General features: G+C 40.5%; 2 protein-coding genes across 6 annotated transcripts; one reads left to right on the top strand and one right to left on the bottom strand.

The window, feature by feature from the left end:
* The first annotated feature begins 6,782 nt into the window (after window positions 1-6,782).
* On the top strand, window positions 6,783-27,606 carry LOC131243130 (large ribosomal subunit protein uL14mz). 5 transcript variants are annotated; one of them, XM_058242270.1, is made up of 5 exons: window positions 6,836-6,914; window positions 6,950-6,983; window positions 8,721-8,798; window positions 21,183-21,286; window positions 21,940-22,530. In XM_058242270.1, exons 3-5 carry the CDS (start codon window positions 8,768-8,770, stop codon window positions 22,312-22,314), a joined length of 510 nt encoding a protein of 169 aa, XP_058098253.1. In that variant the 5' UTR covers window positions 6,836-6,914; window positions 6,950-6,983; window positions 8,721-8,767; the 3' UTR covers window positions 22,315-22,530. The 5 variants fall into 5 exon arrangements, with proteins under 5 accessions (XP_058098258.1, XP_058098253.1, XP_058098245.1 ...); XM_058242253.1 differs by lacking the exons at window positions 6,836-6,914; window positions 6,950-6,983 and adding exons at window positions 6,996-7,359; window positions 26,453-27,606 and having other exon boundaries at window positions 21,940-22,320; XM_058242275.1 differs by having other exon boundaries at window positions 6,783-6,983.
* On the bottom strand, window positions 24,474-34,976 carry LOC131243121 (probable inositol transporter 2). Its single transcript, XM_058242238.1, has 6 exons — window positions 34,672-34,976; window positions 31,229-31,299; window positions 29,391-29,726; window positions 27,853-27,960; window positions 25,523-26,113; window positions 24,474-25,070 (listed from the first exon to the last, which is right to left on the bottom strand). Exons 1-6 carry the CDS (start codon window positions 34,802-34,804, stop codon window positions 24,588-24,590), a joined length of 1,722 nt encoding a protein of 573 aa, XP_058098221.1. The 5' UTR covers window positions 34,805-34,976; the 3' UTR covers window positions 24,474-24,587.
* Window positions 34,977-72,089: the final 37,113 nt, after the last annotated feature.

Consider the following 72,089-nt stretch of genomic DNA (forward strand, 5'->3'; position numbering starts at 1 on the left):
ACTTGAGTTCTTTGGCCTCCGTACCATAAAGCTTGAGTTGTGTTTCAAGACCATGGCTCCCACTCGAATCACCTCCACCATTGCCATTGGGTTGTTTATCAATCAACCACACTTGCACTTCATCACTCCCAGTCCCAAGCGATATGGTCATTTGTATTCTACAAGTCAAATGATGGTGATATGGTCAGTGTCCTCAGGCTTGAATGGCTAAAGACAATGATGATACTACATAACAAACATATCAGTTCAACTACATAAAAGAAAATGAAAACTCAAAGCTAATTAACCAAGTGCTATGGTTTCTTCCTTGAAACCTGCAACAGAAGACCAGATTCACGAAGTTAGAAATTAGAATGGAAAATCCAAGGTACTAATCCAAATAGGCCTAGAAAAAAAATACTCAATATTATACTTTTTTGGAATCTTAAATAGTGTTAACTAGTATGAAATGAGGTCAATTTAAGTTTGAGTCCTATGAGGCTTTTGCCTTTTCTTGTTTTAGTGAATCGGGCCACAGGCTTGAATTCTAGACAAAGATGCTTGGAAATGCAAAGGTTATTTACAGATGTTGTGTAATTGGTTTGGATAGATAGCATGGGTTTCCTTGGTTACATGTGCATGCATGTGCTTGTGCTACCGTGCTTAAGAGCTTTGACCGCTTGCTCACATGTTTTGTGCAGCATCTGAATATTACATTCAGGCGGGACCCAACTAATTATAGCCCACGAATTAACAAGTTGGACTCCACCAAGGACACAGAGCAGAAATCTGCTGGCTCTTATTACTACCTGGATGATTGATGTAATCTCTACAGGTCAGTTTCCTTCTCGCGCTTTGTTTGTTTTTGGCCTTGTGTTTTCCCTCAGTGAACCTTTGACAAGTAACACCATATTTTTTGCAGGCATTTACCCTCCCATGGATGTTCCGCTGTTTGAAGGCTACCTAATCTACTTGCTTCAATTCTAACGCAAGGCCAGAGTAATTCGACTTTATGTTGAGAGAGTAGTTTTTTTTTCTTTTAAAAAAAATATGTAAGCGTGTTTCAATCAACAAGTCATGGAGTCGTGGTTGCTGGTCATTCAAGTCACTGAGCACTGGTTTTCCATCCGTGTCTTGAGTGGAATCTAGAAATCAACATGACCGGCTTGCCTTTTAAGCCCATACAGCAAAGCGGCCTAGTGTGACTTGGCCCTACTCGGCTAATCGTTCACAATACTCAGCCACAACAATGCACATTACTCGTGCTTGCGTCCAACCACTAAGCATAGAAACATATCCATCACACAAACAGCATATATCTTAGCATTCAGGATGTGTAGTGCGTTTGGATGGACAATTGAAATGACTTGAAATAACTCCAGCCGGTAAAGCAGAGATGGCCAATGCTGTACTAGCCCAACTTTACTTATTACCAGAGAAAAAAACCCCACTACCAGAACTGATCACCTACATCCAGCTAGCCTCAAGGTGGCCTGGCATGCAGCCCCATCTTTTCCACCATCACGTCACACTTGTAGATCATCTGATCCATGCACAGGGAGGGCCCCAACATGAAGATCACATGTCTCAAGAAGCCAGGCCAAACCCCATTAGGTGAGTGGATCACAAACCTGCATTGGGTCAGTCCAATGGAGTGGCCCACCCGTTGAGTGTACCAGCCCACTTTTGCATCAGCTGATAATCATGTTGGAGCCCATTGTTCGCATTAGCTTGTATTTCATACACAAGCGACCCACTAGTGGTCTAACTTAGTATGCAGCCAGCCATATGCAATTAGTTCTTCCCATGCATTATTTGCCAACATGGTGATTTCCTTTTGATGAAAATGATTTATCGCAATCCAATTCGACCGACCATCCAAACACACCATTGCATTAGAATTAATGTGATGAAAGTGAATTTTTCATTTGCTTCAGCAGGCTGATCGCTCCAACCATATATCTCAAGTATTGAAGTTCTCTTTAATACATAGTAGATAACAAAAGCTAAAAAAAGCTAAGAAGAGCAAATAAGGATTTCTCAATTAGAAAACAGAGGCCTTATCTTAAGCCAATCACTTCGAGGTCTGCACAAGGGAGAGGGAGGGAGAGAGAGGTGGAGGCGGGCGGGATGTCCCTACTTGTGGTGGTAGGGATTGAAGAAGGGAGAGAGTGGGCTGCATGGCCAGGGTTGCATTGAGAGAGAGAGAGAGAGAGAGAGAGAGAGAGAGAGAGAGAGAGAGAGAGGCTGCACAGGAGCATTTGGTGGTAGGGATTGAGGTTTTCTTCCTTCAATCCGCTCTCATAACTCAACCATTGGTTTCAAAAACCCACATCCAACACCCAGTGTGCTGCCACCACTCGACCTTATGGGATGCTACGGTAAGGTCGAGCGTATAATACCTTTTCCTATATATATATATATATATATATAAAAATTTTCATGTTTGTTAACGTCCAGAATAAAATAACTCATTCCGAAAATCTTGCTATGAAAATCGATTCATTGATAAGAAATTCTCCTTCGAAAATAAGCCTAATAAATGTCAACCAATTCATTTCTATTTTCTATATATGTTGAGGAAATTAAATAATAACAAAAACATTAAAAGAAAAAAGTTTCAAATTAAGATCGAAGACGCATTGAAAGAGAAAATGTGGAAAATGGTATAAGTGAATTTGAGAGAGGATGCATAGGAACTCAAATGAGAGATAAAGAGGGGTGGGCAAATGAAAGACAACTCTCTTTTGCTCTTATTTTTCTTTCTTTTTTAATAGCTTATTTATTTATTTATTTATTAATGCTGCCACATTCACATTGTCAATGATAATGTTTCTCAATCAAAATCCAAGGGACAAGGCCATGTTCCCTATAAATAAAAGATTATGACTCAACGGAAAATTATTTTTATAAATCAGTTCTTCCCCTTGAAATTTTCATTACAATGTAGACCACTCACTGCTTTACTTACCATCTAACTATAAGTGGTATGGTTTTGATTAATTGATCAAAGTAATTTTGTACATCTATGGTTGGACCCACAAGTTGAATAGCATGAATAATTGTATGTCAGTGCCACATGAGAGAGCATGATTCATCGCAGGCGTAAGTTCCTACGAAAGCCGGGGCCCACCTTGATGTTTGTGTGAAACCTATCTCATCTAAATATTTTTTAATATTTTATTTAGCACTTGGGACAAAAACTGATGTAGATCTAAAACTCAAGTGGGTTGAATAATAGGACACAATGAGGATTTAATGTCCATCGATGAAACAATCTTAGGGCCACGAAAGTTTTGGATTAGGCTAATATATTTTGTGTTTTTTGTTCATGGCAGTAGGAATGACATGGATGGCATATAAATATCACCGTGCAATATAGGGAGGTGTCAACGGTGATCATTTTCCATATCTACTACTTGTTGTGCAGCCCACTTGAGTTTTAGACCTACCTCTCTCTTTTTTCTTTTTTCTTTTCTTTTTTAATGCAGCCCACTTGAGTTTTAGACCTACCTCTCTCTTTCTTCTTCTTCTTCTTTTTTTTTTTTTTTTTTTTTTTTTTTTTTTTTTTTTTTTAACTTTTTAATCTCACGTCTTAAAATAATTTAGAAAAATGTTTGAATGAGTTAGATTTCTCACAAACATTATAGTGGGCCCCAATAGCTTTCTTTCGAAGCAACTTTATAGGAAAGGCTTTCAAGAAATATAAACCACCATCATTTCAGGGTGCAGCCAAGGTGGGTGGGATCCCTGACTATCATCCCACTTTGATGCATATGCCTTGCATCCACGCTCTCCATCTCTGTTGAAAAATCATTTCAGGGCAACATAAAAAAGTGATGGAGATCCAAATTTTAGGTGGACCACAACATAGGAAATGGCCGTGGTTGAATCCCAACCATTAAGAACTTCATGGGATCCTCCTGAATGTTTATTGAACATCTAACCTGTTGACAAGGTCATAGAGACCTGAATGAAAATCCTACACAAATATCATATTGATCCAAAACTTTTGTGGCTATAAGAATTTTTTAATGGTCAATTATTAGCTAAGATTTGTATTTACTTAATTTGTTTTTAGTATCATGCTCTGAAATGCTTTTTCAATACAGATGGATGGCATGGATATAAGGCACATGCATCACGATGGCCCACCAATCTCGTTCAATCCTCGTATGGATTGGCTAATGTCCCTACCCCACTTTCTCTTGTTGGTGATATGTGGGGCCCAATATGATATATGTGTTTCATCTACATCGTCCAACAATTTTTGCAGATGATTTTATGTCCTTATCCCAAAAATAAAGTAGATCCAAATATCAAGTGAACCACATTAAAGGAAATAGTGATGATTGAATGCTTACCATTAAAAACTTCTCCTAGCCACAAAGGTTTTGGATCAAATTGATATTTGTTTTTGTTTTTGTTTTTTTTTTTTTTTTTGTTTTCCTCTTCATCAAGGTCCATATGACCTAATCAACAAGGTGGATGTCAAATAAACATTATAATGGGCCTCCGGAGGTTTTTAATGGTGGACATTCAATTACTATTATTTTCCTGTGGTGTGGTCCACTTGAGATTTAGATATTCCTAATGTTACTGATCAAGCCTTAAAATATATGGAAAAATAGATAAATAATCCCAATAAAACATATACATTATGTTGAGGCCTACAGTGTACCAACCAGTAAGGATCTAGCTATTGGCTAACGTAACTAGCTAAACTAGAGGTGGATCAGGATCCTAGATTATGGAGCCCATTGTGGTGTATTTTCCTCACATTCATGTCATCATCTGCGGAGCTTACTTTATGCATGATCCAAAAAATAAGATTTAAATCACAGGTGGACCATGCATATCAGAGGAAATAATAGTAATTGAACATTAAAAACTTCTCATGCCCTGCAAAAAAGCTTTTGGATCAAGGTGATATTTGTGTGGTCTCTTCATCCACGTCTTTCTTACCTGATCGACTGGATTAGATACTGACAAGGTCAGCTCTGTGGACCCCACTATGATGAATGTGTTGTATTCATACCGTCCAACCATTTGTAGAGATCGTTTCATGGCATGAGAAAAATAATGAGATAAAAGTTCAAGTGAACCCACCACAGAAAACAGCAGTCACACCGTTGAAACATTTACAGGGCTCATCATGATATTTTTTTGAGATCTAACCTATTCATAAGTAAAAGATAGAGATAGATAAAGTGAAAACAAAAATATAAGCTTGATCGGAAACTTTTGTGGTCCCTAAGAAGTCTTGAACGGTGGATGTCACGGTACCCACTGTTTTATACGGTGGGGTCCATTTGAACTTTAGATTATCTCATTATTTTTCTCATGCCATAAAACGATTTCTCCAAATTAATGGACGGTATGGATACAACACATGCTTCATGGTGTGGTCCATGGAGCTTGGTGACGTCACTTCAGTAGCCATTTGGCTACTGACGTCTTCAGTATGTATTCCGCGTCACCAGCCAGTGGCTGGTGGTCAGTGCTATGTGGGCCCCACCATGACGTATGTGTTTCATCCATGCTGTATCTATTTTTATAGATCATTTTATGTTATGAGAGAAAAATTGAGATATATTGAAATCTCAAGTGGACCACATTACAGGAAACAGTGTTGAATGAACGTTGACCATAAAAAGCATTTTGGGAGTCATAAAAGTTTTGGATCAAGCTGATGTTTATGTTTTCCCTTCATCTGAGTCTTTATGACCTAATCAACAGATTGGATGTAAAATAAACAGTACAGTGGGCCTTAAGAGGATTTTAATGGTGGATATCCAATCATAATTGTTTTCCTGTGGTGTGGTACAACTGAGATTTATATCTCTATCATTTGTTATATCAATTTATAAAATGATCTCTAAAAATGGATGAACGGAATGGATGAAACAAATACATCATGGTGGGGCCCACGGAGCACCGACCATCAGCCACGAGGCTGGTGTCAGGGGAGTAGCCAATCCGTCTCCATCCGCGTCCCTGATCAACAGGTGGGATGGCAAATAAATACTCCAGTGGACCCATGAAGTTTTCAATGGTGGGGATTTATCAAGATTATTTGTTGTGGTGTGGTATACTTGGGATTTAGATATGCTTCATTTTTCGTATCATACCCTAAACTGAGCTTTCAGTATGGATGGACGGTGTGTATGTAAGGAAAGTACACACGGTGGGCCCCGCAGTCAGGGATCCGAAAGGAAGCGGATTGGCTGGTGTACCACACACCAGCTACATACCTGCTCTAGGTACGTGTCGTGCGAAGATTCTCGTCGAGCTCCATGTTGTACGAACGGTTCAAAGGAGATCAAAGTTACATGGGCCCCATGGTGATGTATTTATTATATCTACACCGTTCATATATTTTTAGAGATCATTTTAGAGCATTATAAAAAAAATGAATCATATCCAAAGATCATATGGACCACACCAAAAATAGCAGCGGATATAATGATTTTCACCGTTAAAAAATTCGTATGGTCCACCATAATGTTTATTTTCCATCCAATCTGTTCATAAGGTCACAAAGAGCTGAATGAAGAGGAAAAACAAATTTCATATTGATCCAAAACTTCGGTGACCCCAAAAAGGGTTTCAATGGTAGACGTTCAATCCCCCACTGCTTTTTGCAGTGTGGTCCACTTGATAGTTAGATCTGTCTTATTTTTTGTCTCAAGCCTTAAGACGATCTCGTCAGATGGATGGACAGTTTGGATATAACACATACCTCATGATCAGACCCACATAAGTTGCTGACGTCAATACAGCAGCTACATAGCTGGTGTGAGGTACACCAGCCAATCCGCTTCCGATCCCAAACCGCCCCGTGACCAAACGGCGGCCGTTCCGCCCTGACGCAGAAGAAAGAAACAGGGCTTACCTTGCTAGAGCTGAGAGAGAGAAGGAGACGTTGAGAGAGAGAGAGAGAGAGAGAGAGAGAGAGAAAAGGAGAGCTGAGAGAGGGAGAAGGAGACGTTGTGTCAGAGCAGGTAGGTGCACTTTCAATGCAGTTGCGTTTCCACCTCCCTCTCCCAAATTCGAAATGGATAGCCGTTGCCTTTAACGAAGTAACCTGTGACTTGAAAAACACCTAATTCCTCTGTTACATTTCTTGCAATCTTACCTGATAGAAAGTAACAGATTGAGACTTTGTTACCTGTAACATTTCTCCCCCAAACACAAACTGTAAGAAAATCACCTATAACTTTCTTACATTTTACACAAGTATACAGGCATCCAAACGGCCATGGAACTTCCCATTTGTGTACAGAATTCATACATTTAGGACTCATGAATTCGTTATCCAGACCACTGATCTGATGCTTCATATCATAGATGGATCATGCACGAAGCTCTCCAAAAGAGGTAGATCCTGAGTACTATTTGGTACTTCCTGTTGTGTTTTTTAGAATAAAAATAAATTTCAAAAATAAAAGTTATTTTTAGAAAGTAAATAAATATATTAATTATTTAAAATTTTCATAAATAGTGTGTATAGCCAGTCGGTAAGAAAAAGGGTTTTTGCTTATGCAACCAGGGTTCAAATCTCCTCAAGGACGGTGTGAACCGTCCGCGGGGGTGGTGTGGGCTGTAGGGCGCTTTTTGGCGCTTTATTAGGTGCACTTTCGCATTGTCGCAAGGAGCTAAGAGAGCCTTAGTCTTTTTTGGCACTCGGTTCAAACTTTTTGGGCCATGGTACCCTGATGTTTTATTACCTTTTTTCTTTGTTGATTGAGAGTAATTGTGACATGATTGTACATGTGGCACCTATGCCATGTGTTGCTTATGTGGATACAGTTTTTCCTGTTGAATAACTGCTTTTGTCTGAATGGGTACAGAAATAACTGTCATATGACAAAGAGTCATGCCCTTTCATGGAAGGCAATTATTTGCTGTAAATGGGTATGGATTTCTTGAAGAGGCACTTTAGCACCTCTTCAGGAAGAAATCCATAACCTTTCAAATGATATAAATCCTGGATACTATAATCCAGACGAAGATACTCTTAATCCTTAAGATTATATCATCTTCTGTGCAATTACTCTCGATCTGATCTCTTGCTGAGTTTTTTCTGAACGTCTTAAGGCATATCGGTGTCAAAACTAGAGATCTGTTCAACACTTAAATGTGCAAATTTTCGTGTTGAAAATCGGATTGAGAGTTCATTGTATCCTGAAGACAATTTGCAGATTTCCTTTGTTTGCACTTGCTTGAACTTCTAGAAAAAGGGTAGCAAATTTGTCTTGAGAAATTGACTATTCAAGTCGAGCCTTGAACTTGATAGATTTGATCGTTTCATTTTTCTTCTATCCTCCGTTGTATACAAGAAACACTTGCAAATCTAACACTTCTTACACTGAATGTGGATTCTCTATGTATTTATTCTTTCTTCATCTTGTAGTTGTAAGTTAACAATTGAAAGGTCAGATTATATCCTCCCTGTGGGGAGATTTTTGGGGCATGACTCATCCATGACAGAGTACATCAGGTCAATGGTCTGGATCACTGAATCATGGGTCCCGCGGTGGTAATTCAGGTCAATGGTCTGGTCACTGAACCATGAGTCCCACATGAACAAACACAATAGGGAAGTTTCTTATCTGTGTCTTATAGAGAATTCTCCCTCTTTATTACACATGGGTTTGTGCATCTTACATGCAAACATTCTTGCATATACTATCATTACTCATTGGGTCTAATGCTACTATGTGATTCCTTCTTGCCAGGGGCTATTTTGTTATCTTTTGTTGGGTTTTTACGTGTTCCAGCAGATATGAGTCGTGTTGCTTCAACATGGTCAACAGGTATGTTTCATCCTAGGCTGTCAGTTGGTGTTTTGTTCCATTTGCTAGGAGTGCGCTTGGATGCTCAGTTGAACTTAATTGCAAGAATCTAATTTAATATAGAAGAAATGACCAAAATGTGCGTAGTGCACTAGTGCTTTTAATTTACAATGATGGTTAAGCTTCTCATTGCAATACCATTTGTTTCAAGTTGGATTTGGAATGATCTTAGTTTCAATTTGGAGCTAGTTCCCGATTAAGAATGGAGTGGGGTTAGACCCATTTTGGCCATTCTTTATTCAATTGAATTATTGCAATTCAAAACAATTGTGCATCCAAATGAAGCCTTAAGGATGAATTTTGTAATTGATGATACTGTTGTAATGATTCATCATCAGCATTATTACCTAATACTAGCATTAGTAATGCCATCTGCAAGTATCATTACTTTCAGGGTTTCTATTCATGCTTTGTATTTTAACTTCATATTTTGGTTTCTTGAAGTTCCTTTATTATCTAAGGTTGCATTTGGATGCTCAATTGAGCTGAATTGCAACAACCCAATACAGAAGAAATGGCCTAAGATGAGGGCTGAAGGGAGCACCACTTTAATTTGTGATGACAACCAAATCCCTAATTGCAGTTCATTGTGTTTCATGTTGGGCTTGGGACATGTAACTTCAATTTGGCACGCTACTATCTCATTGTGACGGATTGGGGATGCCTCCCACTGGTCATTAATACTTCATTGAATTAGATTATTGCAATTCGAAACAATTGAGTATCCAAATGCAACTGTATATAGGAATGCTAAATGCATCTCTTAGTACCATGACTGTGTATGACATATCAATCATAGTACTTCATTTGCTGATCTCCGTCGTCTGTCTGGCATGGCTCCCCTCGTTTGTTATGATGTCAGTGAATTGTATTCCTGGATTCTTATATCTATATCTTGCCACCTTTTCTCATCAGTACAGATCTTGTTTGGATTGTTCCTTCCCTTGATCTAGTGAAATCGAAGTTTTATCTGAAGGAGAAGCAAATTCAAAGAATGGTCAGTTGGGCCTCAAAGTGTTACATTATCTAACACTGTTGTATAGTACAAGCCTTGTTATTTCTGTGACCTGGCAAGCTTATCTGCCTTTGAAGTGATCTCTCTCTCTCTCTCTCTCTCTCTCTCTCTCTCCATGCGTACGATAGATATGAATCTACTGATCTCCAAACCACTGTCAGAATCCTCTTTTTGTTTGTGGTGGTTTGCTAACTCCACACACTCTCTACAAACCACTACACGTGCCAATTTGACATGTGGATTTGAAATCTGAGCTGAGCCATGTGTCAGGCGGAAAACAGCTAGATCAAGTGGATAAAAGTAAGGCCGATCAACTCTATCTGGTAGATGTGAATGAAAACAATGGGTGGTCAAAGAAAATGTGCAGTTTTTTTTATAGAGATCATGTATTCTTTTCGTTCATGTGTGATCTACCTGATACTTTAGCAGCATGTGTGTTTGGCTGGATGATCTACACTGCGGGTCCCTTAATACACAACTCAGATGTCATAGACACGTGCTGGGTTGGCATTTTTAATATCATATAAAGATGTTAGCTTCGAGCTATGCTAATCGATCAGAGGAAGAAGAAGTGATGGGGACATCTCGCGCATACGTGCACGCACGCCGCCTCACCTACGCATGTACGCACGGAGTAGGAGGGCCCCACCATCGATCTGTCTCGATGATGACGTCCAGGGAGGGCCTCCTACCTAAAAGACGAAGTTTAGTTCAAAATATTGGGCCCGATAATCAAGAAAAGTCCATCATGGGATCTCATGATCGTGGCCCACTCGTCGGATTGATTTCATATTTTAGGTTTTGCTTATTGTTATTATTTAGAACATTGTGAACGCTTTAAATTTCTCTGTTTGGTTTTTATTTTAGTTTACTTCATCGCTAAGTAATAGGTTGCGCACATGGTGCGAGTTTTGGGGTATAAGATTTTCCTTATAAATAGGCACCCCTTGTAGTTCTTTTGATTCATTGAAGTTAATAAAAAAAATTCCTGCTTTATTTTTCTGCTATCTTCGTGAGTTGTGGAAGAATTCAAAAGTGAGTGTGAAGCCCTCCCTTTTCGAAGGGTTAACTACTGTGGTGCGAAGCCACATCGATCCCGATTCACCCCCATCCTCCATCATCTTTTTTTCCATATTCGCCCACCATTCGTACTTCGAATTCGTCCTTTTATTGAATCAGATTTCTTCATTACAGTAGGTTTCCAGATTTTGGCCCGTAGGCGAGCTGAAACTTCGGCGAAACACCACGCACAAACCGTACATCAGATCGAGCTGAGATTTGGGGGTTTTAGAGACCATCCCTAGCCGACCAGGGCCAAGGTAGCCTTTTTCTAAATAGTGGGCCCCACACACGTACGGCCGGGATCACACGCATGTCCGTCTGGGCCATTGTTGTTGTCCACACGCGGGATCGTCTTTTGGCTCAGGTTTTTATCCTCTTTTATCCTCTCATAGCCGTTTTTCATGAATCCTAGCCCTAGATTACGTTTTCCCTAAGTTATTTGTTAATTTTCTTACCGTAGGGTTCCCCGAATTGGAATTTCTAAATCCCTTGGATTAGGGACTGATTACTATGCATGTGTGGATGATTATTTCTTATCTTTGAGTATCGTTTGGTTCATAATTTTTATTGATCCAGCCCTATCATGTGTAGGCCTGGACCCACATAGATTCCCCTTAATTGAATGTTTGGACTTTCATGTGGGATATGAAATTTGTGTAATTGTTTATGAACTAACGTGATCTTAAGCCTGAAATCTCGCATATCATATTTAATTTTTATGTCTTGCATCAAATTTGGTATTAGAGCTTAGGGTTCTTGTAGGGGATTTCACCACATATTTAGGGTTTGGTTTGTTTGAGTCATTCATGCATCCAGTCCATCATATATAGTTGCTAGAAAACCGTAGTCCCTGATATATATAGCTGAATTTTCGTAATGGTGTATAGTCTCCTTCATATAGAGTCTCGTAGGGTCATTTAGTTTTTAGACGCATATAGTCGTCATAGAAAGTCCTTAGGTTGAGTTAGCCAGTGTATGCCCACACGTACAGGTCATGGTTTTGGCTTGCACCCTACACTAAATATGAAGCAACTGCTAGAGTCAATGAATAAGCTGTCCCAGCAAATCGAGTATTTGGGTAAGTGCTATGAACAATATATAGAGCAACGCTTTGATCAATTTGATGCGCGTATTACCCAACTAAAAGCCTCCGCCAGGACAAATCCCAGCATTGGGGTAGATGTCCAATCTTAGGCAGGTGGCCAGGAGGATAGACCAATGAATGGAGGTGGCCAATGAATCAGTCATGGGCATGCACCCGTGCACCCACCCCAACAGGGGCATCAAGACCACTATTTTGAGTGGTACAACACGTACAGCCTTATGGCTAGAGAGAGTGCCCCAGAGGCTAGTATAGAGTTACCCACTGAGGTCATTCCGGTAGTAGATGAGTTTCGTGATGTCTTTCCTGATGATCTACCGGATGAGTCTCCCCCTAGGAGGGATATAGAACACACTAGAACATGGGACACCGTAATACCTACAACCGAGTTTGCGTTTAATAGTTCCGTCGATAGGTCCACAGGTCTCAGTCCTTATGAAGTCGTTACTGGTTATAAACCTGAAAAACCTATTCATCTTGTCCCTATGTCACTGTCCCATAGGCCGTCAGAGCCTGTAGAGTCTTTTGTGCATCACATTCATTCATGGCATCAAGAAATTAGGCAGAAGATCACTACTAGTAATGAACATTACAAATTTTCTACAGACCAGCATAAATGTTTCAAAGAATTCAATGTAAGGGACTCTGTGATGGTCCGCATCAGGCCCGAGCGGTAACCTCCGGGGGCCGTTCGTAAGTTACACGCGCGTAGTGCTGGACCCGTCAAAATTATAAAACGAAACTGTCTCAATGCGTATGTGGCAAATCTTCCACCCTCCATGGGAATTAGTTCCACATTCAATGTGGAGGATCTAGTTGCATTTCAAGGGGCCATTAATGCATTGTCTAGCCTTTCGCCTAACCATCGTGATTCATCAGACCTTTCCATTAATCCATAGCCCCCTCCCGACCCATTTTCCCAGCCTATACCTCCCATACCGATGCGTCCGGACCCATCTTCCCAGTTACTACGTCCCATACCTCTCCCGACCCATTTTTCCAACCTCTACCTCCCATACCTATCCATCCCGACCCATTTTTCCAGCCTCTACCTCCTATACCTACCTGTCCTGACCCGTCTTCTCAGCTTCTACGTCCTATACCTACCCTTCCCGACCCATTTTCTCAGCCTCTACGTCCTATACCTACCCGTCCCGACCCATTTTCCCAGCCTCTACCTCCCATACCTACCTGTCCCAACCCATTTTCTCAGCCTCGACCTCTCATACTTATTCTTCCTGACATTTCTTCTTAGTCACTCCCTCTTATACCTAACTTTCACACACCCAGAGAGGAAATAGAGGATATCTTGGACCATCAGATAGTTTTAACGTCAGTCAAGTGGAAGTCACGCCCAGCTTCAGACAGCACATGGCTCACTGCGGAGGAACTTCAGAGACTTGATCTTGACGTCCTGTAGTGGTTCAGGAGTTTTATTTCGCCAGTGGCAAAATCTTCGTAGCCGAGGAGAATTGATGGGGACATCTCGCGCATACGTGCACGCACGCCGCCTCACCTACGCACGTACGCACGGAGTAGGAGGGCCCCACCATCGATCTGTCTCGATGATGACGTCCAGGGAGGGCCTCCTACCTAGAAGACGAAATTTGGTTCAAAAGATTAGGTCCAATAATCAAGAAAAAGCCCATCATGGGATCTCATGATCGTGGCCCACTCGTCGGATTGATTTCATATTTTAGGTTTTGCTTATTGTTATTATTTAGAACATTGTGAACGCTTTAGATTTCTCTGTTTGGTTTTTATTTTAGTTTACTTTATCGCCAAGTAATAGGTTACGCACATGGTGCGAGTTTTGGGGTATATGATTTTTCCTATAAATAGGCACCCCTTGTAGTTCTTTTGATTCATTGAAGTTAAGAAAAAAAAAATTCCTGCTTTATTTTTCTGCTATCTTCGTGAGTTGTGGAATAATTCAAAAGTGGGTGCGAAGCCCTCCCTTTTCGAAGGGCTAATTACCATGGTGCAAAGTCACATCGATCCCGATTTACCCCCATCCTCCATCATCTTTTTTTCCATCTTCCCCCACCATCCGTACTTTGAATTCGTCCTTTTGTTGCATCAGATTTCTTCATTACAGCAGGTTTTCAGATTTCGGCCCGCAGGCGAGCTGAAACTTCGGCGGAACACCACGCACAAATCGTACATCAGATCGAGTTGAGATTTGGGGGTTTTGGAGACCATTCTTGACCGACCAGGGCCAAGGTAGCCTTTTTCTGAATAGTGAGCCCCACACACGTGCGGCCGGGATCACACGCATGTCCGTCTGGGCCAATGTTGCTGTCCACATGCAGGATCGTCTTTTGGCTCAGGTTTTTATCCTCTTTTATCCTCTCATAGCCGTTTTTCATGAATCCTAGCTCTAGATTACGTTTTACTTAAGTTATTTGCCAATTTTCTTACCCTAAGGTTCTCCGGATTGGAATTTCTTAATCTCTTAGATTAGGGACTGATTACTATGCATGCGTGGATGATTATTTCTTATCTTTGAGTATCGTTTGGTTCATAATTTTTATTGATCCAGCCCTATCATGTGTAGGCCTGGACCCGCATAGATTCCCCTTAATTGAATGTTTGGACTTTCATGTGGGATATGAAATTTGTGTAATTGTTTCTGAACTAACGTGATCTTAAGCCTGAAATCTCGCATATCATATTTAATTTTCATGTCTTGCATCAAGAAGTTAAATGATGACAAAGATCTAAAGCAGTGTGGCTCAAAGAAGGGAATAAAATTACTCATTTCTTCCATAGTATTGCTAGTGCCTAGGTTTGCGGTAACAAAATTTCTAGTTTGATTATGAATGGGTCTAGAACTATAGATAAAAATCAGATTTGCCATTCTATAGTTGAGTTTTGCAAGAACCTTCGATCGGTGATTAGTGGAAGAGGCTGCAGTTGGATAATTAAGAATTTAGTATGTTGGCTAGTGAGGATGCTTCTTCGCTAAAAGCGCTGATCTAGGGGGAAGAGGTTATAGTTTCTTTAAGATCCACATGCAGGGACAAGGCCCCAGGATCCTGATGGCTTTCCTATGCTCTTTTATCAGAAATTTTGGCATTTCATTACAAAAGATGTTGTGAATTTTATTGCAGAGTTTCTTAATCGTGATTGTCTTTCGAGGGAGCTTGGGGCAACTAACGTGATCTTAAGCCTGAAATCTCGCATATCATATTTAATTTTCATGTCTTGCATCAAGAAATTAAATGGTGACAAAGATCTAAAGCGGTGTGGCTCAAAGAAAGAAGGGAATAAAAGTACTCGTTTCTTCCATAGTATTGCTAGTGCCTAGGTTTGCGGTAACAAAATTTCTAGTTTGATTGTGAATGGGTCTAGAACTACAGATAAAAATCAGATTTGCGATTCTATAGTTGAGTTTTGCAAGAACCTTCGATCGGTGATTGGTGGAAGAGGCTGTAGCTGGATAATTGAGAATTTAGTATGTTGGCTAGTGAGGATGCTTTGCTAGAAGCACCGATTTCGGAGGACGAGGTTATAGTTGCTTTAAGATCCACGTGTAGGGACAAGGCCCCGGGCCCTTGATGGCTTATGCCCTTTTATAAAAAAATTTGGCATTTCATTACAAAAGATGTTGTGAATTTTATCGTAGAGTTTCTTAATCGTAGTTGTCTTTCGAGGGAGCTTGGGGCCTCTTTCATCACTCTTATTCCTAAAATGAAAGGGTCTAACCATCTCAAAGATTTCAGGTCGATCGTTCTCGTAGGAGACTCCTATCAGCTTTTGGCCAAGATTCTTGCCTATAGATTCAAGGGAGTTCTTTCTAAGGTCATTTCGAAAAATCAGGGTACCTTTATGGTGGGTAGGCATATCTTTGGATAACTCCTTGATCGTGCACGAATGTATTGATTCCAAACATAGGGAGAGGAGTGGTTTGCGAGTTTTTAGAACATATGCTTGAAAGATTGGGTTATAGCAAGAAGTGGAGAGGGTGGATAAAGTCTTGCATTCGATCTACTTCTTTTTCTATATTGGTGAATGGTTCATTGAAAGGGTACTTCAAGGTGTCTCGGGGTCTATGTAGGAGGATCCTTTATCTCCTTATTTGTGGTGATTGGGGAGGCCCTCGGTATGATGCTTCATAAAGGGGCGGAGAATGGGTTATTCAGTAGGTTCAAGTCTTCAAATAATGAGCGTCAATTCAACCACTTGCAATACGCGGACGACGTGCTTCTCTTTTGTGATGCGGAAGAGGTTTGCAAGCCGATCGAAGGTGGGGCTGGTCTTAAAAGATTGGGTGCTATGAATTTATGCTTCTTGGTAAGTGGTTGGAGATTTGGATTAGAAGAGGGAAGCCTTTGGAGAGAGCTTATAACAAATGAGTGCAATGTCTATGAAGGCTATTGGTTCATGAAAAGCTTCTTACTTTATTGAGCTTCTCATATTTAGCGATTGTGATGATAAATTATTTAGTTAGAAGCAGGATTGCTTTTCTTATTGTGGTAGTTTGGTGGTGTGGAATCCTCCTTGTGGTAGGAACATGTTGGACAAGGCGATTGTTGAGTTTGTTGGGTTATTGGACCGCCTCAAGAGCATTCATCCTTTTTCTATTCAAGTGGACTTGATGATTTGGTTGGACAATTGTTTGAGGAAGTTCTGTTTGGTTGCTTTATAGTATCATTAGCAAGCCTTCCTCTCTATCATGTCCACCTCATCCTTTCCATGATTGGTTCTATGGAGCTCCTCCAAAGGTGGCAATGTTTGTTTGGCTTGTGGGTCGTAAGGGGGTTCTCACCGTGGACAATCTTCAAAGGAGAGCCTTAATTTTTCCCAATACTTGTTTGATGTGTATGGAGGATGCAGAGTTGATCATTCTCCTCCTCCTCCTCCTCCTCCTCCTCCTCCTCCTCCTCCTTTTGCTTCTTCTTCTGCTTCTTCTTCTTCTCCTCCTCCTCCTCCTCCTCCACCTCCTTCTTCTTCTTCTTCTTCTTCTTCTCCTTCTCCTCCTCCTCCTCCTCCTCCTTCTCCTTCTCCTTCTTCTTCTTCTTCTCCTTCTTCTTCTCCTTCTTCTCCTTCTTCTTCTCCTTCTTCTCCTTCTTCTCTTCTGCTTCTTCTTCTTCTTCTTCTTCTTCTTCTCCTCCTCCTAATCTTCTTCTTCTTCTTCTTCTTCTTCTCCTTCTCCTCCTCCTTCTTCTTCTTCTTCTTCTTCTTCTTCTTCTCCTCTCTCTCTCTCTCTCTCTCTCTCTCTCTCTCTCTCTCTTGCATTGTCCTTTTGTTTCTAAAGTGTGGGCACACTTTTTGTGTTTGTTGCACATGGATTAGGTGACGCCGAACTTTGTGGAAAATCTCGTGGGCTTGGCATGGGAGAGGAATTGGGAAAGCTGGAAAAGCTAAGTGGAGGTTGATCCTCATGGTAATCTTTTGGGGAGCTCGAAATGACAGCATGTGGGTGGATGAGGTCATCAAAAATATCAAAGGGCTTGTTTTGAGTTGGGCTATGTAAAGGCCGGTTTGGTTGCCAATCTTTCTGGTTCTTCTTAGTGTTGTGTTGGGGTTCTATTCTTTTGCGAGTGTTTTTAACACCCCCCCCCCCCCTAAAAAAAAAACAACAAATAAAAAAAATCCAGCAATTCCTCTCCCCTAATAGGTAGGAAACATTGTTGGCTATCATAAAAATTAGGCCATTTAAGCGATAAGGTGGGTCTTCAACACACAAATTTTGGATGGTATGGGGATCTGCCATCAAAGACAAATGGATTAGGTGGGCCACAGAGTGCATCTTGTCAACCCACTTTTCCATTCTGATTAGATTGCCTTGCGGTTTCTTCAAGAGCTGAAGAGGTTTCCGTCGATGGAATGCCCACCGCTATCCCCCTTCCTTACCTGTTGGTTGCAGAGGGACTGAGCCATCTGTTCAAGAAAGATGAGGAGTTGGGACTGATACAAGGATTTCAAGTGGGAAGCTTATCTATTGCACTTTCAGTTTGGCAATGATACCATGGTTTTCTGTAAACCATCCACGAGAGAGATAATCAACATGAAGTTTATTCTTAGATGCTCCAAGGTGATGTCAGGTCTCAAAATAAATTTAAGCAATAGTTTATTCTGAGATAGGTTTACGTGCTTCAATATCTTGCAGATTTGCCTGTTTGCAGAACTCATGGTCTCCCAATATCATACTTAGGCCTGCAGTTGGGGGTGAATGGGTCTGCATATAGTATTTGGGATCCGGTGAAGGATAGTGAAGGGATTGGCCTGGTGGCAGTGAGGATATCTGTCACTCGTTCTTTTTTGGGGGAGGACACTCGTCAAACTGATGCTAGCTAATGTTCCAGTTTATTGTTTATTGTTGTTTATTATTCTAGTATCTGTAGAAGTGAAGATTGAAAAGATTCAGTGGCAATTCTCGTGGGGCTCCTTGGCCGAAAAGAAAAAAAAAACCATTTAGTGAAAGGGGGGAGGTCCAAAAGGCAAAGAAAAAAATGAGGCTTAGGTATCATCAGAGGGAGAGAACCGTAGTCTGCTCAGCGAATGGTGGTGGCGTTTTGGCAGAGAAAGAGATGCTTTATGGCGCAAAGTTATGGGGTTGCAAATAGGGGCTGTGATCCAGGCTTTTCTCACCGCCCCCCAGTATCCAAAATGTGGAAAAACATTGTTGCAATGGGCGATAGATCAAAAGCATGGGCTAGATGTTGACGGTTGGTTTTGGATTTTCTGTTAATAATGGAGAATCTGTAATGTTTTGGGAGGATGTCTGGGTTGTCACTTGCCCTTTGGCATCTAGATTCCCTAGACTTTACAGATTAGTGAGGGAGAGGTGTATCGGTGAATTGTGTTGACACTAGAGGATATAGTATATTGTGGAATATTGTGTTAAGAAGAAATTTGAAAGACAAGTGCTCAAGCTGCAGTCGCTTTTTTTCCTTGCTACAGATTGTCTGTCTATTGCTGTTGGTAGCCGACAAGAGGATCTGGATATGGGAAATTCTGGAAAATTTCTGGCAAAATCTTTCTTCTGTCAGGCATGCAATGATCCTGCATTGTGGTCTGCAAAGCTCCTGTGGAAAGCCCCTGTGTGCTGAAGAATAGCAGCTCTCATGTGGCTAGTGATTCACCAAAAAATTCTGATGGTGGATAAAGCTCAAATGCTGGGACATGGCCATTCCCAACAGGTGCATTATGTAAGAAAGAAGAAGAGAATGCTGCTCACCTTTTGCTTCACTGCTTGGTTGCGTCCAATGTATGGAACTTTGTCCTGTTGGAGTTTGGAATAGCCTGGTCCAGAGGTGTATCCACTGAAGAGGAGTTTATTAGCGGAAAAACTTTCCCATCTGTGGAAAGAGGAAGGAGTTGTGGAAGTTGGTGCCCCATGCAGTATTCTGTGAGATATGGAAAGAAAGGAATGGCAGGATATTTACGGACGTTCAAATCTCTAGAGCTGGCCTGATTGAAAAAAAATTAAGGCTGTATTCTGGAATGGGCTGTCCCATCTTTGGATTTTATGTCAGATCAATTGATGCGCTTTGGAAGGAATTGTGCGCCAGCGATGGGTGATTCCTGCCCGCACGGCTTTTGGTTAAATAGTTCATCTAATCAGCTGGCCTGAGTGTGTATGTTTTGTTTTTGTTGGCTGTTTTATGTTTTTGCTTGTTTTGTATCCCTGCTTTGCTGTTCATTTGCTTTAATGAAGTTCTCAGTTATTTGCTCAAAAAAGAAAAAGAAAAAAGAAAAGTAGTTTCAACCATGACCCATCCGAGAAGTCGAATGACCTGATAGATAAACCAATCATTTCAAACCTGATGGAAGGCTTAGATCTGTCTATGTAAGCATGTGGATGTCTAACTTAAGAGACTTTAATGTACTCAATACTAATATTGGCTAGCTTTATTGTTCCCGATTATCTACGCCCTTAAATTAAGGGACAATTAGGGATGCCGCTAGTTTTGTGAGTCAGTTGCACGAAGTGTGAAGAGAAGCAGTAACTGACACAGGTGTGGAGCGGGGCGGAGAAGCATCTCGTTCAAAATGTTAGCAAGTATAAATGGCTAGTCTCCCACTCATTAGATGAGCTGGTAAAGACAGTGTACTGTGTGTGAGTGATCCACAGTTCAATCCTTGGTACTGTTACCTTTCGGAAAAAGTATAAGCGCAAGCTGATCCTGTTTAGAAGGACAGTGCAACTAATTTCTAGTAAGAAGTGCATGGAAGCATTGGATACTGGCTGTAACTGTAAGACCACTAGTGCAACCATGATACCTATGCAGTTAGATGAAAGACGAGAATGATATTGGCTAGACATGTTTTTCAAAATTCCCAATTAATTAAATCACAAATGACTGGGAAGGGGAAACAATTTATTGTGTGGACAGACAAGAAAGTCACACTTTGATGTGATTCTAGTGAAGGAATGAAGCCATATTGGTGCAAGTGACTTCGTATTTTGATATATAACTTTCTACTATGTTATTAGACATGTATATCCTGTCTCATACAGCTGTATACATTAACTTAGGACAGCGTTTGGTGCAAGAAATTGACATATTTTGCAGTTTACCATAATTTTCCATTCAACACTTTTCAGCAGAGAACTTTTATATTTAAATATAATATAACATTTAGACCATGTCTGCTGTTTTGGGCAGAGTTTCAGGACTCTGCTGAGCTGACACGTTTAGGAGGTTTTGAGTATGAATGTAATTGGATACTCTTATCCCATCTGCATTATTTGGCTGAAATTTTTGTCTTGGCTGAGTGAGTGATTCATATCCATTATGAATGAGTTCCATTACCGGTTTTGGTCATAGATTATGAGTTGGGCATTGATCCTGGCTCAGAAATCCTTGGTTTTTGGTGAACTGATAATGTGGTTTTTCCCAAATCACTTAAGAGAATAGTAATGAAGTTATGTGCTTGTGTTATGTCTTCATTCATCATTGTCATGCCATTGTCGGAACTATTTAAGCTCAGGTTTATAATGATTGCTTGGCAAAGCTTTACAATGAGCTGCCGACTTGGCATAACCTTCCTCCCTTACCCAGGCTTGGGACTTACCTGAAACATCACTTTCACGCAGAGTTATGTTGTGCCCCTTCACAAGTTATTGCAGTAATAAGAAATATGAATATCGTGAATAGCCTTGTTTGTTATATGCATTTCATGAGACTGACCTTGTCATGTATGGCAAAAAAAGTGGGTCGCTCATTGATGGGGAGCATTGGAAACCATTCATCGGGTTTACTGAGAACATCACATGATATAATGACAAGGCTGGGCTGCAGCAATTTCTTCTCTCAGGTTTGTTTCTATGGGATTATACTGTTCTGTTTGATTTTTCATGCTCCCACTACTTTGTCCGTTGATCTCAGCGTTCTTTACTTCATGGAGGAAATGTGTCTTCTTTTCCTTTTTGAGATGGGATATGATGAAGGTCCCCCCTGCCCCTACAATTGGTTCATGGTTTGGTGATCCAGGCTGTTGATATGTTAGCCCCATGATGGATGGACGATGCCCAAAGAATCTCCAGGATTGAAAGATCTTAGCCATCCAACCGTTGAACCTCTTTCCCATTGAATATGGACAGTTGATGTGTTTTTTCCTAACCATCTGTTCGCAGGCCACAGAATCAAACAGTTAGGCTTGTTCCACCTTCGAGATGTTTGGGAAACTATCCATCCACTATGAGGCCATACAAATCAATTGTTTGGATCACCAAACCACGTGCCCTCCTTATATAGGACTAATGCCTGATGACACTACATATCCTCTGACTGAGGGTCATGCATGGACTTTTGGCCATTTTCCCAACAACATGGAGATCTTCCGAGATATCCCGACTTCCAAACCTACACATTTTTCCCAAGAGTTTTCCCATGGTTCTGAAGTTCTTTTTAAGCATATTTTTGTAATATCATTATTTTCTAAACATGTTTCTTCTTTGGATTTTATAGCAGCAAAGAACATTCATTCAAATGAGGACCAACCTCAAAGTTGTCGATAACTCGGGCGCAAAGCGGGTCATGTGCATACAAGCTCTAAAGGGGAAGAAAGGGGCAAGATTGGGAGACACCATAATAGCATCTGTAAAGGAAGCTCAACCCCGTGGCAAAGTTAAGAAAGGAGAGGTGGTCTATGGCGTGGTCGTGCGTGCAGCCATGCAGAGGGGCCGTTGCGATGGGAGTGAAATCAAGTTTGATGACAATGCAGTAGTCCTCGTCAACAAGCAAGGGGAGCCAATTGGTACCCGTGTTTTTGGGCCGGTGCCTCACGAGCTTAGGAAGAAGAAGCATGTCAAGATTCTAACTTTGGCAGAGCATATTGCCTGAGGAATGCTTTTTAATTTTTTTTTGTCAGCTTTGTAATTTTCTCATTTTGGACTTTTAAGTACTTGTGGAAACTTTCATGTCAAAGAGAGAGTAATCCTTGTTGTGTAGGATTGTTTTGAGGGCGGAATTTTATCCTCCGAGTAGTAGATTGGTAGTGTTCTGAATTGTTATCTGTTTGTCTTTGTTACACAATCTTGGGAAGTGTCTTTTCTCTTATTGATTCTTCTACTGAACCTTGGCATCAAAATATGAGGAATTATATGATCCTCAACATGGATTTGCACACTATATTTGGGTGGTGTGTTTGCACAAGTGGGATCCAAAGGTTCAGTAGTCCAGACAATTTGGTCCATTTGGCCCCGACATGGATGGACTGTGCCCTGAAGTATCTCATATTTGGAAGAATCGAGCCATCCATCTTGGTTTTCTTTCAGTTGAATCTCTCTTCTAGATGGTTTATTTGCAGGCCAGAAAATGAAAGCTTAGGATTGGCCAACCAAGGATATTTTCAGGGTCTAGTCCATCTCAATGTGCAGATCCTTGGGTCAAGGATCGTATAATCCCTGTTGAAATATACCTCTGGTGTTTTCTATAGCCTGTAATTTATATGCATTCACTATTATAATGCACGACTATATTAATAACCTAGTTTTGTGGTGCCTTTTATCTTTTCTACTAATCCAAACTGCTGCTCATTCACCATGAGTCCAAACAAACTACTAATCTAGTTAAAATCATACAATTTATGATTCCAGTCTTATGGTTTTGTTCAAATCTCACAAAAAAAAAAGAGAAGAAAAAAACTGTTCTACCTAAATATTTAACAAAGACTGCACACTTTGTAGAACTCATGTAAGCTACTAACAAAATCCTTCATTCCTGGTCAGTCCTATATACTGGGGCCAACAAAAATGAAAATGCATCTCATGATTCATTTGAGTATGGAATGGCATGAGTTCTATAGATTTTTTAATGGTAATCATATTGAGGGTTTTGTTAATGTCCCCACCTTCATGGGGACTATAGCAAAGTCCCCAAACCCTTTGAATGACACGCACAGTGCCCAATCATCAATCAGGATGGTTCATTCAATAGTACCATCCTATGGTTCAAGAATCACTCCGATCGGATGTTGCCCTATGAATGAGGCCAATTTGTTACAACCATTTTTTTAGAAGCCATAGATTGCATGGTTGGAATCATCAAACCAAAGCACTACTTTGGAATCATAAGCAATACAAAGTGGGATCTATTGGATAGATGGTTCAAGATGATGATTGGACCTATTTTGTTTATCAGCTCAATCTTGAGTGCACATTTTCCACGCCACTGATCGGATGCTTAGGATCATCTGATTGGTGCAAGATATTCCGTAACGGTAACGGTGGCCATAACGGCCACCACCGTTACCTTTACGACACAGGGTGTAACGGCCATTATGGCCTCAAATTTATTTATTTTTTATTGAAAAAAAATAATTCAAAAAACCTGTATCAGCCCTGTAACGGTCCATTACGGGGCCGTTACAGCCTTTACGCTGGTTGTAATGGCCTTTACAGGTCATTTTTCTGTAACAGCCTTTACGACCTTGCAACGCGTACTGGTTGCCACCGATACGTTTACATAACGGCCTTTACGGTATCATAACGGCCTTTATGGCACACCATGGATTGGTGTGATTTTTGCACCATGGGTGTCCCTACTTGTATGAAAGAATGCATGGTTCATATTGACGATTGGGCATCCCACGTGTCACTTAAAAGGTTTGCCCCATTTGGGGACGTTACTAAGGTCCCCATGAAGTTGGTTACTTTAACAAAACCTTGAAAAAGAAAAAGAAAAAAGAAAGATACAAATACAACAAGGAGCAAATGCTCAGCCCCAGAACAGGGCAAGAACAAACAGAACTGGGACACATCTTCCTTATGGTGTGTTTGGATGTGCCATCCAATTAAATTGCAAGTATGAGTCTAAGGAAGTGGAAAATAACCAAATTATGATTGCCTTCACTAGCATACACGTTAAATGGATCATGATAGCTGCGATTTAGGGGCTACTTCATTAACCATAGTATAAAACATCTATAGTTTCTGTCATTTTTCTTGATTGAACTGACTATTTGCAATCCTTTGTCTTAAATTAACTGAAATCACTTCCAATTAACACAACTGACTCATCATCCTAGTCCTTGTATATATTACAATTCCCTTGGTTTGATTTAGGGGAGCTCCTACATAAGTGGAAGTACAGAAACCCCACTGCTGGCATTTCATTTACACAACTGAATTCTTCTTTTCCTGATCTGATCCTTTCTTCCAAAACACCAGCTGTATAGCTCTTTGCTCCAGCATCTTCTCCACCTCCTCGATTGGCAGGCCTTTCGTCTCTGGCACGGAAACCAACACGAAAATCAGGCCGGCCACAGAGATCAACCCGAATATAAAGAACGTCCATGATGTTCCTATTGCTTCCGTTAAGGACAGGAAAGACTGCGCCACTATCAGGTTTGAGATCCAGTTTGCTGTGGCAGCTATTCCACCGCATACTCCTCTAAATCTCAAAGGGTAGATCTCAGAATTCACGATCCATGGGACGGTTCCCATCCCTGGAGAAAAGAAGATGATGTACAGTGCTAATCCGACCAATGCTATCCATCCATAGTTGCTTGGGCATCCTTTTGTGTACCATTCCCTGTGTTCATTGTGGCAGAGATCCCTCAACGTTGAATTTGAAATCAAACATGCTCCCGGAAACATCTGTGATTAGGATAAACACCAAAATTCATAAAAAAGGAAATCTATAAACCAGCTCCGCGATCAGGAATTATCACGTCCTGCCCCTCTGAAATGTACGGTTTTGCTGATGTTCAGGATTCCATATATGTGGGGACCATGGCTTGGAGATCCAGACTGTTGATGTGATGCGTGACATGCATCCACTGTGGATGTGGAATATCCCAAAATCTCTGAGATTGGACTATCTGTACCCTTTGATTGTTGGCCTATTGTGTATTGAATGTGGACAGTTGCTGCGTACTTTTGTAGAACTGTCACTTTGTAGGCCACTGATTGAAGGGTTAGTATCTCTTCCATTTCGGGAGATATTTGGGGCTTCCTCCATCTATGGTCTGGATCATCATGGGCCCCAAATGTTAAGAACTGCGGGAAAAATAATAAAAAACACTGTAAGATGATGGAAATGAACTAGCCTTGTTAGTGCCAGAAGCACAAAACCCACAATGTGGAGAAGCCTTCAAGCATCTCATACAGTCCCAAGTTGTAGAAGCTGTCTCGTAATCTGGGCAGGTGTAGTTTCTGAAATGCTCCGTTGCCATCCTACCAACATCTGGCGCATGTGAACTGGTCTCATGGAAAGCAGCTGACAGGATGCCGAGTGAGATAATCACCCCCGTTAGACTGATGACCAGCAGCTTTTTGCGGCCCATCCTATCAATGAAGTAGATGCTGACTATAGAGCCCAAGGCATTGAGTCCAGAAGTGATGAGCGAGAGTAGGAGAGCAGTCTCGTTGGATGCAAATCCTGCCAACTGAACTATTGTTGGACTGTAGTACATGACTGTGTTTATACCCACAAATTGCTGGAACACCTGAAGTCCTACACCTGCAAGAAGACCTCTCCTCACTGTCTTTGTCTTCCATAACTTGATAAAGCTGATCTTTTCTGAAGATCCTTCCCTGACCTCGGCTTCTACCGATTCTTGGAGGGCTTGAATCTCTGTTTCTACCTCATGGGGTGGGTATATTTTCTTTAGTATGGATTTCGCTTCCTCTTGCCTTCCCTAAAATTCGGAAATGTGGAACAGGAACTGGGCATATTAGAAAATGCTGGATCTCAATTTCTTAGAGACAATGTAATGTGTGAGTGATCCTGGGTTCAATACCTGATGGTGTTACCTTTCAAAAAAATTTCCTACCAGAAAGAACAAAAGAAGCAAAAAGATATGGATGAATGTTTGCATGCATGTGTATCTGTATGCAGTCTTGCCTCATGTTTCTTGCAAAAACTTTTAGTAGTTACGTATGCATATATGTTGCTAGGTAATCTTAGCTTTGATGATGATGATGATGATGTATGTGTCCATGATGATGTTCTATGGTGAATTTTGTCTGCAGATGACATGACATTGATTGACAATACTAGAGGGGGTAAATGCTAAACTGGAGATTTAAAGGAAGAACTCTAGAGCACTTTAAAAAATAGAAGAACCAAGATTATTATTTGGAATGCAATATTATTAGTAGAACTAATTAGAGGCATGCGGCTTTTTAGTTGATTGATGGCATGGAGATTCCTCAAAGCGATTTGTTTCTGTACTGTTGTTCCATGATTTAATAAAGATGGAGAGATGGATGGGGATGTCTTTAATAGAAATAGAGTTAGGTGGATGAAATGGATATGTTCTGTTTGGTTGTGGTTTGATTGCCTCATGCCTGTGAATCTCAAGGAAATATTTTATAAGACAGCTATTCAACCAGCTATGCTTTATGTGGCGGAGTGTAGAGCAATTCGAAGAGAATATTAATAGCAGATGAGGGTTGTAGAGATGGATATGTGAGAAGACTGGGTAGGATAATATTAAGAAAGGGGTCATAAGAAGCAGCCTAGGAAAAGTCCTAATAAGAGAAAAGATGGAGAATAATGGATCGAGATGGTTTGGTCATATGCAATGACAACTAAAGATGGCTCTGATAAGTAGGGAATCTTGAGTAGGCTTAAATGGGCTGAAAGAAGACGAGGAAGACTTGGATCGAAGCAGTCAGAAGGGATATGAAGACGTGTTATCTATGTAAGATAGGGCCTTAAATATAGGTTGTTGATGAAACAGGATTGTAAATACAACCCTAAATAGTCGGGACAGGGCTGTGATGATGCTGTATGTATGTGTATGTTTACACTGTTGCAGTTTGCTTGGGACTGTATACATGAATGTGTATGTGCATGTCTGTAGTCCCAGTCTGGTGTATGAATGATTGTTTCTATTTATGCACATGAGGATGAATGTGCTCCTAGGCCTGAATTTTGGAAAAAATTTGGTGCAACCTGGGTGGGTCGGGTTGGGGTTGAGGTTCAACTCAAACCTTACCTGAACTCAAGAAAACCCAACCTGCAACCTGACCTGAACTGACTTCCAATCCAAGGTGCCCAACCTGAACCCAACCCAAATTCCTTTATATCCGACCCGACCAGACTCGACCTAAAACCTGACCCAAATACATGTCTTCCAAACCAACCTAACCTGACTCAAATGATCTCAACATAAACCCTACCGATATCAATGCGGGTTGGCGTTCTCCAACCCGAACCTGACTCAAGGACCTTGACAATCAAACCCGAACTCGAGTTGGATCAATCAGGTTTGGAGTGCTCCAAACCCAAGTTGCAGCCCTTGTTGGTATGTCATGTCTGTCTTTACCTATATGCATGCATGAGCATGAATGTGTGCTCCTATATGCATGTATGTATTGGTCACTGATGTCAGACAAAATTAGAGCAAGAAAAGGTTGAAAATTACAGCACCTTTCTATACAGCCAACGAGATGATTCGGGGAGAAAGAACATCAATATAAACTGTAACAGAGCTGGAATGCCAGCGACTCCAAGCATCCACCTCCATGTTCCGGGTGCCTGAATGCAAAGCCCATATATTATGTAAAAGAAGAAGAAGATCAATGTACCCCTATAAATGCATGGTGATATTTAGAAAAGATGTATGTATTTGTAATAGCAAAATTACTTAGAGACACTTACCTTAGTGAAGGCTAGGTTGAGCGTGGATTTTGCTTAATGTTTTAAAACCTGGACTGGACCTAACCTATACTGGTGGGTGATTCGGTCAAATTGCTGGTCCAATCAGTCAGACGCAAGGTATTCCAAAATGGTTATGTAACGGCTGTAATGGTGGTACCTATTATGCATTACGGGGTCATAATGGCTGTAACGGCCTGTAACAGCCCCACAATGGTCCTGTAATGGTCAGTTAGTGGCCGAAATACGAACGCTATTTGATACACTGATATATATATATATATATACTCGTAACAGCTGTTATAGCCTCTCTCATAATGGTAATGGTGGTGGCCTTTACAGCCACTGCTACTGTTATAGAATACCTTGGTCAGACCTATTTTGGCCCAATAATCTACTTAATAAAAAATCATAAAAAAATTATAGGATTTAACAAGTAATCTGCAATAAGCCCAAGTGGTAATGGTGTTCGGTTTTTGAGTGGAGTTCATTGGCATAAGCTTTGATCAGTGATCTTGGTACTGACCTAATTGACCAAAGTTTAGAGCAGCCCACTTGTTTCGGTGGCTGGCTTTCATCCAAACTGGTCTGATCCTCCTGTTTTGTCCGGGTTTTAAGACACTGACTATAGTGTGAGAAAAAACTTCAATACACCGGCAGAGTGTGATGATGATTTCAGCAAGAGAAATTACTTGGAAATTGCATGCGTGGCATGTAAGTCAAATTAAAGTGCCCAAATTATGTTTCCTAACGCCAACGTATCGTTAACCAAAAAATAAACTTGTTTAGATTATTTGAATATCAAAATTAAACTTGTTTTGATTATTTGAATATCAGATTGATGGACATTTATTGGATGGTGAAAAAGGTAAGATATTCTATAGTCCTATTTCAACAGAAAAGTGTCATAGAATTAGAAGTTGGTATTGTCCAACCTATCTGATTTGAGGATTGTGATTTAGATTCAGTTCCACGATTTAGTCGGCTTAACTATAGTTGATGTATTCCAATTGTAGAATTTCTGGGTGCCTGTGTATGAAGTGTTGTACGCTGCCTGAGCATCATATAACTAACCTTTTATGTGTAACACCATGTTTTGGGAAGATCAAAGTGCCCCCCCAGTGTGTGATAATTTTTGGAAAAGATGGAGGTATTCTCTTTAATATCAGAATTAACATCATGTGAAGGCTAGCTTGACTATGAATTTTACTGTGACCTAATATTTTAGGACCAAACTACCCCTAGACATGCGTGATAGTTTTTTATTTTTTCGGTCCCTCTAATGTCACAATTACCATCTAAATACTTGCCTTAGTGAAGGCTAGGTTGATAAGGTAGGCCAGGAACTGGCCTCCTGTTATGAGAAAGCCATTGGTGCTGACAAGCGCGCCACGGATTTTGGCTGGAGAAGCTTCTGAGATGTAAAGTGGGGACGTCATTGATGCCATTCCAACACCAAGGCCCACAAAGACGCGGCCGATGATGAGGAGAGCAGGGTTTGGAGCAGCGGCCATGACGATGGCGCCAACAAGGAAGAGGAAGTCAGCGACCAGGATTGAAGTTCTCCGTCCGAACCGGTCGTTCATCCATCCTCCAATCGCAGCTCCTATGATTGCTCCTGCAACTGCCATGCTCACAATGCTCTCCTGCACTCAGTTCACCATGCAGTGTATGGATGTCCTTGTTAGAATAGAGTGAGATGTGATTCATGAGACGGGAAATATGTTGAATAGAACTTAAGGGTATTTTAGGACTGTATTTGGATGTTACTGCATTTCCATTAAACTCAAAAGCAATCCATTGAAATGGTGATCTGCCTAATTTTGCTATGTTTGTTTGACAGGACAGTGATAAGCTGCCCTGGAGGTGTGTTTCCTGCTTCAAAAATGGTGCTTGTTTGGTGGCGTCATTCGGTGGCCTGCTAATGGAAGATGGTACATCCAAACTGGGCATTGATAAGGATATTTTGGTCCTTGTAAAGATATTATGGGCATAAAAGGCAAGCCTAGAGGACTTATGATGAGGGCATTTTGGAACAGGTAGTGGTCTTGATGAGGTATTTTGGTCACTGTAATGAAGGGCGTTTTGGGTATTGAAAATACTGTACTGAAATATGGGCCTTACTAGTTGAGATGATATTTTGGTCATTTTAAAGGTTGAGGGTATTGTGGGCATAAAAAAGTATGTTAAGAGGACTCAGGATGAAGGTATTTTGGTAATCAAAGACTGGCTGGGAGAGGTCATTATTTTGAGATGAAGGGAATTTTGGTCACTGTAATGATGAATGGCATTTTGGGCATTGAAAAATTTTCTGGAATGGTTTCCTGGCTTTCGAAAGTGGGCCTTTCTAGAGGAGGTTATTTTGGTTATTGGTGGAGGGTATTATGGGCATTGAAAAAGTATGTTAAAGAGAAGTTAGGATGAGTGTATTTTTGGTACTGAAAGACTGTCAGGAAGATATCATTATTTTGAGATGCATCATGGAGCTTTTATTGATTATGATTTTTTGGTGACTGATACTGAAGGGTATTTTGGGCATTGAAAATACTAAACCTGAAAGGTTCTCCCAAGTTTCCAAAATTAACCCTACATGGTGAGAGTCTATTTCAGTAATTGTGAAGATGGAGGAGTATTTTGGGCATCAAGGAGGCGTATTAATAATAATAAAAAAATGGATTTATTTGGGTGCTGAAAGACTCGGTAGATCCTATCATTATTTTGAGATGCAGGGTGGAGGTTTTACTTGATGAGGGTATTTTGGTCAATTTAATAATGAAGGGTAGTTTAGGTATTGAAAATATCATCTGAAATGTTTTCCCAAGTTTCCACAATCCAAACCAAATGAGGGAAATGCAGGGGTAGGGCCATATTTTCTGGAGGGTTTTAAGACTCGTCCGAGTCAACTCAAACTCGGATGGACTCAATCCGGTTAGATCCACAACTCACCACCGACTCAGGTGAGTCAGGCCGATTTAGCCCCTACTTGGGCGAGTCTCTAGTTGATTCGGAACCTAACCAGTTGGTCCGAGTCTTAAATTTTTTGGGTCGTGGCCCATCTACAATGAGCCTGTAATTTGGACGGTCCTGATTGAAAGACATGGATGCAATTTAGATACAAGACTTGAGTAATTAATTAAAAATAATCCACCTGTAGAACTGTTCTCTTTTCAACTGCCTCGAAGTCGTCTCGAATGTAAAGAAGGGCTCCTGAAATTACACCTGAAATCATGCACATCCACAACTGCATGAGCCCAACAATAGTTCTAAATATAGGGTTTTGCTAATTTCCCTACATTTGTGAAGATGTTAGCAACGTCCACAAACTTTTTAAATGATAGGTGGAGTATCCAATTATCAATTTGAACCGTCCATTTCTTTTCATACAATTAGCGTGACAAGCCATAGTGCAAATATCACATAGACGGCGTGATTGTTAGCTTATCATTTTCAAAAAAAGAAAAAAAATTATTTGTGTAGCTTATCATTTTCAAAAAAAATATAAAATAATTTATTTCTATAAATAACCCAACAAAGAAGGAAATAGTTGAAATTGTACAATTTAAGTGAATCAAATTGGAATATTTGTGTGAAAACACTCTTGCATTAATTTCTTGCTCTAATATCACTATGACGTAGGGCAAATAACCACTTAGATCTAAAAGCTCAAACTAATAGAATATAACAAATCAATCCCTTTTATCTCATGACCCAGGTCCCATATAGCATGGGTGAAGACCTCGGTTGAACCCCTCTTGGGCTCAACTCACATGGGTTCAGCTTTACATAAGCTACTCGCCTCACATGGGCCTCTCACCTCGAGTGTGACCTTGCATCCTACACTTGAGCCCGGTGTGAAAATACTCATTCATTACACATATTTTTATTTATATATTTATTTATTTAAAATAATAATAAGATCATAGGATAATTTTCACTTTTAACTGTCCAAAAGATGTGGACAGTTGTTTTTTTTGAAATAAGACCTTTGGATATTTTTCACTTTTAACCGTCCAAAAGATGTCCACCAGTCCAAACGGTCATAGTATAATTAAACTGGGATCTATAATGTGGACAGTTTAATTTCAATTACTTGCTGGGATATTTTAAATAATTTCTTTAAAAAAAATTTATTATCTCCCCTTTAAATAATTTCTTTTTAATTATTATTATCTCCACCATATGCATCTTGTGGCTAAAAAGCCCCGTAGGTGATTAGTTCTCATTTCTTTAGGGAGCTTTGTTTAGCCCTCACACGTGTATAAGGCAACTCATCAAGCGCAAACATGTGTGCGTGCATGGTAAAGCTGCGTGAGATCTAGGCTGTCCATCAGGTGGGCCGCTTTAATTTTTAATTTTGGATTTTCTAGCACAAAAATCAGGCAGGTCCACCAGGTGGGCTACAACTTGCAAAAGAAATGGATGCATGAAAAAAAGAAGAAATTGGCAAGTTTTTCTAAGCCGTCCATCTTATTTATAGGCCGGGTAATTTACATGGTGGGCCCTCCGAGATGGACAGCTTGGATGTCATGCCTGGGTGACAGGCTGGCACATAAGGTTAAATGTACTGCGTTATATCTTTGTAATGACCAAATTACCCTTGCGGGATGGAACTATCAAATTTCTGGGGTGGAAATGTCAACTCCAAGCAAGCCGAGAGAGAGAGAGAGAGAGAGAGAGAGAGAGAGAGAGAGAGATTTGAATATTCATATTAAATGAAACATGGGTTGTTGAGATATTCATGAAAATTAAAAAGAAAAAGAAGAAAAAAGTTCCGAACTCGTTCATTCAAGAAATTCGTTTATGGGAGAAGAAGCGAATCGTTTATGAATTTCAAATTGAAAAAAAATCAAAGAGAAAGAAGAAAAGAGAGATTTTCGGAATCATATTCTATTGTGTTAATCTTCTCTATAAAATTGGATTGGTTTCCACGAAAGTAGCCTCCTTTATGAATTTCGAATTGATTAAAAAAAAAAAAAAATCAAAGAAGAAGAAGAAAAGAGATTTTTGGAATCAGTATTCTATTCGGTCCATCTTCTCTATAAAATTGGGTTAGTTTTTCCACATGGGGCCCATACGCAGACGTGGTAGCATGATCCGAACAATCCATCTTGTTAGCACTGTTGGAAATGGCCCACTATCCAGTAATCATGCTGAAATGCTGATCCTGACTATTGATTTATGGAGTTGAATGTGAACTGTTGAAAATTATTTTCCATGGTTCACATCAGCTGTTACATATCAAATATCGTAAACAGCCGTCTACAGATCAAAACTCACTTTGGACGGACTGATATGTATATATATGGATGTGGGCCCACTCCCATGGAGGGATCCATGCTGGATGAGCTGGTGTTGGAAAATAAGCTCTACAAAAACATACAAATATTCAGCAAAAAGTAGCTAAGAAAATCATCAAAGTTTCCAATAAAAACTCAATCTTTCAAGAAATTAAATAATGGGTTTTGATATTTTCCTTCAAAAATCTTCAGGAAATAAAAAAAGAAGAAGAAGACAAGAAGTGAAAAAAAATTCAAAACATAAGAATGTGTCCTCTATAACTTACAAACTCAAAATTCCACAAAACCTCATTCTTTCTTCAAATGAAATCATGGGTTTTTGAGAATATATTGAAAAAAAGTGAATCATAATCCTTCTAGATGGGGAATGCATAAGGATGATAAGAACTCTGTTCAAGTGGGTCCCACCATGAATAGGCCATGGGCAAACCATGAGTTGCCAAAAAAAAAAGTAAAAAAAGATCCTAGCCACTCCATCTATGGAAGGATGAAATCACAGAAAAGTCAACAGTTTATCTTCAAGTGTATTTTTTCATTGGATTAAAAGTTCATCTTTATAGAAAAGGAGGACCATCCATGGCCGATCCATCAAGGGGATTTTTCATTTCGAGTTGCACTTCTCCCCTTCTCTTCTTCATGGATTATAAACTGCAGCTGATGATTATGAACTCAGCTCCAGCAACTTCACTTTTCCAGTACTCACATCTCACACATGCTGAGCTTGCACACGTGGGATAGATCCAATCCATTAATCAAGTGTCCCCAGCTTGTAGGCTCGTATAAGTTGAGATCAGGTCTATCAGTCGTTGAAAATGTAATGCATGTGCAAAGAGATTAATGGATGGTCTATGTTAAGTGAAAGGTCATGGACACCTGATGAGTGGGCCAGATCATGGTAGTGGTGGGCTGCACATGAAGGATGTCTATGGTGTGGTGCACGTGTGACGTGTAGTAAAGGAATGGGTCCATCTTACACGAGTGAGGGTATAGAAGCATTCCAAGATTTTTTTTAGCTGCTAATAGTATTTTTATTAAGATAAATGATTATTTGGAAATATTTTAAAAGTGTGAAGGGTTTTTTTTTTTTTTTTTAAAAAAAAATAGATAAAAAAGTAGACAGTTATATTGAAAAATCCTTAAAATAAAAACATGGGTCTTTTGATTTTTAATTAAAAGTGTTAGAAAAATCACTCTCTCCCATACAGACTAAAAACAGAGGAATTGGAAAATTAAAGCATTAGGAAGAAATTTAAAATATTTTTTTTTTTTTTTTAAAAAGAAGAAGAGAAAATACCTGTATCATAACCGAAGAGAAGACCGCCAATTCCTGCAGAAAATGCAAGACGAAGAACGTATGGATTTTTCCATGCAAGAGAGAAGCAGTCCCTGAAAGCCGATGTTTCAGGTGGATGAATTGCTCCTTCCATGGCTTCAAATTAAAAATATAAAAATAAACAAAACAAAGATATTTCAAGCAAACTCCATAGCTGTGGTAGTATACAAAAGAAAAAAGAAGAAGAAAAGATTCAGAGAGAGAGAGAGAGAGATTTATTAAGAAAATGGCTGAGATATAATCTCAGGGAGAGAGAGGAAGAGAACAAGAGATAAAACAGAACAGTCATTGCAACTGTAGTAAGGAAAGTGTTATTTTAAAAGAAGGATTATGTCGAGAATTGGAATTATATTGTCCTCGACCCGAGAGGGTTTCCAACAGCATACTCGGGTTCTTTAGTGATGACATTTGGACTGATGTTTGAATAATCCATACCGTTGATATTGTAGCTACTACCGTGGATGGATGTCCTATACTGGGCTAACCATTGATAGTAGAAAGATATAAACAGACGGTCGACATTTGCAGCTGAAAGAGTTGCCCAAGATTCTAGCTTGAAACTTCTAATATCTTGCTTCCTGCTTTTGTTTCGAGATCGTAGCCATCAGTTTTGTACTTCTTTCATTTAATCAATGGACCGGATTACTAAAACACGGGCCCAGTTGTCCGAACGGAGAACTCGAGTATATTGTGCAAACCTTCGGGTCGAGAACCTGAAAGTCAAACCACGCGGATGAAAGCGGATTGCTCCGCGGGACCTACCGTTGTGTACGTGTCTTATCCACGTCGTGTATCCATTTTTACCGTATTATTTCAGGGCTTAAGCACCAAATTAAAGCGTATCCAAAGCTCAAGTGAACCAAACCACAGGAAATAGTCGGGACCACAATGACATACAACTCCAGTGGACCACACCACAAGAACAATGGGTGAAGAAGAAAACAGAAATAATTCTAAAAAATTCGAAATAATTTCATTGATGAATAAAAATGAGATTGCACCTCCTTTGAATAGAGGTACTAAGCTATATAAGAAGTTTCAAAATCAAACTACAACTGAAACTTTTATAATTTGCAACTTACTATCAATAATAAACTTACCATTTATAGACGGTCATGATTCCTATTAGTGTGCATGGTTTTCAATAAAAAATAGTAAGTGTCCTATTTGGGCTTCACCACACTATTCTCCTACTTCTTTTAAGCACTTTTCATGTTGGGTGCAACTCCTGGAGCCCAACTGTCAAAGAGTTATACTCAAATTAAAACTAACTATAAATAGTAAAAATGAAATTAAAACATGAAATCAACCGTCGACCTGATGGTATTTCACAAATTCACCGTGAGCAACTCAGCATGGTGGGCTTGGGTGGCTAAAGTAGCTCATCTTACCCTAAAATTATACATGGTACGTCCGATAGCTCATTCCATTTTGTGAGATATGTCTGTTTTAAGTTCTAATGGTTCGGATCACTTCTGTTATGAAACAGTCCTTTTCTAATCCATCTTGACTATGAAACTGTCGGCATACAATTTCACTTTGTGCTCATGCCTTAAAATAAGCCAGTGAAACATAAGCAGGCCGGCCTGGATAAGACACATTAGTCATGGTAGGTCCCATGGAGTTTACTCAGTGCGCCACCCAATCCACGTCTTGTTCAGAGAATCTCACATAGGTCCCACTGAGTTTACTCAGTTCGCTACCCAATCCACGTCCTGTTCAGGGAATCTCACATAGGTTCCACTGAGTTTACTCAGTTCGCTACCCAATCCACGTCCTGTTCAGGGAATCCCACATAGGTCTCACTGAGTTTACTCAGTGTGCCACCCAATCCATGTACTGTTAAGGGAATCTCACATAGGTCCCACTGAGTTTACTCAGTTCACCACCCAATCCATGTCCTGTTCAGGGAATCTCACATAGCTCCTACTGAGTTTACTCAGCTCACCACCCAATCCACGTCCCATCTGAACAGGGAATCTCACATAGGTCCCACTGAGTTTACTCAGTTCGCCACCCAATCCACGTCCCATCTAAACAGGGATCTCACAAAAGTCGATAATCAACCAGCTCTGTCAACCTTTTGACCCACCTATTATTCTAGGGTGAGATGAGACTTCCCATTCTTATAAAAAAGGATAGGTATGCAGTAGGCGCACACGTCTCTCATTTCAAGATTCTCTAAGCCAGAAGAAAACAAAGAAAATCTCCTCGCTTCAAGCTAGATAATATTTTTGGAATCTCATAAATACCTTTGCTATTTGATGCTCCTCTACAGTGCGATACTTGATATGCAGGTACTTCGAAATTGTGTGCATTATTTAAATCAGATTAAATTGACTAAAAAAAATTCAAAACCTATTGTTGCTAAGTCGCATTTGGGAAAATCAAATTTGTTGAACAATCCCTACTGTGGCTGAGTTACATTCCCAAAATTAAAATGGTCGGACAATCCTGACCTTTGATGATGTGTGGACACTTGTTTGATGAGATAGGACCATCGGATATTTTCATCGAATCGTAAATAAATGTCCACCATTTGGATAGTTGAACAAACTTAATTTTTGCTACATATACATCTAAGATAGGAATTATAATTTGGACGGTTTAATTTGAATTATCTATATCCGTCAAGTACAACTTCTAAGTGCATTTTATCGGAGAGCCTGGAGAAAAGCAGGGGAGAAAGTGACATTTAACAGTTTCTTCCAAAGTTATTCTCTGAAGAAGAAAGAGAGGGGGCAGACGTTAGATACCTGTACTTTTGAGTAGCCATCTATTTCTTTTGATGGTGAGGCCCATCTGATAGGCGGGACATTCTGATTTTGCCTGACTTGGTCTTCTAGGTGGACGATTACCAAGATCAAACCTTTCCCCTAAGGGAAGCGGATTGTGTACTGAGTAACTCACTAGAGCCTAGTGTACAAAGTAGAGTCTGTAAGGTTTACCATGATTTATATATTTTATTCACTCTTCATCCATTTTATTATATAATTTTAGGGCTGGATCCCAAAAATTAAACATATCCAAAACTCAAATGGACTACACTACAGAAAACAATGTGAATTGAACTTCCACTGTTGAAAAATTCTCGAGGGCCACAGAATTTTTTGATTAAGCTTATATTTGTGTTTTCCCTTCATCCATGTATGTATGATCTTATGAACAGGTTGGATGACAAATAAACATCATTGTGGGGCCTAGTAAGGTTTCAACGTAGAAATATTTTTCCTACTGTTTCCTGTGACATGATCTACTTGATCTTTGGATAGGCATCAATTTTGGGCTCAACCCCTTAAATTAGTTGGAAAAACTAATGAACAACGTTGATAGACCATATGCATTCACGTTGGGCTAAACTGAGTTTACTCAATTATTTAATATCGTACCGAGTAACTCAGTACCCAAACCGATTTCTTGCCTAAGGTCCACTAGTAAACAGGCATTCATCAAAACCTATTATAACATTGAAAAATATTGGCCCAATTCATCAAAAAATTTGGTGCACCATAGGAAAGTCGAAACCTCTAAGCCCTTGATTTGCCTCTCACTTTACTATGACCCACTAAATTTTTGGATCAGGCTAACATGTTATTTTTGGAGGTTTCATGAGGTGACTCATCTAGTGGATCATTAAGATTTTGTGCCTACATCATGTGTCAAAAGTTCTCATGAAGTTTTTAAGAGAATTGATCAAGGAAAGCATCTCTCTCTATATATTGATTTTACCGATTCGTTTCTTTCTTTTCTTCTTCTTCTTCTTCAAAAAAAAAAAAAAAAACCCCATTGTAGTTGATGGATTGAAGACTCCATGACTTGAATAGACTTATATTGAAATAGCTTGATTTTTTAGCCAGAAACAGTAATAGCCTGTTTGGGAGCATGGATTTTTAACCCCATGGATTTGAAACCCTCTAGATTTGCAATCCTCCCAGTGTGTTTGGCACCCTAGAGTAGGGCTGAAAGTCAGGCGGGTTGGGTCGGGTTGGTGCTCAACCCTAGCCCAACCCAAGGTTCCTGTACCTCAACCCTAACCCAACCCAAGGTTCCTGTACCTCAACCCTAACCCAACCCAACCCAACCCAACCTCAGGTTGGAAATTCTCAACCCAAGCCCAACCCAAGCGGTCTCGGTCAGGTTAGTCAGGTTGGTCGGGTGGATACATGCTAGTATTTTTATTATTATATTCGTCTATTATATTTCAATATACACTTATTTTTTGTATATATGATTTTATTAATTATATATGTAGTTATTTATTGTAAAGAATTTCATTTTTTTTCTAAACAAACAAGCTAAAATATAAGACTACTACTCCTTTAAAACACGTGTTGTGTGGCACGCAATTTATATGTACCAATGAAACTCGATGGCACTAGAATTTCTTGTGCCTTCAACACCGATGATCCACACTCAATTATAATTTATAAGTAACTTACGTATTGATCGGGTTCGGGTTGGGTCGGGCAAACCGAGACCTCAACCCACGCCCGACCCAAGTTTTATCGGGTTGGTGTTTGTATAGCCCAAGCTTGATATTGGACTTGATAAATCTTGCCCGAGCCCAACCCAATGTCGGGTTGGTCACGGGTCGGTCGGGTTGAACGCGCCCAACTTTCAGCCCTACCCTAGAGTGTGAATCAACTTTAATCCAAAAGTACCTATCCTTAGTATATTTACAGGGATTCGAATTTAATTACTAATTCAACTTTAATATCTCTAATTAGTGAGATATGTAATTTTTGATACAATGGTTGTGATAAGCCCGCTGTAATATATGCTTTGTCGGAAAATGATGAAATTCCAAGTCTCGGATGGGCCACAAGCACAAGATCATGTCTGAGTGATTAACCAATAATGTTTGGACAGTGCTGGACAATGTTTGGACGGTGCTAATTTACATGGACAATGTTTGGACGGTGCTGATCATCATTAGTGGGCCATGTGCCCAATAGAATGATAGTGTATAGTGACACACATGTTACACCTGCAACTATTGAAATGATTTTAGGTGCAATCCAAACTCTCAATGTGGATTGCAAACCCCCTCAAAGAGGGGATTGGAAACCCCCTGGATTTGCAACCTCCGGTTACTTTGTGCTGCCAAACAATAAGGGGATTGGAAACTCCTTCCAATCCACGGTGCCAAACGACCCCTAAGAGTCCTGGATGAAAGCTCACGTGTTGCACCAGAACATCACATTGGCACGTGTGCTTTTGTGCAGAAGGGCTCTTTTAAGATGAAAAATAAACTAGGAGTCTTCTATCCTAATATTATTTTTAAGGGGCTTTTGGAATTAAATGGAAAAAAATGGTCATAGAGATAGGGTGCGTTCCTTTGTAAAATGCTCTTGGTTATTTGGGTAAGTCCTCAGATGGATTTTGGTGAATTTTACTTTACACGAACAGGTATTTCCAAATGGTGGAATATGGTATGAAATCCACTTTCCAAAATGTTACTTTAGATAATGACACATGTGACACACGTTAACACTTGTCAATGCTAGAATGGATCAAAATATAATATTGTATCACTTTTTGCTATGTCAAAAATTCTTTATTAGAAAGAAAATTTATGGCCATTCATTTTTTTTCAGATTCCTTTTTTTTTTTTTTTTCCTGATGAATTTGGATTTTCTCAAATAATGGAATGTGCTTTTCAGTGAGAGAAATTGTCAAAATGCCTCATTTGCTTTTGGGATTTTTCCAGAAAAATCGTTGAGAATTGGATTTTACCAAATAATGCCTCCTATATAACCGATACACCAGCCAATGCGTTTTAAGAGGAGAAATTAAACTATTACTTTATTTTGCTTTTTCTTTACAACAAAGTGGAAAATCAAAAGTTAGGGGGCCCATGTGGAATGTCACACTAACATTATTATTATTATTATTAAATGACCAAATGACATAGCAGATCCAATTGTAATGTGGGCTAATCTGTAAAAATAATGCACATCATTCAAAATATCAGAATTCAAGTGTAGCTCATCTGATGATCTGATTGTGATGTTTTGTTCATGCTATCACCCTGGTGTGTACCTTTAACTGATTAGATCTTATACCCATACCATATGGACTCCATGAGTCTTAAATTTCACTATTTTTAAAGAAAAAATAAAATGAAAGTATTTTTATAATTTTATCCATCAAAAAGCACCTCCATCCTAAAGTCAAGGAGAGCTCCTTGCTTTTTGGCCTACTCACTAAGAACTCTATGGGCCTTATTTCTCTACCACTAAGGACTCTGGCGGGCTTTTATCCATGGAGGCATTAGTTGGTAAAATATAGATTCTTGGGGAACTTTGCAGTAAAAATCCCTTTTCAGTAAAAATCCCTTTTCTTTTATCTGAGAATTGAAAAGTGGAGAATTCTGAGCCCATCTTGCATGTGCATAAAGGCCAACAGCGTGGTAGATGTGCCCTACCATGATAATCAGGGAAATATAAAATCTAGTAGATTCAATCATAAAGCTATCCATACCATAGAAAGCAATATACACCTCATAAAAAAAAAAAAAAAATCACACATGGACCATCTGATGATGAATCTATCAGTCAAAATTTTGGTACATGCAATCATTAAGGGTGCATGCGTTGGACATGCTAGATGTCCTGACCATACTAAGTGGGACCTACAATTCTCACCTTTATAACTTTTAAAGAAAAGTAAATAAGGGGTTTTTAAAAAAAAAAAAAAAAAAAAAAATTCTCTAGAAAGCAATGCCTGATCATTTCTATTTATGGAGGCATTATTTAATAAAATTTAAATTCTTATAAAAGTTTTTAGCAAATATCTCTTTTTTTAATTTTTGGTGAAATTATATACATTCCATGGTAATAAGCAAATGCACATGGGACTCATGTTCTGAGCCTAGCTGAAGGGGCTAACTTACCAACTTGGCTAGTTAAAGTGGGAGTACTTATTTTGTTTTTAGGAAATAAGGAATTATTATTTTGAGGCATTGTAGAGTAAACAATTGGAGCCCCTAGTTTGATGATTTAAGGTTAAGGTTGATAGGACAATCCTAAACTTTGGCCTAATTGCCTATAAAGAAAGGATTAAGAAGAGAAATATATGATAGCTCAAATTCAATCGAAAGAAGTCTTAAAATGGGTGGTGAGTTTAATCTTGAAGATTTTTCTAGGCATGACCCGTTGTGGGTTCATTTGGATGCCTGTAAAGTTTTTAAGTTGTAAACACTTTACACCTGAAATTCTTTTTAGGTTTAAAGTGTTTATAACCTATTGAAGGTAGGATTGACCATCTTTATGGTGTACTCTCTTAAATTCCATTGCCATTATATACTTTAAGGGTATGAGTTAGCCAATGTATGTATTGCTTCTATCTTATTGAGTTTTGTGAATCTTTTTATAATTTTGACTAAAAATTTATTCATGTTCTCTTTCTTAGATATATTTCCATGAAAAGTCTTTGAAATAAAGTATTTGATCATCTTTAGATTTAGCTTGTTAGCTTGTCCCCATTTTTCATACTTGAGTATCTCAGCGGTCGAACTTGAATTAGCTAATTAACTCAATCCCATTTTTCATACTTGGCTACTTCAACAGTTGAGCTTGAACTTGTAGGGAAGCGCGGAAGGTGAGCCCTCAAGATCTGACGGTCTACACGAGTTTTGGAACCCTCATAAAGCAGCAGATTGACGCTCCAACGGCCCACCTATCTACTACTGGAGCAGATGGATCTATTCACACCTCTGATCCTACAGTATAAGTGGTCCTGGATCGTGATCTATGAATTAGATCGTCCCAAGGACAAGCCAGAATGGACAGACTCTCGTGCACAATATGTCTCTCTCCGTATACTCTCGGTATTTCGTATATGATGCCATTAACGAGAAAAGCTCATCCCTTTTTATAGGAAAGGAAGAGAGTTTGGATGAGACCATATCATCCGGTCTTATCCCTACCTCCTATCATAAATCCAATTCAAAATTAAATTTGAAATATAACAGAGAAGGAGAAAGGCCGGAAGATGCCTAAACTTATGGGACCCACCCACTAGTGATTGCTCACTAGTGGGCCCCACCGGCTTACGTCCAACATCTCTCACTCAATCACATTATGGGATAAGCACAAAAGATTTGTCCATCTAAGTTGCTTAATAACAATAAAAAATCAATCATCGTTATCAAAAGAATCAGAGGCGTGGGACCAGCTGGATTACCGTAATCTTCTCACAGGTGCTTAAGTACTAAGTGACCACCTAACTAGTACTTAATAACCCAAGCTTTGAAATACTTGTCCTAGTCCGCATGACCACATCGGATGGAGTTGACTCCCAACCTGGAGTACTCGGCCAATATATGCACTTATCCAACTTATCGAGTTATTATGAAAACTTAATTTTTCACAAACTTCGATTGAAACCAATTTAAAGCAATATATATATATGCTTTTTAAGAAAAATATTTTTTGCAAAAGTCTAATAAAAATAACTCGATACTACTGGCGGATAAGTCTTCAAGTGCGTATTTATAGTTCTAGAAACTTGGCGTAGCTGTCACGGGATCTTTCCCACGCAAATGCGTAATTTGGAATTAATCAAGCCACTTTTCTAGCGTAACTGAGTCTGGCCAATCAAGGACCTTTCGTCATAGTACACTAAAGTAGTGACACTCAATCTCATCCTCATATACACAAGAGGAGGGTAACTAAGGACATAAAGAGTCACCTACGGGACTGCCTACTTGCACGTTGCAATGATTAGATCGAATCAAAGCAATCTGTAGGTAATAGGTCCCAGCACGTGGCTACAATCTATGTCGTAAAGTAGACAATACTAGGTGAATGTCGGGTCTACAATACGCAGGTCATTCTACATGAGGTACGACTCATCTCAGAACCTTATAACGTGGCTTTAATTTCAGGCCATAACATTGATCGCATGTAATGGAATGGTGCGATTATGTTATTCGATTTTATCAGTCTCATCTTCAATCTTTATAAGATTGTAGGCGGATACGACTCACTCATTTTCTCATCCTTTATTATTCACAATAAAGGGAAGTTCATACCTCAATGTATAAACATAGCCCCAAATGTACCTCTTTTGTACATTCAAGGATGGTCAACCCGTGCGAGTGGGTGACCGACCTGCCGACAAAAAAGAAATCCTACATGATTTCAAGGTAAATGCTGATGATCTTCATACCTAGTTATATTAGTGTTCAATACTAAATAAAAGAAATATATTATTCATTAATGAAAGATCAAAGGTACTACAAAACAAGTACATCAGTCAAGCTTTCCTCAATCCCATCTGCCTGACGTGAACTTTAAATAGATCTCTAGCTATAAGTTTCATCATAGGATCAGCCATTATCTCCTTAGTAGGAATGTAGCTGAGGGCGACTTTCTTATCTCTCACTTGATCACGGATGTAAAGATACTTGATCTCAATGTGCTTAGATTTCTGGTGGTGTTTAGGGTCCTTTGCCAAGTCAATGACAAAAGTATTGTCAATCTTCAGCGATATAGGCTGATGAACACTCGGTATAACACCCAGACTCAATAGAATCTGCGAACCCATACATACTCCTAAACTACAGCACAACATGCAATGTACTCGGCCTCCATAGATGAAAGAGCTGTGGATGTCTGCTTCTTACTCGACCATGAGATAGCTCCTCCTCCGAGTAAGAATACATATCCTGAAATAGACTTTCCCTCATCGGCGTCATTACCCCAAGCAGCATCAGAATATCCTTTGAGCTCGAGGCTTGTGCCTTCATACATAACATTAGGTCTTTTGTTCCTCTGAGATAGCGGAATATATGTTTGACGGCTTGCCAATGAGACTGTCCCGGGTTACTCTGATAACGGGTGACTATGCCAACTGCATAGCTAATATCCGTTCTGGTGCAAAGCATAACATATATTAAGCTCCTGACTGCGCTTGCATAAGGTACTGAGGACGTAGCCAATTTCTCGGCTCAGTCTAGGGACACAATTTCCTGTCTAGCTTGGTAGCTTTATCCATAGGGGTTTCAACCGCTTTTAAATTTTCCATCCTGAACCGCTCTAAGATCTTTTGTATATAGGTTGCTTGAGACAAGCCTAAAAATTTCTTAGGACAATCCCTGATGATTTTTACTCCAAGAATAAAGTTGGCTTCACCGAGGTCTTTCATCTCAAAATTCGAGAATAGCCAATTTTTAGTCGATATCAACAATTGCATGTCATTACCAGCTAACAGGATATCGTCTACATATAGAGATAGTATCAGAAAAGATCTTCCAGACCGTTTCATGTATACACAATAATCTTCTTCACTCATTGTGAATTCAAAAGTAGCGATGGCTAAGTGGAACCTCATGTACTACTGTCTTAAAGATTGCTTCAGCCTATAGATAGATTTCAACAACTTGCAGACTTTCTTTAGATGCTTTTTGTCCACATAACCCATGTGCTGTTGCATGTATATCTCTTCATCCAAGTCACCATTTAAGAATGCGGTCTTTACATCAATCTGATATAACTCTAAGTTTAAACTTGCGACAATGGACAAGATCATGCAGATTGATGAGAACTTTGCAACAGGTGAAAAGGTCTCCTCGTAATCAATGCCTTCTTGTTGTGTAAAACCTTTAGCAACTAATCGTGCTTTATACTTGTCCACTGTACCATCTGTCTTTCTTTTGATCTTAAGTACCCATTTATTACCTATCGCTTTACTATTGGAAGGCAGATCAACAAGTTCCCAGACTTTATTCTTCTTGTAAGACCCGTGTCCTAGTCCGTACTGTTCCGTTGGCTTCCGCGGTCCTTCCGGTCAAATTTCGGTAACCTTCGCACCATATCCGGCTTTTGCGCACGATCCTAAGCCATGTCCTGCGCACTGACATCGGCTTGATCCGAAAGTTGTATCATAGCGACCGTGTCGTCGCCGCGGTTTCAATGCCGTGACTTGTGCACCGAACCGATACCCAGGCAAGAAGATGCCGATCTGCGTTTATTCCGAAGAAACACCGCGCGTTGCGAATTTCGGAGGAATCTCTACAATTAGTCCCATCAATCAACCATTAATGCAAGCCTTACCTCAAGTACAACAATCCATTTCCTCCTTTTTCAAAAGTCTACCTTCTTTCCACCTCACCACTCTTCTTTTTCCAAATTTCAACCACAACCATACCACCTTTACAAAATTTCAACCCAACCCATCACCCATCACACCTCACCCATCCTTATCACCTCTCTCTCTCTCTCTCATTTCTAAAATCTCCAAGCAACTAAGAACCCCTCTCACGTCCAAGCTTTCCTCTCCCTCCCAAGTGTAGTCCACCTTCTCATCTTCCATCTCAACCATCTAAACCCCATCAACCTCCATCAAAGTTGAAGCTAAGGAGCATTGGAGTCTAAGGGACCAAGAAGAAGGAAGATAAGGCGGGTGATTTGTCATTATTTTAAATTTTAGGGCCCACTTGTTGGTGGGACCCATTTGGATGTATGTGATTTAATCAAGAGGGCCCATAGTGGCGGGGTTCCTCTATCTCACCGTATATCTCTCTCTCTATCTCTCTCTCTCTTTCTTTGTAATGGTGTGGATCCCACTAATATGTGTTACATCTACCCCGTCCATCTACATCAGACGGTGTGGCCCACTCTATTACAGGTGATGATCCACACCATCCATTGTTTGGATGGGCCCAATGCATCTTTTTATATATATATGTATATATATATGTTATATTTTATATAATATATATAATATAATATGTATTTATATATATATAATATAAGATATATATATCATGTGTATATGTACATATATTGGTGGGCCACGTCCACGTGGGACCCACCACAATGATGTGATTATAAAAGTCGTCCAGCATCCCTGGACGCTGGACGTTGGCAAATAGTGAAGTGTATACTTGCTAGGGTGTGTACTTTAAAAAAAAAAAAGAAAAAAAAGAAAGGAGTGGTGGGCCTCTCATGCAAGCCCCACTTGATGTATAAGATAAATCCAAGCCGTCCATCCTCTTCCTCTGATCATTTTAGGCGTTGAGTCGAAAGTTGAGATCAATCTGACAATCATACGGGCCATACCATAGGAAACAGTAGTGTTTACCGTTGAAAACCACTTGGATCTTTTTATTCGCCAGAAACAGGCCGCATATTGGACTATGTATGACTGTATCGAGCGGGGGAATGCAATGGGCGGGATAAATTTCCTCGATGTGGGCCCCACCTGTGAAAAACCACAGAAAAATCCGATTTTTTTATTATAAAAAAAACAGAAGTAGCAGTAGCAGCAGCGCTGCGCTGCTGCTGACGGATGGACGGGCTGGGGGTCACGGCCCCAGCTGTGGGCCCCACTTTGATGTGTTTCGGCAATCTACACCGTGCATTTGATGGGTCCCCATGGACCAGCCGTCCACCCCAAAAATCAGCCATAAACAGAACTCAGGCGGGCCATACCATCTAAAATCATGTGAAGACATACCTAAACATATAAAAACACTTGGTGGGGCCCACCTGAAATTTGGATGAAGCTGAAACTTGGTCTGAACGGTCAGCCAAGTGGGACGCACCCAATGAGTGGGCTGGATCTATGGACCACATCGCGGTGGGCCCCTGACTGTGACCTTATGGTCAGTTGGATGTCAAATAAACATTACAGCGGGCCCATTTGGATGGAAAATAAGTATTACAGTGGGCGCTATCCAGGCCCATGTGACCTCGGCCCATTTGGACGGAAAATAAATATTACAGTGGGCCCTATCCAGGCCCACGTGACCTCCTCAACAGTTGGATGGCATATAAATGTCACTGTGGGCCCTACTCAAGGTCCACATGACCTTATGAATAAATTAGATGGCAAATAAATATCACTGAGGGCCCTACTCAAGGTCCACATGACCATATGAATAGATTGGATGGCAAACAAGTATCACAGTGGGTCCTACCTTGGTCCACATGACCTTATGAACAGTTGGTTGGAAAATAAACATTATAGGCCCCACATGGGACCCACTTATGTATGTATTGTAAACCATACCCTCCATTAGAGTGGGCTCCATCATGATGCATGTGTTTCATCCAACTGTCCAACCGTTTTGTAGATAATTTAAGGCCCATTGTGGAGGCTCATCTTCATGTATTGGTGGTCCTTGTTGAGGCCCACCTTGAATTGTATTAAGCCCATATTATGAGGCCCATTTGATGTACTGGAGGCCTACGGGTCAAGGCCCAATAGGACATACATAAGGCCTAATGTGGTGTAATTCCACCATGGCATATGTATTGATTTTGTAACGGGCCACGCCTTAGGAGCAATGCCGGTTTGACGTCCACATTGAATGGATAATGTTGGTTAAATGTCCGCATTATAACTCTCCCTAAGGCCCACTGTTAGGCCCATACTCGTGGTAAGTAGGCCGTCTAGGCCCATCTCCGTTATACACAGAGCCCATCTCTTTATATATGTTTAGTATAGATCCATGATTCATGATCATTCGCATCATATGTATGCCTGATGTGAGGAGTGACCGATCATAGCATATGCCTTCGAGCGGACAGTTTATGGGCTCCCTGATAGGTGGAGTTGCCCCATATAAGTGCATGGTACACGTAGGACTGTTGCATGACTGATATTGTGATTCATACACTTGCATTTATGTGATTGTAGTTACTGTATGCCCTAGCCACATCAGGGCCATAGCCTCCACAGACACATCGTGGATGGTAGGATTGGATATCGAAAATATTTGGTTTCAGCATACGGACACCATAGATGTCCCTGAGTGAAAATCCCTAAACCCGATGGTACCAGAGGATGACTCCAACGTCGAGACCGAGTGGATATATGAGCGCATGAGGGCCGAATATCAGGAGGCCGCGTCTCCCACTGTGTCGTGGTCGGTTGGAAAGGAGTGTGGCCTTACTCGCCCAAGGGTAGGGGGCAATACTAGGGTGAGTTTGACCAGCTCGCGAGTGGGTCCGCTATTGACGTGCCGGATAGGTATTGGCAAACTATTGGCCAGGCAGATAGTGAGGTTTCGTACGCTCACTTGGACTGTGCGGCTAAGAGAGCGACAGTGCTATTTGGAGTATATTGAACCCCGGTGATTACCCAGAATGAGAACTGTACTGATATATGATGAGGTTTGGCATACTTGAGTTGCATCTCGTATCGCATGGCTGTGTTATGGCCGATAGCATTCATATCTTGCACTGCATAGCCTTGGTACGGCTAATTGCATCCATGTGCTCATCACCATGATTCCACATTACTCTGACCTTGCATTTTGAGCACGCTTATATTACGCACATACTTACACCACCCTCTAAGCTTTCTATAAGCTTATGCACGATTGATGCGTGCAGGTGACGCTAGGACGCAGTCGCAGCCATAGTCTCGCTGTAGTTGGAGCGTGCAGCCGAGCTTCTGGAGTTTTGTTTCTTTTGTTACATTATATTTTCTCTTTCAGTCGCATTGTACTCAAAAGTTTTTGATCATAGTGGATTTTGTGGTGGTGTTCTTGTGGTTATTGTTCGTGGGTTATGCTTTTGGTTATGCTCGTTATGAATCAGACTGATGATTATAAATCCTCCTTATAGTATCCCAGGATCAGAACCTGGTGAATGGGTGCCGGGATCCAAGAATGGGGTTCTACGGAGGCTGTCGGCGCCGGATTCGGGGATCGGGAATTTTGTGAGCCCGGTTTTCGAGTTCGGGGCGTGACACTTCTTCATAGAAGCGATCTCTTCATCCATAGCATTCATCCAATCGGCCGAGTTAGAAGATAATAATGCATCCTGATATGAATCAGGTTCTTCATCATCAACTGCGACGCAAGAGAATGTTTGCCCCTCAATATCGAAGTATCTCCGGAGAATCAATCCTCTTTCGCTTCGACGTAACTTAGGAGCCTGCTAAGATGTCCTCCCACCGTCCTGACGAACGATAGGAACATTATCATCATGAGAAACAGAACTCCCACTCTCCTGAGATACATCGGGTATTTTAAAAAATTTAAGGGAACCTTTTGCTTCATTCGGCTTGGGTATCTATCTTCAACGAAGGTCACGTCTCGGGATTCTATCTCAATCCATCGTCCATGGTCCTCATAAACTAGAACGTATCCCTTTGAATGCATAGGATACCTTATGAACACGCATTTAATGGTTTTACTATCAAGTTTACCTCTATGCGGAGTAGGTAGCAAAACATATCCTAAAGATCCCCAAGGGCATAGGTTGGCCAGAGAAGGAATCCTCTAGACCACATCTCATATGGAGTCTTAGGAATGGATTTAGTTGAGACTCTATTAAGGACATAGACGGTTGTTAACAGTGCGTCTCCCCAGAATGTGATAGAGAGATTGGCTTGTGCCATCATTGATCTAACCATGTCCAATAGTGTCATATTCCTTCTCTCTGTAACACCATTTTGTTGTGAAGTGTAAGCCATTGTGTACTGCCGAACTATTCCAACATTTTCACAATATAACTTAAACGTTTCAGATGTATACTCGCCACCTCTATCAGATCGAAGGATTTTAATTTTTTTCTTAAGCTGATTTTCTACTTCAGCTTTATATTTAAGAAAACAATCAAAAGCCTCAGATTTGTGTGAGATGAGATACATATATCCAAAACGCGAGTAATCGTCAATGAAAGTGACAAAATATTGACATCCGTTTCTGGCATGTACATTAAAGGGTCCACAGATATCTGAATGGATTATCTCTAGTGTGCCCTTGGACCTAACCGCTTGGGAAATGGTTTCTTCGAAATCTTCCCGGACACACAATGTTCATAAAATGACAAATCAACTTTGAATAAGGAGTCTAACAGACCAGAATGTACTAGTCTTATCATACGATTCTTTCTGATGTGACCTAACCTCGCGTGCCATTTTTGAGATTCAGATACTACATTTTTATTCGACATAACAGATAAAGCAAGAGGAGCATTATCACAATCTACGTCTAGAATAAATTAATCTGAAATTAAATTTTCTCATAGAAAGATGAGGTTATTCAGTCGCAAAGAAACTCTTGTCCCGAAAAATCAAATATCAAAACCATCAAATAATAACCTAGAAACAGAAATTAAATTTCGACACATCCCTGGTGCAAAAAGAGTATCACAAAGGATTATTGTTTGCTCTATGCACGTACGGAGATGGAGAACACCAATCCCTAGTATGTCTTTGTTGAGGGTTAAATATTGCATATCAGACCCCAGTTATTGCCTGGATTTATGAACGTAATACTGTTTAATAGCTTGTTTTAATCGTGTTTATGTTGCAAGGTGGATTTATAAGCATGGACTGAAAAATGGTACTAAAAGCATGGATTTGATGCTCATAAATCACCAAGGCAAGGGACGGACTCCAGGGGACCAAGATCGATGAATTTACACTCCAGATATTTGAGAAAATCGAGAAACTGGAGCTTAAGTGGCCCGAAAGACATCTAGAATGCAAGATCACAGGGTTCCCACCATCCGTTCAGCTCGAAACTTCATACATGGCCTGAGGACCATAAATTAACCGTACATGTCTAATTTCATCTGTTCAATCCCTGTGAAAATGGCCGAACAGACAGATCAGCCCCTAAAACTCTGATTTTGGGCCCACCTGCTATCTGGATATGCTTCAATTTTGGTCTCAACCCTTTAAATTATATGGAAAATAGGTTGGACGGAGCAGGTTTTCTGAATACATCTCAGTGGACCCATGCTTGAAGCACGTGTACACAGTCCACGTGGTCCTACTGTGCACCAAATTTCATAAAGTCGATCAGCGCATGCTGACTGACTCAAATCTCTTTCCTGCATAAAGGCACCAGCAAACGGACCAGGTTTTGATTATGGGCCCCACCCATCATGTATTTTGATAATCTGGACCATCCATTCGCTCAATAGGTGGGGCGTAACCCTCACTTAGGTGTCTTTCTGTTCCCATTGTGCACACACGTGTAAATCGCGATCAAACGCAGGATAGATGGCGAAAGAAAAATATCAAAGGACCGCATCAAAAGCAATCCAAAAGCAGTCATTTCTAACCAAAATTTCGAGAGAAATCCGGTGGACGGAATGGATTTCTCAAAACAAAATCGAAGTGGGCCCCACCGACTTCAACAGTGAACCCACACTGTTTTCCTCGTCTGGAAAAATCGGGGCTTCCAGGCCATTCTACGATCAAGATCATCATCGGTTCGTTGATCTGAACCGTTCAATGTAAGACCCGTGTCCTAGTCCGTACCATTCCATTAGCTTCCGCGGTCCTTCCGATCGAATTCCGGCAACCTTCGCACCATAATCGACGTTTGCGCGCGATCCTAAGCCAGGTCCCGCACACCGACGTCGGCTCGATCTGAAACCTATATCTTGGCGACCGCGCCGTCGTCGCGGTTCCAACGTCGTGACTTGCGTACCGAACCGATACCCAGGCTAGGAGATGTGGACCTGCGTTCATTCTGAAGAAACGTCGCGCGTTGCAAATCTCAAGAGAATCTCTACGATATGTCCCATCAATCAATCAATCAATCAATGTCAAGTACAACAACCCATCCCTACTTTTTCAAAAGTCCACTCTCTTTCCACCTCACCATTCCTCTTTTTCCCATTTTCAACAACAACCATACCCCTTTTACAAATTTTCAACCCAACCCATCACCCATCACACCTCACCCATCCATATCATCTCTCTCTCTCTCTCTCTCTCTCTCATTTCTCAAATCTCCCAAGCAACTCAAGCCTCACACGTCCAACCCTTCTCTCCCAAACCACAAGTGTGGTCCACCTTCTCATCTTCCATCTACACCCTCTCATCTCTCATCCACACCATCCAAACCCCATCATCCACCGTCCAAGGCAAAGGCAAGGAGCATTGGAGTCTAAGGGACCAAGAAGAAGGAAGATAAGGTAGGTGATCTTTGAGTTTTCACCATTGATTCCTGATTTGGGGGCCCACTTGTTGGTGGGACCCATTTTGATGTATATGATTAAACCAAGAGGGGCCCATAGTGGCGGGGTCCCTCCACTCTACCGATCTCTCCCTATTGTTCTCTCTCTCTCTCTCTCTCTCTCTCTCTCTCTCTCCCTTTGTGACGGTGTGGATCCCACGAACATGTGTTATATCTACCCCGTCCATCTACATCAGACGGTGTGGCCCACCCTATTGTAGGTGATGATCCACACCATCCACTGTTTGGATGGGTCCAATACATCCCTCTTTCTATATGTTATATTTTACATATAATATGTATTGTATATATATATTTTAAGATATACATTATATGTATTTATGTTGGTGGCTATGTCCACATGGGACCCACCACAATAGTTGTTTACATATGCCGTCCAGCGTCCCTGGACGCTGGACGTTGGCGAACAGTGGAGTGTAAACTGGCATGGGTGTGCACTAGCAGGCTAGCCAAAGAGAAGGGAGTGGTGGGCCACCCAAGCAGGCCCCACCTTAATGTTTTTATATAATCCATGCCATCCATCCTCTTCCTCAGATCATTTTAGGCGTTGAGCTGAAAAATGATCTCAATCTGAACTTATGGTGGGCCATAGCATAGCGAACAAGTTTCCTACCATTGAAATACACCCCGATGTTACTGTACATCAGAAAACTATTCAATATTGGTCTCGATAGATTTGTATCGAGCCACAGGGGCTAATGGCTGGTGTGGATCTTGCTGATGCGGGCCCTGCCTGTGAAAAACCGTAGAAAAACTATATTTTCAAAAAAAAAAAAAATAGCAGCAGCAACTGTTGCCACTGATAGAAGGCGCAGGTAGCGCCTGCGCTGGACTGCCTGACGGACGGACCGAGCAAGCCCTCACGGCCCAACTATGGCCCCCACCTTGATGCGTTTCGGCCATCAACACCATGCATTTGATGGGTCCCCTCAAACCACGTGTCCACCCCAAAAATCAGCCTTATACAGAACTCATGTGGGCCACACCATTTAAAATCATGTGAAGACATACCAAAACATATAAAATCACTTGGTGGGGCTTACCTGAGTTTTGGATGTAGCTGAAATTTGGTCTGGACTGTCAGCCAAGTGGGATACATATAATGGGTGGGCTGGATTTGTGAACCACATTTCGGTGGGCCCCACGTCCACCCCCAGGTCCAGGTGACCTTATAAACAGGTTGGACGTCAAATAAATGTCATGGTGGGCTCCCTGCCCACATGACCTCATCAACAGGTTAGATGAAAAATAAACATTACGGTGGGCCCCTCCCTGTGAACGGGTTGGGTGCAAATAAACATTCCAGTGGGCCCCTGGTCCACACGACCCTATCAATAGGTTGTATGGAAAATAAACATTACAATGGGCTCAAGTTGAGTGGAAAATAAACATTTCAATGGGCCCAGGTTGGGCCCCAGGTCTGAGTGACCTTGTTAATGGGATGGATGGAAAATAAACATTATGGTAGGCCCACTTGGGACCCACTTAAGTATGTATTCCACACCCTCCATTAGTGTGGGCCCCACCATGATGCATGTGTTTCATCCAAACCGTTCAATCATTTGGAAAATATTTTAATGCCATGTGATAAGGCCCATCTTGGTATGTTTGTGGGCCGTCCGTTGAGGCCCACCTTGATACATACAAGGCCCACCTTGATTTGTATAAGGCCCATATTGTGAGGCCCATTGTGATGTATGCAAAGCCTATGTGACTAGGCCCATGTTGATGCATTTGTGGCCCGTCATTGAAAGCCCACCTTGATATATGTGAGACCCATGTATGAGGCCATTTGATGTATTAGAGGCCCATGGGTCGAGGCCCAATAGGACGTACATAATGTCCCTTGTAGTGTGACTCCACCATAGCATATGTATTGGCATTCATAACGGGCCACGCCTTGGGAGCAATACTGGTTTGACGTCCACATTGAATGGATAATGTTGGTTAAATGTCCGCATTATAACTCTCCCTAAGGCCCATTGATAGGCCCATATTGTAGTAAGTAGGCTGTCTAGGCCTATTTCCGTTATACTCACAGCCCATCTCTTTATACATGTTTAGTATAGGTCCATGATTCATGATCATATGCATCATATGTATGCCTGATATGAGGAGTGACCGATCATAGCATATGCTTTCGGACGGACTGTTTATAGGCTCCCTGATAGGCGGAGTTGCCCCATACACATGCATGGTACACGCAGGACTGTTGTATGACTGGTGGTGTGACTCATGTACTTGCATTTGTGTGATTGTAGTTACTGTATGCCCTAGTAACATCAGGGTCATAGCCTCCACAGACACATCGTTGGTGGCTGGGTTGAATACCGAAAATGTTTGGTTCTAGCATACGGGCGCCATAGATGTCCCTGGGTAAAAATTTCTAAACCCGATGGTATCAGAGGATGACTCCAACATCGAGACCGAGTGGATATACGAGCGTAGGAGGGCCGAATACCAAGAGGTCGCGTCTCCCACTGTGTCGTGGTCGGTTGGAAATGGGTGTAGCCTTACTCGCCCGAGGGTAGGGGGCAATACTAGGCTGAGTTTGACCAGCTCATAAATGGGTCCGCTATCGACATGCCGGATAGGTATTGGCAGACTATTGGCCAGGCGAATAGTGAGGTTTCTTACGCTCACTTGGACTGTGCGGCTAAGAGAGCGATAGTGTCATTTGGAGTGTATTGAACCCTGGTGATTATCCAGAATGAGAACTGTACTGATACATGATGAGGATTGACATGCTTGAGTTGTATCTCGCATCGCATGGCCGTATTATGGCCGATAGCATTCATATCTTGCACTGCATAGCCTTGGTATGGCTGATCGCATTCTTGTACTCATCACCATGATTCCCCATTACTCTGACATTGCATTCTGAGCACGCTCATATTGCGCACACACTTACACCACCCTCTAAGCTTTCTATAAGCTTATGCACGATTGATGCGTGCAGGTGACGCCAAGACGCAGCCATAACATAGTAGCAGCAGGAGCGTGCAGACGAGCTTTGGAGTTTCTATCTTTTGCATCATCTTGTATTTTTCCCTTTCAAGCGCATTGTACTCAAAAGTTTTTTATCATAGTGGATTTTGTGGTGGTGTTCTTGTGATTATTGTTCGTGGGTTATGCTTTTGGTTATACTCATTACAATTGAATTGATGATTTGAAACCCTCCTTGTAGCATCCCAGGATCGGAACCTGGTGTATAGGTGCCGGGAGCCGAGAATGGGGTACTACGGAGGCTGTCGGCGCCAGATTCGGCGATCGAGAATTTTTAAGCCCGGTTTTCGAGTTTGGGGCGTGACAATTCAAAGTCATCCTATGGGGCCGCCTTCCTTCACCAAGGAGTCTGAACGGGACAGATCTCGAAATCAGCTACTCCATCGTCCCAAGATTCGGGCCAAACGCAAGTGAGTTGCGTTTCCTTTCGCATGCAGATTCTTTTGCATAATAGAGGCTACCGACTCCAGCCTCTTGGGACGTACTCCATTCCACCACCCCTGGCATGTATAAAATACAAGAGAGAAGAGAGAGGGAGGGGATTCAATTTGCAGGGATTCCAAGGGGAGAACGTAAAGTAAAAAAGAGAGATTTTTCTTGATTCTTTTTATGTTCTATTTTCTATTTTTATTTTTTCCTTTAAGATAGTTGGCTTCATCATGTTTATGTGTGGCTAAGCCTCTTAGCTAGGGCTAAGAGGTGAAGCTTGTAGTGAGATGGGAGACTCTATTTTATGCTTTTAATTTAATTTTAATTTATGAACTGAATTTGATTTTAGTTTGATTATTAAGGGAATGTTTTTAGCTTTTAATGGTCTGTTGTGACTGAAACTATAATAGATCTGCGATGACTTTGAGTATTTCTTGGCTTTGAGTATTTCTTTCTCCTTTTGATGTTTATGACGTCAGGAAGCCCTGTTGTTCACCATCGTCTCCTGGGTATGGTTGGATGACGGTACCTTTCCTAACCTTCATACATTAATTGATTGATTGATAATTAGTTTAATTCTATTGTTTACTTTGTCTCCTGGGCATGGTTTGGTGATGGAATCCATTCTAATTCATATACCTTTCATCTCTTTAAAACTATATCAAAGGAAGTTCAGTTTAATTTTTATGGTTACACCTTTCAACTGGATGAAGATGAACTCTGAGTTTAGTTGAGTTTTTGATGCAGGCATAAGATCTCCCTGATCTCTACAAGTGGATCCTCTGAATCTCTAGTTTCCTTTCCCTGAATTCTATAATTTCAGTTTTCTATTTCACCATTATTTCCTCCAATTACAGTCGATTTAGATTTCATCTTAGTCTAGTTCTAGTTCTACTTAGTTTCAGATTACGTACAAGTTTCAGTCCCTTGGGATTCGACCTCGGTCTCACTGAGTTTATTACTACATCACAACCCTATACTTGGGGAGTGAACAGTCTTCAACAGCGTTATTACCCATGTATAGCTTGTAACTTTCTTTGGCTACAGGCCAGAATTCTTCTAGTCCTCGACAACTCTGTGTCACATGCTTTGTTGTGCCTGAATCCAAAATCCACTCGTTTGATATAGTATCAACGGAATAGATTTCAGAATAAACGCCTACATACAAAGTATCTTGTAACTGAGAAATTACCATCTTTTTGTAGGCACACTGCCGAGCATAATGACCAGAATTTTCACAGACAAAGCAGATTATATTTGTCTTTTTCTGTTTCTTCTTTCCATTCCTCTTCTTGAGATTTGGAGGAGGTGTTGTGGTCTTCTATTTTTTATTATTCTTCTTCACCTTCTTGCGAGCTTTGTACTATTTATTGTTAGCTTTCCGCTTATAGGTCTCTGCTACAAAGGCCTTAGCTGAACCTGACTGAATTGCATTCATTTCAACCTCACGTACTAAGTGGCCATAAAAGTCTCTGAACGTAGTGATAAAATCAGTATGGTTCAGAATTCTTTTGATTTGGGCCCAAGATTCAGGCAATGAACGGTGCATGGATATAATCTTCTAATTTTCAGTCAATTTACACCCAACATTCCTAAGGGCACCTATCATTTGCTCCATCTTACGAATATGATCTTTGATGTGGCAGCCGACAGGTATCCTGTACTCCTGGAATTCTAATTTCATTGCCCTAACTCTCACATCTGACTTCTGCACATAGGCATCTGTCAGTGCTTCCTAAATTCCCATAGCGGTTTCATGCACTTCATACATAGGTATGAGTTCTTTGTGCATAGTGCTAAGAAGGACATTACGGGCTGAACGATTTTGTTTTCGCCACTTATTATAGCAAGTCATCGCAACTTTATGTTCTTATAAATTTTTGTTTTCAGCTAACATGGGTTCATCTTGAACTACATTGAGTGTGTGAGATATGTCGTCCTCGTCCAGAAGGCATCGCACCGCACGGGACCAGTCTTCGTAGTTATTACCGTTGAAATATTGTCCTTTCAGCTATTCAGCGATTAACGCTTTGGTGGCCATCTCTACATTGCATAAGTATCACTACTTAGATATGATCTAAGGTATTGACTATAATCATCAGCATTTCTACGTGTTATACAAATTTTCAAAGTATAAAATTAGTCAATACATCTTAACGAGATCTGAAAGTCCACATACCCGAATAGGCGGTATAGAACAATCAAGTTCTCCATTTAAGATGAGTTTAATGCTTTTATAAGAATAAATTAGTATAACGTGCAACTTTCCATTATTGGTTGCATGCATCATTTGGTGAAGGAGAATAAACTCTCACTCAGGTTATGCACAATCTTTATTATTTTTTTTATAGGGAGCATCTAAGCACTATGTTTTATATTTTTCAATGAACAATAAGGTGGGCTTAGATTTAAACACATCAAGCCTAATTATCTTACACATATTATCATCAGAAAAAAAATAAAGAAAGTGCTTAAATATGAAGAGAGTTCAATCACTACTAGAAAAATGGGCAAAGGCTCCATAGACCTATAGCTACGGATTAAATCCGTAGCATGTCTGTGGCACGACTGTAGTCGTAGGTCCTGAAACAATAGGTCTAAAACCCATGGCAACGGATCTAATCCGTAGCGATAGATTAATATAGCTACGGATATAATCCGTAGCAAATTTTTCTGTAGCCAAAAAAACCTACAGCTACGGATATTATTGGTAGCTAAAAGTAGTGTTGGATCCGTAGCAATATCCCAAATTTTATAACAGCTACGGTTAATATCCATAGCTATAGCCTACATTAAATTTTTTTTTATAATCATTCATTCATTCATTCAATTACCACCTGCATAATCATTCATTCATTCAATTACCACCTTCATAATCATTCATTCATTCAATTACCACTTGCATAATCATTCATTCATTCAATTATCACCTGCATAATCATTCATTCATTTAACTACAATCACATATAAGCGCCTCAGATTGAAGCAATTACTAATGGTGAAGAGTTACAAGACCATTCAGCAATGGTGAACCAAGAACCATTCTCTGGCCTCATATGAGCTGCCTTAGATTGAAGCAAGGTAAGAGAAACACTTTCATTTCAGTTGCGGATGACTTCCATGGCCAGCTGTTGAGTAGTCTTGTTCTGCAACTTTGCAAGTTCATGCATGGCTTCATACGTGTCTTTGTCAGCAAAAAGTTTTAGATTAAATCGTATCGGTGCCTTTGTTATGCCCTCCCACTTCTCAACTGTTTCTTTCAGTTTGTCAAAGCCCTGCATAGGACAGGAAGAAACTTAATGTATACTTACTTTGCCAGTATAGAACCGTTCGGATTTTCTATTAGTTGCCCCAGGAATGATATGTAGATGAAAATAGGGTAAAACCAAACATTAAGACACTGCTGATATCAAAATTTTCTGTGGTCGTGTTCTTTTAAAAATGGTTAGACATTTGCTAAATTTCAGATCCCAAAACCCATGAAATAATTCAAGTTGCAAGTATAACTGGAAGAAATTCAGATGTTGTAAATAACATGACCCAAATATAAACTTGGGTACTCACCAGGCGGGTTGTGAAATCGCTGAAAGATTCTTCCTGTTGGCGTTTGCGACTCCAGTTGTAGGTTTATGGATTTGAGAATACATTTACGTTTTAGGTTTAAGTTTAGGTTTTACGTTTTAGGTTTAGGTTTAAGTTTTACGTTTAGGTTTAGGTTATAGGTTTAGGTTTAGGTTTAGGTTAGGTTATAGGTTAAGGTTTAGGGAATTGAGTTTAGGTTATAGGTTATAGGTTAGGATTACTAATATTAGATATAATTAGCTAATAGTAGACTATTCATGCTCAAACTAGCTATTATAAACAAAATCGTAGTTATTAAATAGTAGTATCTTATTTATCATTCTTAAATATTATCATTTATAGTATATCATGATATTAATTATCATCATAATGATTATTATTATTATTATGTTAGCTAATATAAATTATAATACTAATGCTAATAATTAATTATAATTATTAAATTAACATTGTAATTAATCGTACACCACTTGAGTTCAAATCTTAGAATCTAAGTTTAGGACTAAACTTAAACCTAAAACCCTAATTCTACATCAAAATATTGAAAGTAATAAATTCAACCTAGGCTATGATGATCTTGAGCCTAAATAGTGTGTAGAACATGAATCTAATTATACAAGATTCATAATTTTTGGTAGGGTTCTACCTTAAGGGTGCACGCACCTCCTAGCGATGACGTAGGCGGTTCAAAACATAAGGTGATGATTTCTTCCCCTTAAGCTTTCCATTTTCCCATTAGCATAAGTGATAGTTTTTATTTTAATTTCAATTGATAATTGATACCTTCATTTTATAATCCCATTTGTTAATTGTTGGAATTAATTGTTAGATTACATGCTTAACATTTACCCTGCATATTTTCTTATGTTTGTGAATTACTTATGGTTTGCTTATGGAACTTAAACTGGTACATCAGTGAGAAACCCCCACTTATAAATGTACACCCATACTTAGGATGTAACAAGATGTGTTGGAGTAAGAAATGTGCCCTTGATTTAGAGGACATATAGGATATGGAACATTAATGCGAGATTTACCATCCATAGGGCATACGGCTTGAGTGGCTTAGAAATGATCTCTTTTAACCGCTTTGATTTAGCCTTGCTTAACCCTTTTTGCTGATTGATTTGATGTACCGTGTACTCTTTTTACCGCTGCGATTTGACATTTGTCTCATATTTTGAGGTTTGCCCGATGTGGCTTCGATGGCCTATACTATGTGATGGTAATCCCTTCTTCTTGAATTTGATTGGTCAGTGGTCGATAGGCGTCCATTAAGCATCCTAAGATGGGGGAATCTCATGAGCCGAGGATGGTGGTCATGAAACACTATGCCCGAGCTGTCGGCCTATGTTGGGTGACGAGCCCCCTGTAAGACCCGTGTCCTAATCCGTACCATTCCATTGGCTTCCGCGGTTCTTTCGGTAAAATTTCGGCAACCTTCGCACCATAACCGACGTTTGCGTGCGATCTTAAGCCAGGTCCCGCACACCGACGCCGGCTCGATCCGAAACTTATGTCTTGGCGATCGCGTCGTCGCCGCGGTTCCAACGCCGTGACTTGCGCACCGAACCGATACCCAGGCAAGAAGATGTCGGTTTGCGTTTATTACGAAGAAACACCGCGCGTTGCGGATTTCGAGGGAATCTCTACTATAAATCCCATCAATCAATCATAAATGCAAGCCTTACCTCAAGTACATCAACCCATTCCCTCATTTTTCAAAAGTCCACCCTCTTTCCACCTCACCACTCCTCTTTTTCCCATTTTCAACAACAACCATACACCTTTTACAATTTTTCAACCCAACCCATCACTCCATCACTTCACCTCACTCATCCATATCTTCTCTCTCTCCCTCATTTCCCCAAAAAGAAAATCTCTCCCAAGCAACCCCAAGCCTTAAACGTCCAAGCTTCCTCTCCCTCTCAAGTGTGGTCCACCTTCCATCTTCCATCTACACCCTCTCATCTCTCATCCCCACCATCAAAAGTCCATCAACCTCCATCAAAGTTGAAGCTAAGGAGCATTGGAGTCTAAGGGAACAAGAAGAAGGAAGATAAGGTGGGTGATTTGCCATTATTTTAAATTTTAGGGCCCACTTGTTGGTGGGACCCATTTGGATGTATGTGATTTAATCAAGAGGGCCCATAGTGGCGGGGTTCCTCTATCTCACCGTGTATCTCTCTCTCTCTATCTCTCTTTCTTTCTTTCTTTGTAATGGTGTGGATCCCACCAATATGTGTTACATCTCCCCCGTCCATCTACATCAGATGGTGTGGCCCACTCTATTACAGGTGATGATCCGCACCATCCACTGTTTGGATGGGCCCAATGCATCTTTATAAATATATATATATATATATATATATATATACATATATGTTATATTTTATATATGTATATAATATATAATATAATATGTATTTATATACATATATAATATAAGGTATATATTATATATATATATATATGTATTTATATTGGTGGGCCATGTCCACGTGGGGCCCACCACAATGAAGTGATTATGTAAGTCGTCCAGCGTCCAGGGACGCTGGACGTTGGCAACGTAAAGTGTAAACTGGCATTGCTGTGTACTTTGAAAAAAAAAGGAGAGAGAGAAAGAAGTGGTGGACCACTCATGCAGGCCCCACCTTGATGTTTTTATGCAATCCAAGCCGTCCATCCTCTTCCTTAGATCATTTTAGGCGTTGAGCCGAAAAATGATCTCAATCTGAACTTATGGTGGGCCATAGCATAGCAAACCAGTTTCCTACCATTGAAATACACCCCGATGCTGCTGTACATCAGAAAACTATTCGATATTGGACTCTATGGGTTTGTATCGAGCCACAGGGACTAATGGCTGGTGTGAATCTTATTGAAGTGGGTCCCGCCTGGGAAAACCGTAGAAAAACGATTTTTCAAAAAAGATAAAAAAGAAGAAAGAAAGCAGCAGAGCTGCTGCTGCTGTTGTCAGCGCTACGCAGGCGCTGCCTGCGCTGGTCACGGACGGGCGAACGGGCTTGGGTCACGGCCCTCCTGTGGGCCCCACCTTGACGCCTTTCGACCATCCAAACCATGCATTTGATGGGTCCCCATGGACTGACCGTCCATCCCAAAAATCGGCCTTATACGGAACTCATGTGGGCCATACCATTTAAAATCATGTGAAGACATGCCAAAACATATAAAATCACTTGGTGGGGCCTACCTGAGTTTTGAACGTTGCTAAAACTTGGTTTGGACCGTCAACTAGGTGGGACTCACCTAATGGGCGGGCTAGATCTGTGGACCACATCACAGTGGGCCCTAGGTTGGGTGGCCTCATCAACGTTAATGACAAATAAACATTACTGTGGTGCCTCGTCCAGACCAGGTTAGATGAAAAATAAACATTTCGGTGGGCCCCCCCACCTCGTGGCCCTGTGTGATCAGGTTGTATGAAAAATAAACATTTCAGTGGGCCCTTGGCCCACACAACCCCATCAACAGGTTGTATGGGAAATAAATATTACAGTGGGCCCTATCCAGGCCCATATCACCTTATGAATAGTTTAGATGTCAAATGAATAGCACAGTGGGCCCTATCCAGGCCCACGTGACCTTATGAATAGATTGGGTGATAAATAAATATTATAGTGGGCCCTACCCGGGTCCACATGTCCATATGAACAGTTGGTTGGAAAATAAACATTATGTTAGGCCCTAGGTTGCTTGGAAAATAAACATTACTATGGGCCCCGGTCTGAATGACCTTAACAATGGGTTGGATGGGAAATAAACATTATGGTAGGCCCCTCATGGGACCCACTTATGTATGTGTTGTAAACCATACCCTCCATTAGAGTGGGCTCCATCATGATGCATGTGTTTCATCCAACTGTCCAACCATTTTGGAGATAATTTAAGGCCCATTTTATGAGGCCCATTGTGATGTATGCAAGCCCATGTGACTAGGCCCATGTGGATGCATTTGTGGCCCGTCATTGAGGCCTACCTTGATATGTATCTGTGAGACCCATGTATAAGGCCATTTGATGTATTAGAGGCCCAATGGGATGTACATGAGGCCCATTTCATGATTTATGTGTTGACCCTTATAACGGGCCACGCCTTGGGAGCAATGCTGGTTTGACGTCTACATTGATAATGTTGGTTAAATGTCCGCATTATAACTCTCCCCAAGGCCCACTGATAGGCCCATACTTGTGGTAAGTAGGCCGTCTAGGCCCATCTCCGTTATACACAGAGCCCATCTCTTTATATACGTTTAGTATAGATCCATGACTCATGATCATTCGCATCATATGTATGCCTGATGTGAGGAGTGACCGATCATAGCATATACCTTTGGATAGACTGTTTATGGGCTCCCTGATAGGCGGAGTTGCCTCATATAAGTGCATGGTATATACAGGACTGTTGTATGACTGATAGTGTGACTCATGCACTTGCATTTGTGTGATTGTAGTTACTGTATGCCCTAGCGACATCAGGGCCATAGCCTCCATAGACACATCGTGGATGGCTGGGTTGGATACCGGAAATATTTGGTTCTAGCATACGGGCGCCATAGATGTCCCTGGGTGAAAATTTCTAAACCCGATGGTACCAGAGGATGACTCCAATGTCGAGACCGAGTGGATATATGAACGCACGAGGGCTGAATACCAGGAGGCCGCGTCTCCCACTGTGTCGTGGTCGGTTGGAAAGGGGTGTGGCCTTACTCGCCTGAGGATAGGGGGCAATACTAGGCTGAGTTTGACCAGCTCGCGAATGGGTCTGCCATCGACGTGCCGGATAGGTATTGACAGACTATTAGCCAGGCGGATAGTGAGGTTTCTTACGCTCACTTGGACTGTGCAGCTAGGAGAGCGACAGTGCCATTTGGAGTGTGTTGAACCCCGGTGATTATCTAGAATGAGAACTGTACTGACACATGTTGAGGATTGGCATGCTTGAGTTGCATTTCACATCGCATGGCCGTGTTATGGCCGATGGCATTCATATCTTGCACCGCATAGCCTTGGTACGGCTGATTGCATTCATGTACTCATCACCATGATTCCGTATTACTCTGACCTTGCATTTTAAGCACGCTTATATTGCGCACATACTTACACCACCCTCTAAGCTTTCTATAAGCTTATGCACGATTGATGCGTGCAGGTGACGCCAGGACGCAGTCGCAGCCATAGTCTTGCCGTAGTTGGACCGTGCAGACGAGCTTCGGAGTTTCTCTCTTTTCCACGACATTGTATTATTTTTCTTTTTGTCGCATTGTACTAAAAAGTTTTTGATCATAGTGGATTTTGTGGTGGTGTTTTTGTGCTTATTGTTTGTGAGTTATGCTTTTGTTATGCTCATTATGAATCAGACTGATGATTTGAAACCCTCCTTGTAGTATCCCAGGATCGGAACCTGGTGAATGGGTGCCGGGATCCGAGAATGGGGTTCTACAGAGGCTGTCGACGCCGGATTCGGCGATCAGAAATTTTGTGAGCCCGGTTTTCGAGTTCGGGGCGTGATACCCCCCGTAGTGACCATTGAGTTACTCAAACCGATTGATTGTAATTGGAATAATAATGGTTTAGCTAATCATGCATTCATAGCATATTGGCGATGACGAGTGGCTAATTCTTGATGTTGTAGCACGTGCCCTTAGGTTTAGTGGGGTATTGTTTTGCTAGCTCCTAGACCAGCGACTATCAACCTACATACAAGATATGTACGATGACTTGGTCACTATACTGTACGAGATACGCTACGCTGGTGACCATTCTTTTGCAAGGGTGACAAGCCCAAGTCTGACTAAATGAGCATCCCCAGGTCGATGAAGCATTCACGTATCCATATATTTAAATAAGACTGCATCTTGTTTGTTTTGAATGCTTGTTGTTTTTAACTATGCTTAGCTAAGGCGGCGGTGTATAATCTTGAGGGAAATTTACACTGAGTTGGCCACTCATCCATCAAATATATAACCGTACAGGTAGCATAGGTGGCTTAAAAGACACTCATGTCTAGAGTGATAAAGAGCGGGGTACAATTATTAGGGATGTATGGATGTATCTGCCAAGAGAAATTGCGCAATCTAGCGACTCAAGTTCATATGCATTTTATTATCTTTTTCTGTAATTTATGTAATTCTTGTATTTGCTAATACAGAGACATTGGTTTGTATAAGTCATTATGGGCAGCGGCTCGTATATTCTTTGAACGTAAATTCAATATTTCCTTTACGTTTAATTTGTCCACCTTCCTCTAAACTGTTAACTCTGAAAGAAATGAAATGAATATACATACATACATACATATATACATACATACATACATACATATATATATATATATATATATATATATATATATATATATATAATTTGGCTCTCTATAGGTTAACACTTGGGTTTTTGGGAAATGAGTCATATACTCGGGTCCTAAAAACTCGAGGCGTTAAATTAACACTCAAGATGGATCGCCACATCATCATATCCACCATCCATCAAGCTTGTCTAAATACTTTAAGGGATATTCTTGGACCGTTAACAATCTGTTCTGAAACAATTCAGCCATCCAAATTCACGATCGTTCGCTTTGTTGAGGCGTAGGATTGTTTAAGTATATGAATAATGTCTAGACTTCTCTCTAAATTGAACTACAAACCTTTTTAACCGTTGATATACAAATTAGGAACAATCCGACCATTAGACCAATAAAAATCCACTATTAGAGTTAAAAGTTAGAAGTATGGCCTACCTAATCTGTAGATCTTCCTCATCTATGGTCTGGAGAGCTAATAAGACTAGGAGGAACTATTGAATGGTACATATCTCATAGCACCTAACAGTGGACCCCACACTCATTGAGTGAGTGTACACCAGTGAGCACGCAACCGCGGTGCACTAGACCAAGAGGCTGGTTAATAGGGTGTTAATCCAACAAGCTTCTAAAAAGAGAGATTTTTCTCTCTCTTTCCTTCAGTTCATCAAGCAACTACACAAACGGACAACTTCCGTTGTCTCAATCAGTGGCCCACCATCATGGTCGATTAGACCAATCCAGACCGTCCATCATGTGAGGACGGGAGTTTCAATAAAAACCCAATCTATATCTTGCCTATTGGCTCGTTCACATGCACACGAACACGAGTGGATTTTGAATGAACAACATTCCTTTCTAATCAGCTATAGCTCATCATTCGTTTACGATTGGAAGATCCAAACCATCCATCTTGTAGAATTTTTGCGGCCCGAGTACATACTCGTGCATAAGAATTCCAGGTGTTAATAATGTATAAATTGTATGGTTTAAAAATTGCACCATATATATATATATATTTTCATTTAGATCACATCCAGTTATATTAATGAAGGTAACCATTCACGATAATAAAATCTATTGTATTTATTATTTCATTTAAGTAAAAGAATTTAACAAATTATCAAATGCTCTCTCAATGAGAGCTTATTACATTATCGAGTTTACAACGAAAATATAAAATTAAATCATAAAACTATCTTCTTATTCATTCAGTATAATCTTCCATAGGGAGATGGTCCTCTAGGTTTTCAATCCATACATCACCTGCATCATCTGTACGGTTGTAGAAGGTCAATGCCCTACTCATAGTAATGGTTATCTTTTAAGATTAACAATAATTTAAGAGATTCATAAAAGTATTGTAAGGGTTCTGATATGTCTCCACTACTACGAGAGGTATCGATATACGCAAACAACCTACATGAGATGCATGTCTAGCAAAATATGTGTGGTGTATCACACTTAGTGATCATCATAATGTGAAAAATAATTTAAAGCTATCCAATTCGCCCCACATCCCATACTACGGAGATTTGTCGGCGTGCCTATCGTTAACGTGGATTTACGCAAACATCCCAAGGTGGCACAACACATGGATCAGATGAATTACGTGACACGATTTGTTCATGGAGCGACTATTTGTGACATCCAATTTCAAAAGTGATGTAACGTGCATTGCGAATTACTTACATCGATTTGGACACCAGTACTTAAAATTCATGGGATTACGTGTTGACCAAGGGGGCCGCTACCCGAACTGCATTATATCCACGATAAATATTTGAATTATTAGTTGTGATACCTCTAACACATCACTTGCACCAAAAAGGAAATAATTTGAATTATAGAAGTTCTGAAATTTCAAGACATATGCCTAAGTTATAAAGGGAGGTAGCATAATGTTAACATCATAAAAGAGAAGAGTAGCGATAGCCAACTCAATAAAAGATGAGAGTAGCAATGACTAACTCAACAAAAGAGGAGAGTAGCAATAACTAACTCAACAAAATTGGTAAAGTCAAGGGCAAGACTTGTATCCATCACTCCAAGATCACGCATAATTAAAATCATACCTTAACCATAATTCTCATAGGATAAATAATTGATAATGGTAAATCATATCAACTCAAATTAATATAAGCTTAAAGGAATTCATCATCTTAACCTTAGATCTAAACCCTAAGTAAATATCCATGTAGGAAAACTTTTATATGAAAAAGCTTCCACATGAATCACAATATTGCTTGAGCAAGAGGGAGACACGGTATATATGGAGAAGGAAGAGGGCGTCCAAGCTTCTCCTTCTATCTCTCTCTCTCTCTCTCTCTACGTGGGCGTGAGGAGATTGAGTGTGTGAGTGGAGAGATGAACGCACACCCCTTTTTAAAAGGAGTGACATGTGAGAGGGGTATGCTTCGTATCCTCTTGGATTGAGTTTCTCCAATTTTTCATTTTTTGACGATATTTTTTTAAATATAATTCATCCATTATGTCAGGGTCGTCAAATAGAGCCGGGGTATATGATTTTCTTCGCGATCCGATAGCTTATCTTGAAAATTCTCCTAACGGGTGCTAAAACAAACTTGATCTCAATTAATGGTTTACACCTAATGATCAGGGTCTAATTTTGGAAGAAATGTGTAGTCAAGATAGATAAACGGTCATACAAAATTTGGTGGTTGATCGATGGTGGAAAAGGTCTAAATATAAAATTTCACCTTTTATACTAAAAGGAAGGAACTGGCTTCAATCTTCAACGGTGTAGGATCATAAATCGGGGCCTAAATTTTGTATAACCTCATACTCATATGAGACTAAAGTGTGGTCCAAATTTAAGTTGTTATGGAAGGAAGGAAGTAATTAAATCGGAAGATCCAGATTTATAGGGAGTTGTTAAGCCTTGACAGGATAACTTCGCGCATAAGGAAAAACCTACCAAAGTAGGGTCTTCGTATTTCACACTTGGTCCGTATTATGGGTAATCTAAGTCGTTCATATGAAGAAAAATATCCTACTACGACTACACACGGGGTTTCTTCAGTTGATGGATACCAAAATCAGCAGTTACAGGGTAGATTTGTCAATTAGGCCACTTTTACAATGATCTAAGGGATAAAATTTAGCATGTATGGTTAATTTATGATACATAAGATGTATGTATTCTCCGTGCAGCAGGAATCATCTACGTGGGGCCTACCATGATATTAGTGAGAAATCCACTCTGACCATTCATTTTCTCATGTCATATGTCATACCAGGATATAAAATAAAAAATTTAGCAGATACAAAAATCAGGTGAGCAACTGTGAATTGTAAAGATCATTTCCTAAGAAAGATCACATAAGTTTTGGATGCGGAGAAATGAATGGATGGAGTGGATTTCTCACTAACATTAGTGTGGCCCCACCTGGATTACAATATCAGGAAACCCGCCTCATAAAAGATAAGACTTTGTAATTAGGATCAAACATCACATTTTCATTAATGAGAGTTATGAGGTCCACTGTACACCTCCAATAGCTTTCGACCACGTCTCGCACTTCTTTTATTTGTACTGTTTCTCGTCACTCATAATTAAAAGAAAAGGACAAACTTAGTTAGGGAGATGTCGGTTAGTCCTCGTACGCATCTTTACACGCACCACGCGTACCAATCTGATAGGTTTGTGTCTCATCTGAGCGGTTTATATGTTCACGTACGTAAGATGGGCCGTCTATATTTGGAAAACGTAGATCATTAAGTTTCCAACGGTCTACATTCAACGTACATGTGCGGTCTGTAAGATGAGTGGAACAGCCTCATTTTGATAGTGGTCATATTCATAGTGGAAGTCACCTCATGCAACGGTCAGATTTCCCACGTGCTTGGCTTAGTGGCATGTGGGCGGCGCGTGAATGTTGAGTGTAGATGCGTGTGAGTTCAACAAGCCTTTTAGTGATTTGAACCACGCACATGGACTGACTTCGGTTTTGCTTCTTGGACGAGGTTTGGACGGTGACGCTACTGGTCAGTGCTACGCGGGTTCCACCATGATGTATTTGTTTCATCCGACGCGGTCTGCGTCCTACCCCGACCGACTCCTGTTGGGAACGGGCAGGAGCTTTGAATGACCAACGTGATGTATGGGTCTTATCCACACCGTTCATTCATTTTTTTTCGTTTCATCTTAGGGTGTAGGCCAAAAAATGAGGCAGATCCAAGGCTTAAGTGGACTATACAATGGGGATTAAAATCTTACCGTTGAAAATTTCCTGAGGGCCACAGAAGTTTTGGATGGAGCTGATATTTTTTTTCCTCTTCATCCAGGTCTATTTAACTTTATGAATAGGTTGGATGGCCAATAAACATCACGGCGGGCTGTAGAAAAGTTTCAATGGTGAGAATCATTATCACCGCTGCTTCCTGTGTTGTGGTTCACTTGAGATTTTGATCTGCCTCATTTTTGGGATTATAATCTAAAATGATACGAAAAAATTGATGGACGGTGTGGATAAGACCATTACATCATGGTGGCCACTCAAAGCTCCTACTCGTTTCCTCCGGAGACAAGGGGGTAGGAGTAGGACGCAATACTCTCAGGGGGTTGTTTCGACGGACGGATTGGAAGGGATTCCGGGAGATGTTAAACGTGTCAAACAGACCTGTTGAACTTGTCCTGGGATATATCAAACCGATGGATCTTACACCAATCCACTAACATCACCATCATTACATTAAAATTGATCCCATCCCTCCTAATCCCGTTCAATCAAGCCTGGGGCGTGTTTGGACAGACAGATTGATAAGGGTTGGAAGGTAAAATCTCGGGATACACTAAACGTGCCAAACAGACCCGATGAACTTGTCCCGGGATATAGCAAACCCATGGATCTTAAACCAATCCACCCACACCACCATCATTACCTTAAAATTGATCCCATCCTTCCTAATGCCGTTCAATCCAGGGGCCAAACAAGCCCTTATTGTATAATAAAAAACCTAGGATTGAGGATCTTTCAAGGGAAAAAAAAAATGACAGTAGGCAGAACTCCTTCGGACCTTTTTTTGTGACCATCTATTTTATTTCCCAAAAGTTACTCCAATTAAGTGGTTAGGATTGTCCAACTGGAGTGATTTTTGGGCAGGACTTTCAATGATGGCAAGCGAGACTATGGTTTGCTAATCTGTAGCCACAAATCAAAATTGTACATTTAAGGATAATTTAGTGCATACACCAAACAAGATGGTACACCAAAAAAAAATGGTCTGGATTAATAAAAGATGGGCCCCACTTTTCACAAATTAAAACCCATATATGTCATTGGAAATTCTGGCCACACATCATATAATCCGTCAGTATATTTACCTACATTTAAAATATTTAAGTGAAAAGAAATTACAATGTGAGGATTGAACTCTTGAAAAAAATGCACAATCAAAGTTGCTGTGGAAAATAGGATGTGATAGCACTAATGTCCGTATGGATGATGATGATTATGTGAATTACTTTGCTTCTTCTTTTGGTACAGACACACCATCAATGGAAGCTTTGTACAACATAGTTTTTAATTCTAAGTTTCTAGCAAGTGGGCGCAAGTTTTATTATGTATTACTCATGTAAAGAGTTACTTGAAGACTGATAAAATACGTAAGTTGTAAAAGGATTACAAGTAAACGGATGGATCAGTACTTGTGTTGTTTGTATGATGTATTTACATGTGTAGAATTTCTCAGGCTCTAGACCCACTACAACTTTATAAATGTATTTTTCATATTATAGGTGATCTAAACCCACGCAACGGCTCTTTTATAAAAATTCTCACTTAGGCTCTCCCCTTTCCTACCTTCAAAGATGAGTGACCTACACAAAATGCAGCGAGTCCCATGATCACATGACATTAAATCGAGGGTATTATATTATGTAAGAATCCTATAAGGTCAATGGTTTAGATTAACCTAAAGGTTGGATAGTGTGACCGGGTGCACCAGTGGGCCCCACTAAGTTGTGATTCATCTAGAAATTCATAAGGGATGGTGTGTTACCACTCTGATATGCACACAGTATCATGAGGGAACAGGCATTTCCAACTTTGTGTGG

Source organism: Magnolia sinica, chromosome 1 (genome assembly GCF_029962835.1).
Source record: "Magnolia sinica isolate HGM2019 chromosome 1, MsV1, whole genome shotgun sequence".
Taxonomy (NCBI): Eukaryota; Viridiplantae; Streptophyta; class Magnoliopsida; order Magnoliales; family Magnoliaceae; genus Magnolia; species Magnolia sinica.

What these genes read in the sequence shown, in the direction of transcription:
- LOC131243121 (XM_058242238.1), bottom strand. Translation starts at nt 34,804, where the DNA reads ATGGAAGGAGCAATTCATCCACCTGAAACATCGGCTTTCAGGGACTGC. An exon ending in TCTCTTCGGTTATGATACAG is followed by an intron (nt 31,300 to 34,671) that starts GTATTTTCTCTT and finishes GCATGATTTCAG; the next exon opens with GTGTAATTTCAGGAGCCCTT. An exon ending in GTGCTTCTGGCACTAACAAG is followed by an intron (nt 25,071 to 25,522) that starts GCTAGTTCATTT and finishes TCCTAATCACAG; the next exon opens with ATGTTTCCGGGAGCATGTTT.
- LOC131243130 (XM_058242253.1), top strand. Translation starts at nt 7,314, where the DNA reads ATGCTTCATATCATAGATGGATCATGCACGAAGCTCTCCAAAAGAG. An exon ending in TGCTTCAACATGGTCAACAG is followed by an intron (nt 8,799 to 21,182) that starts GTATGTTTCATC and finishes TGGCAAAAAAAG; the next exon opens with TGGGTCGCTCATTGATGGGG. An exon ending in GCAGCAATTTCTTCTCTCAG is followed by an intron (nt 21,287 to 21,939) that starts GTTTGTTTCTAT and finishes TGGATTTTATAG; the next exon opens with CAGCAAAGAACATTCATTCA.